Below are 69,264 nucleotides of genomic sequence, written 5' to 3' on the forward strand. Positions count from 1 at the left end.
GGAGCACCCTCCCAACCCACCGACGCCGCTCGGCAGAAGGGCCGGGAAGGGCCAGAAAAGACGGTCCCTGCCCCAAGCTCCATCAACACCCGAGATCACCATGTCCCAAGCTCACTCACACACACCTCCCTGAAACAAAAAACAACAGATATTGCATAGTTTTGCTGTCAGCAGTCTTCAAACAAAAAGGAGAACTTTGTTTTGCTTTCAGAGACAGTGACTGTCCTCGGCTGAAGACCTGGGGGGAGTCTCTTCCCCGGCTCACAGCAAGCTCCCAAAGCCTTCCCCTGTGCACGCGATGGGCCGAGGCTGCTTTTTCAGAGTATACAGCTCAAAGCATTAAGCTGGAAGGGAGAGGAGATCGCTAACGAAGGGGCACCCTCCCTCCCGGTGAGGCGCGGGGACGGCGGCGGGCGCAGCTCGGTGGCACGACGCGCGGCAGGCAGCGGGGCTTTGCCCCTCCGGCGTGGTGCCAGGGGGGGTTCGGACGAGCTGGAGGCCAGCCCGGCCCCCAGCACGGGCGCTGCTGGCTCACCCGGACAGATCCGGCCCCGCTCCGCAGAAACCAGCCAAGGGCCTCGTCCCAGTTCAGCACCCCCAGGCCCTCCCCCGCGAGCATTCCCTCCCTTCCCCAAAGCAAGCTCCGAGGAAAGCGTGACTCCATGCATGAACACACATGAACACAGATGCACACACATGAACACGCATGCCCAGCTCTCCCCAGCCACCCGTCCCACCCTGCACTGCCGCCGCGACCCCAAACCCTCCGGCCCCGCATCCCGAGCCCTTCCCAAGCTGCTCCCCAGTGCCGTGGCCCTCGGGTGCTGCCACCAGCCCGGCCGCTCGCCCACCGGCACATCCTGGGGCACTCGGCACCCTCGGCACCCCCAGACCCTCCGGCCACGGCAGCCTCGGGGACAGCCCAAAGCCACGCCAGGTCACACTGCCCTGCGAGTCCCAGTGCTCTTTAAAGGGGGGTCCTTCCCTTCCCACAGAGCACCCCGCTATTCCCGCAGGGGTAATATTTTCTGGCTGCTCCAGCCCCCCTGGAGACCTCATCCTGCCCTGCACCTCCACCAGCCACTGGTGAGCCCCCCCCTCCACAAACAGGGGTGCAACGCCCGACCCAGCGCAAGAGCACGGCCCCAGGCGCCTGAGCATCCCCCCGGCTCTGACCTTACCCCCGGGGAGCCGCCGGCCGGAGCGCGGGGGGAAAGGAAGACATTTCTCCATGCCCTGCAGAAAAGCACAGCTAGCAGTTTAAAAACATTAAAAAAAAAAAAAAAAAAAAAAAAGAAAAAAAAGGGGTGAACAGCTTACTCTGAAAGCAGGCTGCCGAGGAGAGAGGGCGGCTCAGTGGGACGGGGAGCTGCTCCCTCGCTGGCACCGTCTCTCCCCGGCCTGAGCTGCTCCCTGCCTGCCGCAGCCCCTCGAAGCGCAGCCGGGGATGCCCCCGAGCACGGGACGGCGGGGGTCCCTGCGCCCGGGAGATGCCTCCCAGACCCCCGGGAGGGGGGGTTTGTGGGATCGACCCCAACATCGGAGAAAGACCCGCAGCTCCGAAGGGAGGGACGAGGTTAAAACGCAACTCCCGTTGTCGAAAACGCGACCGAGGGCCTTTTGTTCACAGCATGAAATGAGCTGAACTCGGCAAAGCGGCCGCGGATACAAAGAGTCCTTTGGTGTCAGGGAGGGAGGAAAAAATCTCAGAGGAGAAACCAAGAGTCGGGGAAACAAAAGTCCGTGTGTCAGTCAGATGTCCTGGGTGAAGCAACCTTAATGATTTAATACCTTAAAAAACAGATCTTCAAGAAACCCTCCCAACCCCAGACCTACAAGATCAGCAAAACCCTGGAAACCAGCCACAGGGACGAGTCCTGATCTTGTCACTAGCCAGAAATGGTGGGGGCTGGGGGGGGAGGGAAGAAAGAAGGAGGATGGGGGGGACGTGGGGTACAGCAGGTCCGAGGGGTGCAGCTCACGCTTGGTCAGCCACCAGGACCACGGGGGCTACCAGGTGCTGCCCAGCAGCCACCGCCTTGACCAGGTTGCACTTCTGCCACTGCTTGGCCACCAGCTTGGACTCAGGAGGGGGTAGAGCTGCATGGCCCATGAGGTAGCACTGATGGTGACGGGTCGTGCTTCCTCCTCCGCCTCCTCTTCCTCATCCTTGTCACACCATGTCAGCTGGCGGCTGACGGCGACGGCCTCTGCGGCGAAGGAGGTGAGCTCTTTGGCACTGCTCTTCCTGCGGGGAGAAAGCGGCTCAGGGTGGGATGCGGGGGGCTGGAGGGAGGTTGGGGGGCAAATATCGGGGTGTCCCCTCACGCGCATGCCACGCCAGATGGGTCAGGCACCAAAAACACGGCTCCAGCCCGAATCACGTGCTGCAACCGCTGCCCAGATGGCGAGAGCCGCAGCCAAGCAGAGCTGAGAGCAGCTCACTGGGGAGAGGAGCCAGGATTTGGGGGGCTGGAATGTGTCCCCCACCCCCACCCCAGGGCCACCCACGCTCACCTCTGCAAGATGATGGGGGTCAGCAGGGTGTTATCCAGGGCACACTGCAACGAAACGCAGCCAGGTCAGAGCCAAGCACCCCGCAATGGGGTGTCCCCCCACCCCGGCATTGGGGAGTGGAGGGGGGGAGGGGGGGCAGCAGCACTCACCCCCTGCACCCAGGGGTGCTCCAGGACCTGGGCCGCACTGAGCCGCTTCTTGGCATCTGTCACCAGCAGCCTGGAAATGAGATCTTTGGCCCCAGAGGAGATGTGCGCCCAGTCCTTGTCAGGAAACTCGTACTTCCCTTCCTGGATGCTCTCCAAGAGCATCACCTGGGTGGGGGGGTAAATAAAAAAGGGGCTGAGCTGGGAGGGGTGCTGCCAAACCAGCGGCGGGTTTCGGCACTGCCGGGGTCTGCCACGCACCTCGCAGGTGTAGCACGACTTGCCGTCGTCCCAGTCGCAGCTGGAGCTGCAGCGGCCCACGAAGGGGGGGTACCCGCTCAGCATGAAGTACAGGACGACGCCCAGGCTCCACAGGTCGCAGCGCTTGTCGTAGGTGGGCGCATTCTTGTTCCTGTAAAAATTTTCCACCACCTCCGGGGCCATGTACTCGGGGGTGCCGCACTGCGGGGAGAGGCGGGGGTGAGCCCCAAAGGACAGGGGAGCGATGGGGCAGAGCTGAGAGGCAGGGGGGGGGGTGTCTGCCAGAACTAAGGGGCTACCCCCTCCAAAATGAGGGTGCAGACACGGCCGCTTCCCGGGTTTGGTCCTGGCAGGGCAGATCATCCCGGCCAGGTTTCCCATCGCCACGCGGGGGATGTCACAGCCCTGCCACCCCGAAAAAAATAAAACCCTAAAGGGGTGCAACACCCCCCCGGACTGCCCCCCAGCACTGCCGCCACCGGGCCGGCTCAGCGGGGCAGCGTCCGTCCCATCGCCCGGGACATGGCGGGCGGGCGGCGGGGACGGAGCCGGCTCTGCCTGTTCCCCTGCCTGACGCGGGCAGGGCCGCCGCAGCGGGCGCCGGATCCGGTGCCGGAGGAGTTAACGCTGATGCGAGGCGAGAGCCAGCGGTCCCGTTCCCCCATGGTTCCCCCACGGCTCCCGGGGCTCTGGGGCTTTCCAGCGCACGTGACCCAACCTGCAGCCCGCACCGCCTCGTGACCAGGGGAGAGCAGAGCTGCAGCCAGCAGATAATCACCCCGTAACATAACGAGAGGCCTCCAAACGAGACGCCTCGCCGGCCTCGGCAGCTGATGCCACCGCAAGAAGAAGAAAAACACCCACGCAAGCCCAACCCGCAGCACCCTGCATGGGCTTCCACCCGGCAGGGACCACAGCACCCACCCCCCTCTGCCCCCGCTGCTGAGAACGGGAAACTCGGGACACCTCAGAAATTCAGGTCCTCCCCCTGGGGGAGGGGAAACGCGGAGGAACAAGGGGGGGGGGGGTGTTTTGGCCCCCCCTCTGCTGTTGGGCACCCCGCGTGGGCCAGGGTCTGCCCCCCCCCCAGCACGTGAGCACCCTGGAAACACCGTGAGCACCCCGAAAACAGCGGGGCACAGGGCAACACCTGCGCGGGGGGGGGCCCTGCTGCTGGTGATAAGGGGAGCAGGGCTTTCTGCAGGGGGAGGCAGGCTTGGTATGTGCCCCCCCCCAAATGTGAGACAGCTCCTTGCAACGCAGGGGCACCCCAGAAGCTTTCGGGGTGCCCACCCTGCAGGGGCTGCACCGCACGCAAGCAGCCCCAGCCCCCTCTCACCCACAACCGGAGTGGGGGGGATCACGGTGGCCCCCCCAGCCCCTCGCCTGACCCACTTCTCCCCGAAAGCGCAGCCTCTGCACAGCCGCCTCCGCCGGGGCCGGCTGTTGCTAAGGCTCACGGCAGCCCGGGCTCTGCGCCAGCCCCCCCTGCGCTGCCCGGCCCCCCCGCGTTACAGAACCGCATCTCGCCCACCGCCGCCGAGGGGGGTCCCGCAGCGACGGGAGCGACGAGCAGCGGGGGGCTGCACGCAGCCCCAAAGCCTGGGGGAGCCCCACCAGGGACATTCCCCCCATCCATGGACATTCCACAACACCCACCCCCCCCCCAGCACCCCCCCCCATCAACATTATACCCCCCCTGCCCCATGGTCTGCACGCTTACCGGCGAGAGCAGCTCCGGGGTGGAAATGGGGGAGCAATTCCCCTTCAGTTTGATGCCACTTGCCAGGCCGAAGTCACAGATCTTCACCGGGGAGACCTGGGGAGGGGGGGAGCAGCGGTCAGTGACCCCCCCCAGCAGCCCCCGGGTACCCTCAGCCCCGCGTTCGCGCCCCAGCTGCCGCAGCAGCATCCCCCGCGGGGAACCAGGGCCCCCCCAGCCCCGGCACCACCCCCTGCTCCCCGCTCACCTGGTCCAGGCGCTCGCACAGAATATTTCCCGGTTTTAGATCCCTGTGAGCAATTCCTGGGAGGGGGGAGAAGAGGCGATGAGTGGAAAAGCCTGCCCCCCCCCCTCCAAGATTTCCACAGCAGAAGGTCTGGGGGTGGCGCAGGGACCCCTCCCTCCCCACCCCAAATCACCGCCCGCGTCATGGCGAAGGGCACAAATTGCTGCTGGCCCCGAGTCCTGGCCAAACCGGAGGAGCAGACTCCGCACCACGACAACACGACGCAGCCGGGCCTGACCCTGCGCGCCCGCGGCCGGCACCGGCCCCTGCTCCCTGGGCAGGAGGGGGGGGCAGCACCCCCCGGCTGGGGGGGGCACGGCTGCACCCCGGGGTGGCTCGGCTCACCTCTGCTGTGCAAAAAGTGCAGGGCGCTGGCGATGTCCCGCACCACCGTGCTGGCCTCCAGCTCGTTCAAGCGGCTTCTCCGTTGGATGTGGGTCAGGATGGAGCCTGCGGCCGGGCGAGAGCGGAGTGGGGGCTCGTGGGTGTTGGGGGGGCTCCTGCCGCCCCCGCTCCCCCCGCCCCGGCACCGCACTCACCTCCCCTCATCTTCTCAAGCACCAGGTAAAACCTCTCCTCCTCCTCGAAGAACTCGATCAGCTGCAGGATGTTCCTGCGGGGACAGCGGCGTCAGCCTGGCATCCCCCCAAAAAGATCGCGGGGTCCCCCCCTCCCCGCAGCCCCCCACCCCACACGGCTCCCCGGGGGAGGGCCAACGGAGGAGAAAATCGGGTTTCCAGCGACTGAAACCACGCGGCTGGGGCCCCCAGCCACATTCCAGTGGGGAGAGGGGCTTCCAGCGCCGGGCCCCGCTCCCTAATTGCTCGCAGACCCTCCTGGCTCGCTCGCCCCGCTCCAGAAACAGCCCCGCTCAGCCGCTCTCCGCGGCGGGACGGCAAACGCCGCGGCGGCAGCTCGGCTCGCCCCTCGGCACCGCTCCAACTCGGCCGCCGCGGCCCCGTCGTCATGGCAAGCGGCTCCACGTCGCCTCGGGATGCTCCCGGCGAGGCCACGCAGAGGGAGAGCCGCGCAGGAGGGCGGCCTGCCTGCCGCCCATGGGTGTCTTGAGCGCCAGCCCGGTCTCAGCCCGCGCCCTGTGCCCACGGTGGGGGATGGGGACGGCGGCTGCCCTGCGGTACCTGTGTCCCTGGCACAGATTCAGCATCGCCACCTCCCGTAAGACCCCGCCGCAGACGTCGAACTGGTGCTTCTTGATGATCTGCAAGGCAAAGCAGGCGAGACTCAGGGAGAGGCACCGCTGCTGGGGAGGGACCGGGGCCAGCAACCACCGCGCCCCAACCCACCCTGCGCTGGGGACCCCCGGGGCCAGGCAGAGGCAGGCGGGGGATGCCCGAAGGGGTTAAAGAAGCAGAACAGGCTGTTCCCGGCAGCGGGGCCAAGCCGCTCCCTCCCGGGGCCCGCAGCCAAGGCGAGCTCTGCGGCCGAGCCCCGGCGCAGCCGCCCCGGCAGCGGAGCACGGCCCTTCGCCCCGCTGGGCGCTGGCACAGTGGGTGCCTGGTGGACGTGCCATGGGGTGAGCAGGGGGTCTCCACCCGCGGGGGAGAGCTGGGTGGTCCCACTGACCCCCAGCCCTTTGGGGCACACTGAACACCCAACCACCATGCAGCCCTCCCCCTGCCTCAGTTTCCCTCCTTGGGCACCCAAAAGGGGAAGCCAAGTGCCCCTTGCGTTTGGACACAGGGCCTGTCCCAGCCCCCCCACGCCGTGACTGGGAGCCTGTGGGGTGCAGGGATGCGGCACCACCATCCCCAACCCCAAAAGCAGCTGGCTCACCCCCTGACCCCTCCATTGTTCGCGGGGGCACGAAGACCTCCCTGAGGCGAGCGGGGGCTGGCCACCCTGCCGCACCACATGCCCCTGCTTGCCCCAAGTCCCTAGACGCGGCGCAAGCGTTAATTTAATCTCGCGTCTGCCCTAATTTGCAGGGATAGGAGCGTGGCTAAGGGGGTTGACCAAGGTCCTGCAGCTGGGCGGTGGCAGAGGACAGCGTGCCACCTGCGTGGCCTGGCCCTGCCCCGCTCCTGCCCCTCTCCATCCCCTCTACCCCGTGAAACCGTCGTCCTGTGCCAGCTCCGCACAGCCAGGAGAGCCAGGAGCCCAGGATGTGGAGGGCAGAAGGGGAAACTGAGACAGGGGGTGGGCAGGAGCCGGCTCTGCAGCCCCAAGCCGCAGAGCTTTACCTTCACTGCGTACTCCTTGTTGGTGACGAGGTTAACGCAGGACTGGACTCTGCCTTGGGCCCCTTCTCCCAGCACCTCGTCGTGCAGCCAGTAAACATCTGGCAGGAGAGAGGGCGGCTGAGCTGCTGGCCCCACCGCGGCACGGGACACCACGGCTGTCCCCGAGCCTGGGGACACCAGGAGGGCCCCAGCCCTGCCGCAGCCCGGGGGGGGGACCCCTGGGGTCCCTGGGCAGCCCCGCTCACCTTCGAACCTGCCGGAGAAGCTGTCGGTGGCTCTGCAGTGCTGCTTCTTGTTCCTTTTCTTGGTGCTGGGGATGTCGATGGGCTGACTCAAAGGCACATCTGCGCCGGAGCAAAGCCACTGGCCTGAGTCACCCCCAGCCACCCTGCGCTCCCCCCAGCATCGCCACCCCTGGGGCAGCCCCTCAACGCCTTCGAGGGAATGCAGAGGGCCGACATCCCGAGGTCCAGGGCACTCGAAGACGGGCTCCAGGTCAAACGCCAGCTCGAAGGGGTTTTGTTCCTGCAAGGGCCAAGAACACGAGTGAGACGGCAGTCGCTGGACCAGCCGCCGCCGCCCACCCGGTCCAGGCACGCCGCTGGCCTTGGCACACGCTCTGCTCGTGCAGGGCACCGGCTCATGGCCCTGCTGCCAGAGGGATGCAGCAGAGCCGGAGGAAGAGGAGGAGGAGGAGGAGGAGGAGGAAGGGTTTGACCACGTCTCCTGCCGGGGATGTTGCCGCGGGGTCATGCCTCTGTGCCAGCAGCCCCAGGCCGGCACGCGGGCGATGATGAGAGGGACTGGGGCTGCGCGTACCAACCCAGCCCCGAACATCCACCCTGACCTGAACTACAGCGAGGGGGGGAGGACGAAGAGCCACAGGGCAGGACGGGCTCTGGAGCCACCGCACCGCGTCCTCCCACCTCCCCGCAAGGTCACGGGGGGCCGGAGCCCACTCAGCGCCGCTCCGGTGAGCGCCGTGCCCGTGGCTGCGTGATGCCTGTGACCTGGCAGGATCGGGCCCCGCTCCCAACCCTCCCTGCACCCCGCATGGGTGATGGGTGTGGGAACCACTGCCTCCCCCACCCCAAACCCAGCGCCTCCGCCCCCAGCACCCCAAAGGGGACATGGGGAACTTCAGCCCCCCCCGAGCCACCCCACCGCGGGACGGGGCAGTGCTGGGGGCACCCGGCCGCGAGGCGAAAGGGCCCCGTCCTCCGCGGGGTTACGAAATCTGTTTGGGTGGAGGCAGCAGCTCCCGGCGGCGTTCCCCAACCCGCCCCGGTGCCCGGGCCGGCTGCCAGCCCCAGCGCGGCGCGGGAGCAGCCAGCCCCGGCCACTGCCGCCAGAAACAGCCCGAGAGCGCCTGTTTGCTGCCGGGGCGGCTCTCGAGGGGCCGGGGGGTCCCCATCGCGGTGCAGGGATGCCACGAGCATCTCCCCCCAACCAAGCACCACTCCTGATGCCTGAAAACGCTCCTGCGCAGCGTTTGGCCAGATTCCCCCCTCACCCCCCTAAAAAAAGTCAGTATCAGGGTTTGCGGAGTGCGGTGTCACCCTCCAGCCCCCCCCAAGGCCCCCATGTCATGGCGGGGATGAGCGGCTCGGGCCCAAGTCCCTGCACCACGGGCAGGATGAGGCCTCCCGGGGGGGGGCACCAGGGGTGTACACGGGGGACAGGGGGCCCTGCCCGCTGCCGCAGCACCGGCGCACAAAAGGTTTGGGGGATGGGACACACAGGGCAGACGCTGCGCGGCGGCTCCGGCAGCGCATCCGAGGTGTCCCCCGTGTCCCCCCCGTCCTGGTCCCCAACCACCCGGGGTGGGGGAACGGAGGGGGGGATGGAGGGGGGGATGGAGGGGGGGCCCAAACCCCAGCCAGAAGTCCTCAGAGCAGGATTAGGTGTCAGCTAAAATAAGCCGGGCAGGTTTCGGGTGAGGTCCCAGCATCCCTCGCAGCCCCGGGAGCCAAACTAAACAAAGCTCCCACGAAGGTGCCCGGCTGACGAGAGCGTTTGGGGGACCCAGACCCCCCCCTCGCACCCCCCTCGCCTGACAGTGACCGGGAGGCACGGGGGTCCTGGTGCCCTGGCTGCAGACCCCCTGCCAGGATCTGGCCCTCGCACAACAGGTCCCGGGCTGGGCCCGGCAGCCCCCCACCCCCTGCTCGCAGACGTGCGGTGAATGAGTGCAGCTGGGGGGGGGGGGGGGAACATGCAGCCCACCCTCTGACCCACCCCACGGGGGACACCCGTGGGAGCTGCAGCGGGGTGAGCAAAGCCTTGCTGTGGGGGGGGGGGGTGTGTGGAGTGTCTGACCCCCCCTCGGGGAGCACCCCGACCCCCGGGCCGGCGGGACATGGGGGTCCTGCGGCCCGGGTTGGGTGGCATCACCCTGGGCGCTCCCCTCTCTCCTCGGGGGGGGGGGGGGGAAGGGGGAGGTCGCTGATGTGTGTCCGTGCCCCCCCCCCCACCCCGGGCAGGGGATCCAGCCGCCGCGGACCCGCACCCCAACCCCGCACCCTCCCATCCCCCCCCGGAGCACCCCAAACCCCTACCCCCTCCGGAGCATCACGGGGGCGGGGAGCACCCCCTTACCTTGAAGGAGCGGTGGAAACCGGGGATCTCAGATTCCTTCTGCACCATCTTGCTGCGGGCGGGGGGAAGGGAGAAACAAGGGAGGGGCGCGGGGTAGGAAAAAGCCCAACCAACCAACCAACAAAAACAGGAAAATAAACCGGGAGGGGGAGGAGGGATGCGGAGGGGCGGGCAGAGCCATCGGGGGGGGGCCGAGGGTAGGCCGAGACCTGTGGAGAGAGGAGACCGGGGGGGGCGGGTGTCAGGGGGCTGTGGCCCGCACGGGGCCCGCACGGAGCCCCCCTGGTCCCAAAACCCCCCCGGCGCTCACCGGCCCCGCAGAGCCGCCGCTGCCGGGGGTACCGCAGCCCGCTCCGCTCCGCATCGCTCCGCACCGCCGGGAGGGGACGTGCCCCCGCCCCCCCCCCGCAGCTTTATGGCGGCGGCTCCGCCCCCACGCCCCGCCCCCGCCGTGTGACACCGCCCCCCCGCGGGGACACACCCCCACCCCACCCCCCACGCTGCGCCCAGGGGCGGGGACCCCCACAGCCCCCCCCTGGCTGCACCAGGCGGGGTGCGGGGAGCCCCACGGACACCCCCTGGGTTCCCCCCCCCCACAGCCCACACATGTCACGAGCGGGGCGGTGCTCAGCCGCGAGGCCTGCGCGCGGCAGGGGGTCACAGCACAGCCCCCCCCACCCCGGCCCCACCCCGGCTGGGTGGCACCGTGGGAGCCTGTCACGGCGCGGGTGTCCCCCCCTCCCCTCCCCCCACCCCACGTATCGCTTGACGCCGACCCGGGCTCAGAACGCACGCGCCGAGCGGCGGCGCCTCGGCCAATGGCTGCGCATGACGTCACCGCCTGCACCGCCTATTGGCTGCTCGCCCCCTCCCGAGCCGCCATCGCCCCGCCCCCCCATGCCCCGCCCCTCCCGGGCACCGCGTCACGCTCCGCCCCCCTCCCCGCAGTTCGGGTGTGCCCCCCCCCCCCCAAAGTGCCAGTGGGGCCAGAGCGGGGGGGTCGGGACCCCCCAAGCCCCCCCAAATCCCGCCCCCCTCGCAGCCGGGGCAATCAGCGCCCTGCTCTACATTAGCGCTGCTAACGAGGGCGCCCCAATTAGCTACACTCCTGCTAATGCACCCCAGGATGCCACTGGCCTTCTTGGCAGCCAGGGCACGCTGCTGGCTCATGGTCAGCCTGTCGTCCACCAGGACACCCAGGTCCCTCTCCGCAGAGCTGCTCTCCAGCAGGGCCGCCCCAGCCTGTACTGGTGCCTGGGGCTGTTCCTCCCCAGGGGCAGGACCCTGCATTTGCCTTTGTTGAACCTCATCAGGTTCCTCTCTGGCCACCTCTCCAGCCTGTCCAGGTCACGCTGAATGGCAGCACAGCCTGCTGGTGTACCCACCACTCCTCCCAGTTTGGTGTCATCAGCAAACTTGCTGAGGGTACACTCTAACTCTTCATCCGGGTCACTGATGAAGAAGTTAAACAAGGCCGGGCCCAGTACTGACCCCCGGGGCACACCGCTAGTTACCGGCCTCCAACCAGACTCAGCGCCGCTGATGACAACCCCCTGAACTCTGCCATTCAGCCAGTTCTCAATCCACCTCACCGACCACTCGTCCAGCCCACACTGCCTGAGCTTCCCTAGGAGGATGTGATGGGAGACCGTGTCGAAAGCCTTGCTGAAGTCGAGGCAGACATCACCCACGGCTCTCCCCTCCTCTACCCAACCAGTCGTGCCATCGTAGAAAGCTCCCTGCACGCTCCTGGCCTGTCTGCACACTCACTGCACGCTTAATGCACACTTACCGCATGCTCCTTGCATGGTCACTGCTCACGCTCCACGCTCACGACTTGCTCCCTGTGCACGCCTGGCCTCTCTGCACACTCCCTGCACGCTCCCTGCACACTCAACTGAACCACGGAACCACGGAATGTTTGGGGGTTGCCACGGCGCTCTGTGAGTCACGGAATCACGGAATGTTCGGGGTTGGAAGGGACCTCTGTGGGTCACGGAATCACGGAATGTTCGGGGTTGGAAGGGACCTCTGTGGGTCACGGAATCACGGAATGTTCGGGGTTGGAAGGGACCTCTGTGGGTCACCCAGTCCAACCCCCTGCCCAAGCAGGGTCACCCAGAGCAGGCTGCTCAGCATCACGTCCAGGCGGGTCTGGAATATCTCCAGAGAAGGAGACTCCACAACCTCCCTGGGCAGCCTGGGCCAGGGCTCTGTCACCCTCAGAGGCAAGAAGTTCTTCCTCGTGTTCAGCTGGAGCTTCCTCTGCTCCAGTTTGTGCCCGTTGCCCCTTGTCCTATCGCTGGGCACCACTGAACGGAGTTGGGCCCTGTCCTCCTGACCCCCACCCTGCAGATATTTAGAGGCATTTCTAAGGTCCCCTCTCAGCCTTCTCTTCTCCAGGCTGAACAAGCCCAGCTCCCTCAGCCTTTCCTCGTAGGAGAGATGCTGCAGTCCCCTCATCATCCTCCTAACCCTCCTCTGGACTCTCTCCAGTAGCTCCTCATCTTTCTTGAACTGGGGAGCCCAGAACTGAACAGATCACTCCAGATGAGGCCTAACTAGGGTGTAGAGGGGAAGGAGAACCTCCCTCGTCCTGCTGGCCACACTCCTGCTAATGCACCCCAGGATGCCATTGGCCTTCTTGGCAGCCAGGGCACGCTGCTGGCTCATGGTCAGCCTGTCGTCCACCAAGACACCCAGGTCCCTCTCCGCAGAGCTGCTCTACAGCAGGGCCGCCCCAGCCTGTACTGGTGCCTGGGGGAGTTTCACAAACCAAGACAGAATGTCTACAACAGAAAGGAAGACCAAAAAGTGAATGTCAAAAAGTGAAAAACCGACAGAGATTAAAGAAACAAAGGAAAAATATAGAACAATACAAGTAAGTACTAAGGAATGACACAAAACTCTTGAAGAAAACCAGATTTGAAATCCTCACACTTCACACAAACATTAAAATAAGGAAGGAGATTAAGGAAGTAAAGGGCAAAACTTATAACCCATGGCAGCAAAGTAAATCCGCTGCAGAAACGCAATGTAGAAAGCAAGGGCACTCTGGAAACCCTTCGACTTAGAAAGAAACTTAACTAGGGAGGAAGATTAAGGAAGTGAAGGCAAAACCTAAAAACCTGAGGGCAGCACACGAACACAGACATAGCAAGGCTATGCAAAAAGCTAGAGATCTACAGCAAAACAAGCAATACCCACAAATACAGGCAATGATTTCAAAAACTTAGCCTTCAACAAGATCTCAGTAGGGAGGAGGATGAAGGAAGTGAAGGGACAAACGAAACAAAAGAGTGGCAGCAAACTAAAATGAGATATAGAAAGACAATGTAAAAGCCAAGGTTCTTAAGGTCCCAGTATTTAATGTCAATGTCTCTGTATTTCAAGGTCAGGACTGCAACAGTTCTGCTGTCTGTGGACACCAGTGAGAGATGACCTGCTTTTCATTCGTTCAGGCACTGCACCTACACTTAGTCACAGATCTGATTTTTTTTTATGTTTTCCTCTCCAAGATGTAATAGACAACAGGGCACTCTTTAAGTGAAGTTAAATAGCAGTTCTACTGATTTAAATACAAAAAGTTTTCGCCTGTGGTACATTCATCCACAAGAACTTTAACACCTCTTGATAGAAGGAATAATAAGAAACATGACACTTTACCAAACTAGCTGCAGTGGTATTTTCTAGTTTTAAACAAAGCACCTGTGTGGAAGTTGCAAGCTCTCCTTATAGATTAGCAAACTTAGCAAGGACAAGACTGTGACAAGAGCAGGAGCTGCGACCAAGAACCAGCGAAAAGCAGCTTTGCAGTTTTGCAACGAGATAGAACGAACCGAGCATGCGCAGCGCCCCGGATGTAACTCACGGGCAAATGAGGAAGACTACTGAAAGAGATGAAGTAACGACCTAAGACCACCAGAGACTACCCAGGAGCTCTAATACACCTGCTAAAGGAGAATTGGAATAGATTCATACGCTCTCGGAAATATAACGATTAATATGCATATTGTAGTTCTATTTAACCTGAAATTAAAGGGTGTTTGGCGCACACGTTTGGAGGAGAGATCCCCCGTGTGCCCGGCGCCGTAATAAAGGACACCTGGTTAACAGCATACATTGTGCTGTCAGGTTATTACCGGATCTGTGAATCACTCTAACCAGCGTTTTCCCTCTTGACTAGAAAATGAAAATCCTCAACAGCAGATAGCCCTGAAATAAGCTTCAGTCAAATCTGGACCCAATACAGGGTGTGCGTTATGATATGCCACAGATCGGGACTTGACTCTTCAAAACAATCATGCACTAAGGAAAATTTTAGGTTGTTATGTAGAGTTTTAACTCGAGTCTTGGCAACCGCATTTGGGACATGAAAGGTATCAGCACTACAGTACTACGTGCAGTAGAGAAAACTGCTCTTGCAGTTCAATTCCAACACCGCATCCTCAAACAAACTGAAGCTGCTGTGTTTGAGCAACATGGGTGGAAATCTCACCTGCCACGCTGAAGTGACGCTGGGGCACTTCTTCACCTTGTAGTCTCTTTCCTCAGGCTTAGTGAATCTCTCCCAGAGTCTGAGGCAAAGCCCATGGATTTCTCCTGTTTGCAACAGGGGATGTCTGAGCCGTCACATGGTGGTTTGTTGTGGGGTACCACTTGTACCCTGGATTTGCCTTCATAAATGCATCCCTGTACTAGAAAGAAAAGGAAAACTTCCAGTCAGGTCACTCATGAGAATGCAGTATCCACAGGGCAACACAGTGCACTGCTTGTAATGAGATTTAAGACAGTAAAGAATCCTTAAATAGCTTGATTTTTAACAGTTTAATCACATGTTTAGAGTCTGACTGCCAACACAACCGAACAAAAGAAATACCATGATAGGAAGAGTTGTATTTCAAAAAGCGAGGTTTCTCTTTACCCACCTGAGGGTCTATCACCCAGAGCAGGCTGAAGTTCTGATCCTGCAAACTGCTCCCCACTGCTTCTCTGCTCACCTTGGCGAACAAGGACAGCTGTTCCCATTCTTTTGCAGGTACAATATTTCCAGTTTTACACTGCAGTTTCAATGAAATGAAGACATACATTTAGCAATACATGCAGAATGATGCTCCCAGAACAGGCAAAGAAATAAAACCTATGACCAGGATTACCTCATTTTCAGCAACTTCGGATACATCATCCCCGTGTTCCCACCAAAATGTACCACGCTGCATCAAATCAACCAGGAAAAAAAATCTTCAGGTAACGCTGACCCACACACACGCTGTATCTTCAGAACCGGGCGTCTGTATGAAACTTGCACACTCAGGGCTGCGACCCCTCCCCCCTCACCCCTTTTCTCTCTCCCTCAGCCCGGGCTGGGAGCTCACCTCACCAGGGAAGGACACCAGGGAAGGACACCAGCCTCACCGAGGGACAGGGAGGGGAGAAGGGAGCAGAGAGAAAGGCAACACACAGGGAGGGGAGAAGGGAGCAGAGGGAAAGGCAACACACAGAGAAGCAGCTCTGCCTTCCCTTGCTCAGCCCACAGCCCGCTGGTGCCTGTGCCCGGGGGCTCCGTCTCCGTCCCCTGCCCCTCCCCAGCTCTGGGCTCCCCCCCGGGGCTGCCCCGGCCGGGCCCAGCTCCAGCGGGGAGCTCCCCCCCGCCCCCCTCGCGTGGCCAGCAGGCAGCACAGCCCCCAGTGCCCGCCCCACGGCCCCGCTCCCCTCACGGGCAGCCCCAGCCCTCACCTCAGCCGGGGCCTGGAGTGGATCCTGTCCCCGCCACACCAACATGGCCACCCAGCAGCCCCTGCCCCGGGCCTGCAGCTCCCAGCATGCCCCGGGAACCAACATGGCCACCCAGCAGCCCCTGCCCCGGGCCTACAACTCCCAGCATGCCCCGGGAACCAACATGGCCACCCAGCAGCCCCTGCCCCGGGCCTGCAGCTCCCAGCATGCCCCGCGAACCAACATTGCCACCCAGCAGCCCCTGCCCCGGGCCTACAGCTCCCAGCATGCCCCGGGAACCAACATGGCCAGCAGCAGCCCCTGCCCCAGGGCAGGCCCCAGGACTACAGCTCCCAGCATGCCCCGGGGCGCCCCCCCACACCCTGCCTTCCACCCTCTGGAAGCCTTTTCTTTCTTTCCTAACAGCTGAGCATTTAACTGACTAAATCTCAGAGGTACTCTTGTTTCTTCTCAACAAAGCAGCCATCTCCATCTGCTCACATCTGCCAAGCACACATCCAGGCAGCCCAGGAGAGCACGGGGTCCCATCTGCTCCCTGTCCCTCACACAGCAAGGAGGGTGACAGCCACCAGCCCCTGTGAGCTGGCAGCTCGCCAACAGCCACCGCGAAAAGGGACACAGCCCCTGCTCAGGCACCATGGGCCTCTGGAATGGCTTTCCAGAAAGGTACCCAGGAGAGGGACAAAGAAGGACCGAGCTTCTGCAAGATCAGAGCAGAATGAGAAAGCCCAGAGTGTAACTTGGCAACACTCCAAAAGTGAGAAAAGAGACCAAACTCTTCTGAGGATGTCACATCATCTTGGCAGACCAGTGCCCTTGCCCGCGTGCCGACAGGACCCACCAAAGTCGTACTCCTGAGATTTTCACCATCTGTGGTGGAAAGCCACTGGGTTTAACTGATGCCTCCAGCCCTTGGGACAGACAGACAGACAGATGAGAGGCTGTAAGGAAGAAAGAACCCCATGCTACGTCTACATCACCAAACGTCTCCAGGCACGTCAGACCTCAGCACGCTTCCCAGTTCCTCACAGCTCTACTTGGCTACAGCAGAAATAACTACTCCATAGCACTGCCCATGGCCGACAGCAGCCTGCTGCAAACTCCTTCCCGTAATTCCGCCCACTGAATACAGTCGTGTGTGCACACAGACAGGACCCAGGAAGGAGTGGCACAGCCAGGAACGGGATTTTTGCCAAACTTGACAAAGACACCCTGTGAAAATGACAGCCCTTCTGTCTGAAAGAGCAACAGCAGCTTTAGTAGCGGGGTGGGGAGGAGGGGAAGCTGAAAGAGATTCTGTAGCATTTTTCAGTACTTTCCCTTGGAACAGCTTGAATGAAATCAAGGTGCAATCATGCCTTGTGACTTTGGCCAATGAAATCCACTAAAACTTTGAGGAAATAGTTTATACTTTAAAAAAAAAGCAACAACCAAACCAAACACCACAGTTGCATTTCTAGCAATTACTGGAACTCTCCTGACATAAATGTTGCACATTGCAAAGCTAAAGCACAGCCACACAGAGCTGTTTGGTGGTTGGAATAACCACCAAATAACACAAGAAGAGGAGAACATTTTGCAACTTCCAGCACTACAGCTGATTTTGATGGAGTCAAGAACTAAAGCAGCCACAACAGATGAAGGACATCATGTAACATCCATCATGTTAACACATGCAAAAACTTTAGTTACTGCGACGCTGGTTCAAAACTGGGTGCAGGCATGACACATCCCTCCATTGCTGCTGAAACCAGAGCTCCATCACTGCTCCAGGGTTTCCACCGTGTTCCTACACACGCGCTCCTGCACCTACCCAGCTGATAAACGATCCAGGACCATAAACCCAAACAGAACGAACAAAGAAAAGCGTGAATTTTAGTGGAAGATTTCTGATTTCTCTTTCAGCTGAACATCAGATGCTTCCGAAAAGGAAACGCTGGGGCAGACAGCCCTGTCACAAGAAACTCACCTCCACAAGCAGGAACAGTGACGGCTGCTGGCAAGCTTCCGTCGGATGAGTCGCATCAGACTGGCGATTACTGGAGGAAACCTGGAACAGGGAGAGGGGAGAAAAACACCTCTGGGTTACTCCGACATCATCCTCTGAAGGAATTGTGTCACACGGGACGCACTCGTTAACTGTCACAGCACATGTCACTAGCAGTCACATGCCAGCTCCTCGTTTTATTTCACGTTCCTGATTTCTGCGCTGCGTTCCTGTGCACTGCGCGGTGTGCAGCGTGTGCTGCGCTGTGGGATTCACTGCCCTGTCTGCTCTCTGTCGCGTTCCCTGTGCTGTGCTGCTGCGTTCTGTGGTACCGACTGCCCTGTGCCCACGGTCTGTGTGACACTGTCGGTGCTGTGCTGGCTGCTGTGCTGTGTGGGGCCCAGGGGGCGGGCCCCCAGCCCCGGGCCCAGGCCGCGGATTGGCCGAGCCAGCACTGGGTGGAGCCACCAATGGGAACCGCCCACAGTGGGCGGAGCCACCAACAGCAACCAATGGCCACCAGCGGGCACTGGCCACACCCGTCGGCACGGCGATGCCCAGGGACGCGGCAGCGCAGGCGCCGGCAGCGGGCGGAACGCGGCGTCCTTGGCTTCCCCGGGGCTGCCTGCGCCCGGCAGAGCCCCCGCAGCCGCCCGGCCCCAGCGCCTGTCCCCGCAGGCAACCGCCCGCCCGGGGTCCGGCAGAGGGGTGCGCGGGGCTGTTCCCGGAGGGGTGACAGCCAGCCGGCCGGGGTGCCACAGGCAGACGCGGGGCTCTGCCCGGGGGCCGAGCTGCGGGAGGGGGTGGGCAGGCGGAGGGGTGTCCGGGAGGGACCCCAAGCCGCGGAGCTGGGCTCTGCCGTCTGCGGCACGCACAGCCCAGCTCGGCGTGGGCACGGCCAGCGCGGCAGGGCCAGGGGCCGTCTGTGTGCCGGGAGCAAGGCTCAGTGGAGGGCTGGGCAGGGGCGGCAGCAGGGCACTGCTCGGGGCTGTCGGCGGAACCCTCCTCACCCTCCCAGGGACCTCGGTGGGATCGGGAGGAGGCCCCGGGCGTGTGGGTACGGCCCTGGTCAGCCGGCGGGACGGACGGAGAGGGCTTTAAGCGGGAATGGAGGGGTCGGAGGACACCCACGGGAGAGCTGGAGGTGAGCTCAGGGCTGCCACGGCGCTGTTTGGGACGGTGTGTGTTGTGTCCTGTCTTCTGTGGTGTGCGCTGTACCCTCTGCTGCGTGTTGGGTCTGCTGCATGGTGTGGAGTTTAGTGCATGATAAGGTATTTGTGGTGTGGATGGCATTTTGGATGGTGTGGATGGCATTTTGAACGGTACAGGACGCTATAGGATGGTAAGCCTTGTATGGTGCAGTGTGTGCTCCATGGCATGTATTGTGTGGTATGTATCGTGTATTATTGTATTTTGTATGGTATGGTTTCGTATCTGGTATAGTACGGTTTTTTATTTGGTATGGTAGGGTATTTTGTCTGGTAGGGACGGTATGGTCTGTACTGTAAGAATTGTATTCAGTTTTGTACTGCCCGTGTGGCACAGCGCTGGGCATGGTATGGGGTATGGTGCTGTGCTGTCTGCGTTACATTCTGTGTGGCGTCAGATTTTGCATTGCGTTCAATGTATGCACGGTGTGGTGTGTACAGCGTTTCTGTGCTGTGTATTTTGTACAGTGTGGTGTATTTTGTGGTTTTGGTGTTGGGGGTATGGTCTTGGGGATGTGGCATTGGGGTGTATGGTGTTTGGCATGAACAGTGTGCTATATATCGAAAGGCAAGTTTTGTTATGGTGTCGTATTGTCTGTGCTGTGTGGTGTGTATCTATTGTACTGTATGTGTTGTATATGTTGTGTGGTATGTATTGTGTCATAGAGTGTGTATCGTATTGTGTGCATTGTACTGTACCGTATTTATTTTATTTTTTGTATTACATCCTATCATGTATTTTCTGCTGTATTGTTTATTGTTTTGTGTAGTGTATTGTGTGTATTGTGTGGTATGGTAGGCATGGTACGGTACTGTGGGTATTGTTTTGTGTTTTGTGTATTGTAGGGCATTGTCTGCATCATGTTGTATGTTTCTAATTTGTATTTTATTTTTCTATTGCAATTGCACTGTATTTATTGTGTAGTATGCTGTTGTGCTCTATGCAGTGTGTTGTCTAACTGTTTCTATTGTATTTATTTTGGATGCTGTGCTTCGTTTTGCATTGTATTTCATATTGTATTATATGTATGGTGTGTAGAATACAGAATGGTACGGAATGTATGGTATGCGGTGTATTACACTGGGTTTTGTGTTGTACTGGGTTTGGTCTGTTCTGTGTGTTGTGTTGTGTGTATTGTGTGGGGTTTGATTCTCTTTTGTATTGCATTGTACTGTTTGTATTGTAAGTCTGGTGTTCTATTTTATGGTATGGCATTTATTTTATTATATGCAATGTATTGTAAGGTGTGGTATTTATTTTTTGTAAGTATTGTCTGTATTGTATGGTTTGTTTTTTATTGTATTTTATGTATTTTTTTTGTATTATATTGTAACATACGGTATGTAATGTATGGTATGGTAGTGTATGGTATGGTAATTTATGGTCTGACATTGTATGGTATGGCATTGTACTGTATTTTGCATTGAATTTTATGTATTTGATGTACTATACTGTATTTTATGTGTTTTCTTTAATGTATGTTACGGTATTTATTTTATTGTATGTATTCTATGTATTATTTTGGGTGTAGTACATGGCATGGTATTTATTGTATTGTATTTTCTAGTCCAGTGGGAATTGTGTTGTATGGTACGCATTGTATGGTATGGTATGTATGGTATGGTGTGCATTGTATTTTATGTTGTGCATTGTATCGATTGTATTCTATTTTATGGTATGTATTGTATTTTGCCTGCTGTAGGTGACCCTGCTTCGGCAGGTGGGTTGGACTAGATGACCCACAGAGGTCCCTTCCAACCCCTACTATTCTCTGATTCTGTGATTCTGTGATTGTATAGGTTGTACAGCCTGTAGGTACTGTATGTACTGTATGTTGTGTACACATTGTATTGCATTGCGCGGTGTGTATTGTCTTCTCTCTGTTGTGTGTTTTGTGCTGTAGGTACTGTAATTTCTTTTCTACTGTATTTTGTATTGTATTGTGTGCATTTGATAGTATGTAACATATATAGTGTGTGCTATAGTAGGTGTTGTGTTGCTTGTGTTGTATTTTCTATTGAATGTATGTGCTCTGTGGTTTTTGCGTTGCGTTGCATTGCATGTACTGTACGTCATGCTATGGCATCATTGTAATGCACGTGTTCCATGGTGTGCATTGTGTGTGTGGTGTTGTATGGTATGTACTGTAGGGCATGGTGTTGTATTTATTGCATTGTGCGTACTGTATTTTGAATTGTATTGAATTCTGTATTGTATTGTGGGGGTTTTGTATCGTATTTTATATACTGTATTCTACTGTACGATATTTATTGTATTGTACGTATTGTAATGCATTTTGCGTTGCAATGTATTTTGCAGTGTGTTTTATGTGTGGCGTGGCTTGTACCGTACAGCCTGTAGTGTATGGCTTGCACTGGACTTTGGTTTGTGTTGTATGGCCCTGCGGTATTGCAGGCTGTCTTGTACAAGAGTGCACACAACGTGTGCTGTATTCCATCACAGATCCACTGGGATAAGCGAGACACGGCGGAATGAGTCCCACAGCTGGAGTTCTGAGATGGAGGGCTATAGGCTCCATTGTACGTGTTCTATTTTGTATTGTATCGTATTTTTTTGTATCGTCGTGTTTCTATTGCATTGTGTGTAGCGTGTTTCATACAGTATTTTGTGTTATTCTGTATGGTATGGCATTTACAGTGTTGCATTTTGTAATGTGCTGTATTTTGTACAGTGAGGGTAGGTAGGATTGTCTGGTATGCACTGCATGTGTGGTGCGGTTTCCGTGGCACGGTTTGTAGGTATGGTAGGCATGGTCTGGTACTGTATGTTCTACTGTTTGTCTGGTACATACGGTATGGTATGGTATTTTGGTTGTGGGTATGGTATGGCATTGGGTACGGTACGGTATTGTTTTGAACGTCTTGCGTTACATTTTGCATTGTATTCCATTCTGCGTTGCATTTGTTGTATGTGTGAGGCATGGTATGGTACATACAGTGTTTTGTTTTGTAAGGTGTGGTGTCTTTTGTACTATGCAGTGGGTACGGTGTGATGCTGTGGGTATGGTATGGTACGGTATGCCATTGTATGGTCCTTAGGGTAAGCTACGGCATTGAGGTGTCTATGGTATGTATGGCTTTGTTTGGCGTGTATGGTATTGTATGCATGGTAGGTATGGTATTGACACAGGAGAAGAGTCAGAGATCACTCAGATCTGAGCTAGCAGTTAATTCATTCAGTTCTAATCACTACATTTCGGTATGCAAAATATTTAATAAAATACAGAAGGACTGGTGGTCAATACTCTGCTATCATCTGCTACACTGGAAGTCAGTATGGGAAACAACGACTATTGCGTAAGCTTACTAAGTGTATCTTAAATGTCACATGCATGCACAAAATGTCACTTACCAAGCCACCGGTGTGTGGGGTCAGGTCAGGGACCTCTCAGCCCCGAGGAGTGACCTTGGGAGATCCAGGGGAGGTCACGGCCATGCAGCCAGCTGCTGTGGAGGGAGAGCTCAGCGGACCCTGATGACTGCAGATACTTAACGGCATAAAGTGGTTGATTTGTGGTCAGATTTTCTGCTGCGTTCATGCAGTTTCGGTCCCTTCTCAGGCAAGTCTCCAGCCAAACCACTTTTTTTGGTTTGGGTGCTGAGCTCCCACTGACCGCTCACACAACAGGAGTAACTTTGGCCAGGCCGACTTGCTGAGCATCTGCGTGGACCAGAGTTCAGTTAGGTCAGACAGGAGGAGGGCATCCGTCACAGGTAGGGATGGTGTGGTCTGGTGTGGTGTGGTAGGGTACGGTATGGCACTGTATGGTACAGCATGGAAATGTATGGTACAGCATGGTATGGTACAATATGGCATGGCACTGTATGGTATTTTGCTTTGTGTTATACGCATTGCATTATAGTTTGCATTGGATTGTATGTATTGTATGATATTTTGCACTGTATGGTACGGTATTAATTGTATTTCATGCATTGTGTGTGTTGTGTTGTACACACTGTATTGTATGGTGTGGCAGTTATTGTTTTGTATTGTGTTCTGTGGCATATTGAATGTCTTTGTGTTGTATTTTGTACTGTATGGTATGTATTCTACAGAGTGTATTGCACTGTGTATCGTATGTATCATATGACGTTATCGTATTTATTGTATGTATTGTATTGTATTGCACTGTTTGTGCTCTTGGATTGTATCTACTGTACTGTATGCGTTGTATTTTATGAACCGTGTGGTATTGTAGGGTATGGTATGTACGTAGCTTACTCTATGCAGTGAATTGTATGTACTGCACTGCATTGTCCTGTATGGTATGTATTTCATGATATGTATTGTATGGTACGGAATGTTGTGCTATGTACCGTGTGCTACATATGGTATGGTGTGTCTTGTATGGCATGTATGGTACGTATAGTGTTCTGTATTGTATGTAATGCATTTTGTGTTGTTTGCACTGCACTGTATATTTTGTGTTGTTTAGTGAATGACATGGAATGTATGGTATGTGTTGTGTTGTAAGGGATGGTATTTATTGTACCGTATCTGTGCATTTTCATGTCCTGTGTGGTATTTTGTTATTTTACGTATTGTGTTATCATACAGTATTTTTTAAATTTGATGTATTCCACTGTGCATTCTATAGTATTCTGTGCATTGTATTTTGCATTGCTTTGGTATTGTATTGAAAAAACGGTACTGTGTTTTGTATTGTTTTGTATTGTCTTGTATGTACTGTATACCATATTGTAGGTATTGTATTGCATGTATTGTATTTTTTCTTGCATTGCCTTGTGTGTATTGTATGTGTCCTGTCCTAATGTATGGTATAGTATTTATAACAGTTTATTCATTCTAGAGTATTTAGTTTTCTAAGGTATTTTGTTTTATAATATGTTGCATGTAGTTTACTCTATGTAGAGTATGCATTGCACTGTACAGTATGTATTGTATAGTATTTATTGTTTTGCAGCTATTGTGGGTATTGTGGGTATGGTAGGTATGGGACTGCGCTATACAGTTTATTATTGTCTGTATTGTATTGTACCCTGAACGGGATGAACCTTTTCCAGAACCACCCAATGCTCCTGCAGACCCTGCAGCCCTGGGTCCATCAGGAGCTGGAGCAGATCTTTGACAACAGGGGGTTGGAGGCAGCCATGGTGGAAGACACCATCATGGCCACGTTGACCAAGATGCCCCCGGCCCCGCTGCCTCCTGAGGAGGGTCTCTGCCTCCCCCGGGAGCCCTGCGATATCCGGCACAGACGAGCTCCTCGGCACCTCATCCACCGCTGTTGGTGGGCACCCGCCAGCCACCCCGCTGCTCCTGCTGCCATCCCCACGGAGCAAGAAGAGCCCCAGGAGGAGTCCAGGGAGGCTGTGCCCAGGCTCTCCACTTCCAACCGGGACAGGGAACTCTCCTGGGGGGCCACGGCCACCCTGAAAGATGAGCACCAGCAGCTCTGAGGACTCTCCAGCCAACAAGAGGCCAGCACCACACCAGGGACACTGGAGGGGCCCTCACCAGACGACCAAACCGGGACTGGGCCATCAGCTGCGGCACGCGCTGGCCCTCAAGGGCTCCCAGCCCCCCAGATGCAATTATCCGAATAAAAAAATTTCATTAAAACGACAGAAAAAGCCTCAGTGTTACCAACAGTGCAGATGGCATTGCTGTCTTCACCCTTTTTAGCTTTCTTTTACAGGGAGGGGTGGGATGTGAATACTGAGGGGTCCTTCTCTGTGTGCCAGGCAGTGTTTTGTTGTTCTCCCCCAAGGCAAATGCTGCTCAGCTCCGGGCCTGCAGCTCTCGGCTGGTCCCTGGGCCAGTGTCTCCAGCCCAGGGGTCTCCAGGGCCAGCCTGTGCCTCATCGCTCACCACCCAGCCCATCCCCCTCTTCCCCACACCCTCTGCCCCCACATCTCGGGGCACTGCTCCCCAACCAGCCTGCACTGCTGGGTGCAGCCTCGCGACGGTGGCACCCAAACCCCAGCTCCTGCACGGAGTCATGACGTGGTGCTGCTCTCTGCACCAGCCCAGGGTCACACCCTGCCCCAACAGAGCCCCAACAAGTGCAGCCCAGGAAGCGCAGAGTCCTGCCCCTGGGGAGGGACAACACCAGGCACCAGCACACGCAGCAGGCTGCCCGGTGGGGAAAAGCCAGGGAGAGGTGCCCGTGCTGCTGCCCTCCAGCCAGCCTTGGTGCCACCAGCATTGCTTCTCCTCTGTGGAGAAAGGGCCCGGCATGGGCAGATGCTCGGCAGATGGATGCTGGGCAGCTGAGTGCACTGCAATAGTCTGGTTTGGAGAAAAAGAGCCTGAGGGGCCACCTCACCACTCTCCACAGCTTCCCGAGGAGAGGATGTGCAGAGGGAGGTGCTGAGCTCTTCTCCTGGGGATCCAGCGACAGGATGCGTGGGAATGAGACGGAGGAAGAGGAAGGCAGAGGAGGAGGGAAGAGGAACAGGAGAAAAAGGAGGAATGAGAGAAAGAGGAGGAAAAACAAGGCAAAGAAGAACAGAAGTAGCAGGATGTGGAAGAACAGGAGAAAGAGGAAGAGGATGATGAAGAACCAGAGGAGGAGGAGTAGGAGGAGGAAAAGCAGAAGGAAGAACAGAGAAGAGAAAGAGGAGGAGAAGGAGGTCAAAACATCTTCAGATTCACTCTAGAGTGGCAGCACATCAAAATCCTTGGAGGAAACACATTCTGCATTTGTTTGTCCATGGGCATTCGCTAACCCCAAGCCTACTGGGGAAGCCGTTACTCACGGGAGTCATTCAGCGCCGTGGCCATCGCTCCTCTGGGCACAGACAGGAAAGCTCTGGGTGACAAAGGCTCTCAGGTCGCGCTCCAGAAACAGCAGAGCAGCACCAGAAGATCCCCAGCACCTGATCACACAGACACAATTCCAACTCAGTGACACCATTACTGAAAACAAAACACCCAGAGCAGCACCTGCCATTACAACTCCTTCAGGGCAGCTTCAGCTGCTGCAGAGCTGCAGGCTGACGACCTTCCCACCGCTGCCACAGGCCCCCACAGCAATAACGACCAGCAAAAAGCACCTCTGCCCGCGGCCCACACCCACCCAGCCTCCAGCGGCAGCACAGCTCAGCCCGCAGCTCTGAGGCACCAACCAGCCTGTGCTCACAGCCCGTGCCACCCACGGGACGGTCTGTGCAGAGTCAGCTCACCATGGCCTGCGAGAGAGGGGGGTGGGGGGGAGAGAAAACTCTGGGGAAAAGGGAAGGTGTGGGCAGGAAACCAGAAATCCCTGACAGGGCTGGGAGGAGAGGCCCGGGCCGCCTGTGCCTGCCCACTGGCCACAGCTGAGCCAATCAGCGGAGCTGTGAGGACAGGCCCGGACTGCCTGTGCCCGCCCACTAGCCATGGCTGAGCCAATCAGCGGAGCTGTGAGGACAGGCCTGGGGCTGCCTTTGCCCGCCCACTGGCCATGGCTGAGCCAATCAGCGGAGCTGTGAGGAGAGGCCCGGGCTGTCTGTGCCCGCCCACCAGCCACAGCTGAGCCAATCAGTGGAGCCGGAGGCGGTCTGTCAGTCCCAGCCGGGCTGGGGCAGGGCCGGGGGGGGGCAGAGGCTGAGGGGCCTGAGGAGAAAGAGGTGAGAGATGGGGGGGGGGGGGGGGGGGGGGCAGCCGGGGCGAGGGAGAGCAGGGCTGGGGCAGGGCCGGGCTGGGGGAGCAGCAGCAGCAGCAGCAGCAGCAGCAGCAGCAGCAGCAGCAGCAGCAGCAGCAGCAGCAGCAGGGATCTCCCCGTGCGGAGGGGCCGGGGGAGGGAGCTGGAGCCCTTCTCCCCCCAGGCCCGGCCATGGCCCCGTTCCCAGCCCTGCGCCCCAGGGCTCAGCTGGTGGTGACAGACCGGGGCCTCTGCTGTCCCCAGGCTGTCGTGTGGGGCTCATGCTCGTGGAGCACCCCTCTCTGCTGACAGCCTGTCATAAACGGGGATTTCCAGACATGGGAGTGGTTTCTCCCTCCTGGTGGGAGCACGCCCCAGGGCTGAGCTGTCAGAGAAGCCAGTGGGGAGCGCTCCTGGCTGGATGCGGCTCCCTTGGCAGATGTTTGTGCCTGAGTCTCGGCCCCAAGGTCTGATTTGTGCCTTTCCCCCCACCCAAGCTGTGCTGCCAGCTCTTGGGAAATGGGGGTACCGAGGGTGGGTGGATTTATAACAGCCGGGATGCTCCAGTCAGCCTGTCAGGGATTTTTTACTTCCTGGTTCCTGCAATAACAGTGAGATTTCACCCAGGAAAGTACGGTGTTTAGCTTTGGTTACTCCTTGTGTGGATTGTGTCAGTCCTCAGCCAGGTGCACAGTGGCTGTCAGAGGAGGAATGAGACTGTTCCAGGGTGAAGTGAGCAATGGGGATCTCAAGCCTGTTTTGTTTAAGGCAATCAGGTGAAAAACTGTGGTTAGAGCTGTCTGCGTTGCTTACCCTTCTGATTGCAGTGCTGCCCTCTACTTCTCTGTAATACTCACTTCTACTACTCAGTTCCGTCAAGTTTAAATTTCTGTAAATTGGTACTACACTTTGCCATTGCTTCTACTTGATTCATCATCCATTTGAAAATTCCCTGTTCAGGTCTCTCTGCTTTCTTCTCTCGCCTGTCCCCCAGAACGGTATTTGACTGCAGGGCCTGCAGAGTCTGTGTTTCCTCCTCATGGTGAGGAAAATATGGACATGAAAAACAAAGAGGTAGTGATTGTGAGAAGACGCCTGCCTTTGTGCTCATTTTCACATTCAAGTCCCTGTTGTGTGTTCTTAAATGATGTGGGTTACTCTAAGTGTTAGCAGCCCCTTGTCTGCATCCCTGTGCTCAGGAGGTGCATCAGAAGCTCTGTCTGGGCATTGCTGGTGTCAGACAAGTAACCGCAGCCCTTTCTGAAAAATAGCTGCTGGGTGAGTTATTTCCTAGGCCGTAACAGAAGGGTTTCTGGTTACATCTGCAGGAACTCAGGAGCAAACCCTGCTGACGGAAACCCTCAGAAGAAAGGGAAGACAGGAGAGAGAAGAGCAGGTCAGTAGAGTTGCGCTGCTTTACCCCAGATGGTGTCACACCTGCTGGCACAGTGACTGTGGGTATGGGTGCTCTCAGGGTGTTTTCTGATCTTTTCCAGTGTTCACCACCAGAGAGGACCTATGGCCCTAGGGGAAGGACGGCTCCCCCTTCTTTGTGCACCCCAGGATCTCATCGTGATGCATAACCTCCTGTGCAAACAGAAGTAGCCGATAGTCGAGTTCTTTAGGGAGGCTGTTGTGGGCAGGAGGAAGATCCCGGGAGCAGACTTCATTCAAGTGGTCAAAGGGGTATGGAGGGAGCAGAACGGGAGTGAACTGCTGCCACTGCCCGATGTCCTTGTGTGCAGACCTGGGGTGGTTCCAGTGGGGGAAATGGTGGCGGTTCAGCAAGGGGCACTTTCTCTTGTCTTACCCTTAGAGGACAACTCCCACAGTCTGGAAAGCTGGAGGGGAAAGGGAGAGCAGGGATATGAGAAGTGGGATGTCATTGAGGGCCAGTTGTGGGAGTGAGGGTCCCCGTTGCCTTATGGTCTCCAAAGAGAGTCACTGCTAAGTTCTGCAGCTGCCTGGATCCTGCTGCAGACACTGAACTGGCATCATGTTTCCCAGTGTCGATACTCGACCTTTTCCCCACCAATCTCATATATATATTCCCATTGTGCTGCCATCAGCCTGTATCTGTGCAGCACTGTTTACTCTGAGCCTCCCTTACCACAGGGTGCAGGGGACAGAGCTGTGAGGAGCACACTCAGGTCAGCGAGGGTTCAGCAGTGCAGGTGTTAACTGATAGCCTAGTCCAAGCCAAAACAAGCCATCTCACATCCTAGGGGGCTGGGAAGTTTGGCGTGTTAACAGCCAAGAGGTCTGCAGAAGGCAGCAGAAGCCTGTTAAAGCCCAGTAAAGTTGTAAATGCTTAAACCTCACCAGGTTTCTTTGTGCTGTGCTTCCCTGCAGAACACCAGAAAATCTCACCCTGCCTACCTCTGGGGCAAGCCTTGATGCTTTTGTGATCACACTGCCATTTTCTGTATTGGCTGTCCGACTGAAGTTCCCATGAGAGACAAGGACCTGGAGAATGTGGTCATTTTGTTGACTTCCTTGAAGCGAGGGACTGTTATGAGCAGTGTGAATCTGAGGGAAGGTCAGAACCTGTGGCAGGAGATCAGAAACGGACAATGCAGAGAGACCAGAAGAGGTGAGAGGAGCACAGTGTGCTGGGAGAGCATCTCAGTAACGTTCTTGATGGGAGATGCCAGAGTGGGTCCTGAATATGGGTCCCTGAGACCCTATGGCAGCCTGTAGCAGAGTGGCCAGGAGGGGACTGCTGGGGAAGAGCTTGAGAAGCCAGGGCATGTGCAATGCTGCAGTCAGCCCGATGGCCAGAGACAGGTCACTCAGTCCTTCAGGCTGGGCTCAGAGTCTGCAGCCTGAGGTGTAATGTCCTCTTCTGGAGTTTGGCAGTGAGCATCGATCCTTCAGCTGATCAGCACCAGACCCTTTCTGCAGCTGTTGGCAGCAGCTGGAAAACAGAGGTGCAGAAGACTTTGCTTTTTAAAACCTGACTCAGACCAGAAGACTGGTCATGGTACCTGTGCTGTCTTTACCTGCACTTTTCACATCTTGGAGAGAAGAGGCGTTTGGCTGCCTGTTTGTAGTGTTGTTTTGCAGGTTAAACATACTCTGTTAGCGTGGAAGAGAACTGGGCATAGACAACCAAAAGCTTCAGGCAACTGCAAAGTTGAGATGGGGGCAGTCTGTGATATTTCTGTCCGGATCAAAAGCTCAGGGGTGTTTCCATTCAAACAGTGGAGTCTGCTGGGAGCTCCAGTCTCCTGACTTCCAAACCCTGTGTCGTAAACAGTGACCAGCCACGATGTTTCTTTCTGCCACTCTCTAACGCAGTGTCTCTGGGCTTTTCCTTTGGTTGGTTTTTAATCTCTGGTAGGTGTACAAGCTCAGTTCTATCCAACCTCTTGCAGACCTGCAGCCTGCCTGCCTTCTGCTGGGGGCCAAGCCAAAGGGGTGAAGTCTCGTGCTCGTACCAAGTCCGAAGCAAAGTTCAAGCACTGAGAAGTTCCCCAGTCAGCCCTGAGCCAGAGTGCAGCTACCTGAGCTGCGACGGGTGGAAGAGCCTGGAAAACAATTCATCGGCGCGAGGCGATGGAAGAAGGTGCGGTGAATGTGGCACTTGGGATGAAGTGACACGCTGGGGTTCGTGTCTGGGTTAGTACTGTACCTGCACACTGACTAAGGCCTTGGTGTCTCGAGTTTGGGTATGGACTCTTGCAGAGTACCAAGTTAATCTGTCTGTGAATAACCACGTTGTCTCAGGGTCGGCAGGGCCTGATAAACTCCATCCAGGAAGAAATCGACGGCGAGATGGCTTATCACAATAGGTTTTGTGTAAGGGCTTCTGGAGCATCTCCCTTCCACGTTCAGTGGATCTGGGGCATAGCAAGGTTTTGGAAAAATCTGTGGAGGAGTACCCGTTGCCGTTAGGCGTAGGAACAGATCTGTGGAACATGCCAGGCATAAGATTCCCCTTTTCATCTGTGTGCTCCTAAGACCAGAACTGTACCTTTCCATCCATTCTATTAATTTTAAGGGTCTGTTGGCATTTGCAATTCGCAGCCCTGCAGAGCGGGTAAGCTGGTCCATAGGTTGGCTTTCCAGGCAAATGCAGGTGTCTCCTTTCAGACTACAGACAAACCCCTCCTGGCATAAGGGCGGTATGCTTGCTTTCTTCAGTGAAGATTCATAATGCAGTACCTGTCCTGGTCCCACTGAGACTTTAAGGGGACAGATAGCAAGGAGAGGTGGTTTCTGGTAGAGGGTGGGCTTTGGTGCATATCCAACAGCCAGGCTTGTTTGCCTCTGCTGCTGGAGTTTGGACTGTGGCTATGGCCGACTTCTGGAATGAATACGTATAATCCGTATTCCGCCACAGGCTTATAAGCCAGGCTACCACGTGAAAACCTAGGCTTCCAAATCCCCATTAACAGGAGAAACAAACAGACACAAAGAGCAAAAACCTCTATCCCTTGGTTAAAGAGGAAATGCGGAGGGTTTCCGGACTCTGGCAGCCCAAAAGGCATTGAAAGATGTAAACCCAGCAGTCGTGGAAGCTCCCTCGTTAGCCCTGCCAGACTACAACAAGCCTTTTTTATTATATTTAGGTAATATGGCTCTCAGAGGTGTTAGGAGGAAGAGGGCAGGACTCCCCGCCCGTGTGACGGGGCCTTTTGTCACAATGTGCTGGGTCACATGAGGCGCGGGGGGTGGTTGCCGTGTGCCATTGTGTGCACAGTGACGTGCTTGCGGCTGTCGGCCGGGAAACCCCTCACTGGAACCCTGAGGCAGGGGTTCTGTTGGTGCCGTCGCCAGCGGTCGTGCCTGGCAGCGCTGGGTGCACGAGAGGGAGCCAAGGCTGAGCCGGGGCCGCGGAGGCCTCTCCCCATCGTCCTCCCGCCCACCAGCAGACGCCGTCGCGGAGCAGGCACCGCCTGGCCCCAGCCATGCCTGGCGTGCACTACAAGTTCTCTGCCAAACTGGACTTTGATACCATCAGCTTCCACGGCCTCCACATCTCCCTGCATGACCTCAAGTGCCAGATCATGGGCCGCGAGCAGCTGAAGGCATCCAACTGCGACCTGCAGATCACCGACGCCCAGAGCAAAGAAGGTGAGTGGGGCGGCGGGCACGGGGCCTCGGGGACCGCCCGGCTGGTGGAGTTGCAGACCACCGCATGGGGCTGCAGCCTGCGGGAGCCCCGCTCTGCTCTTTGCAGCTCAACTCAGCGTAGCGTGAGTCAGCCTGGGGCTCGTCCCGCCAGCGTGCGGGGGATCAGGAGGGCCAGCGGCACCGGGGATACGCGGGGTGGGCAGCGGTAATGCCATTCAGCCACGACCGGTAGCTGTGACTTGTGTTGAGGCCTCACAGAGCTGTTTGTTTGGGGCTGCTGTTCTGACGACGGCCTTTGGATCCGTGCTTTAGAGCAGAGCTAGGCATGGAGGAATATGTGGTTGATGGGCGACATTTAGCGCTCACAGAAGCTTTGGTGTCCTGGAATTCTTCTAGGTAAAATGCTAAAAAGGTTTGGGAGGATATCTGTGGGGATAATCAGGACCTGTTTTAAAAAGTGGGGGTGTGGGGGTTTGGCGTGCCCTCTTCCCTGCTTCCTATAGACGCGTGTTCTGTAAAGGCAGAATTCCCTTCCAAAAGCCTGTTCTCAGGAATGATGCATTTTAACTTGCCTCTATTAAATTTGATGTGAATTTCATGACCTGTCTTTTATAACAGATGTTTTCACATTATTGTGGAAGAACTGCAAACTCCGTGACTCAGGTTTCTGTAACATTCTGACTCAGAACACTTGGAGAATGTGCTGTTCTGCTTATCAGGCAAAATCAACAAACTGTAACACCAAAATGGGCGTCTGAACTGGCCTTAGATGAATAGTTTTAGGGAAGAACAGTGCTCTTGGCAGACTGTCTCTTGAAGTCAGCCGTTGCTGGAGTTCAGTGTTGCAGCACGCACTTGAGAGCTGTAGTAGTGCCACGATGTGATGTCTTCAGAAAACCTCGTGCTAACTCTGAGTGAAACCATTTGGCCTCACAGCTGCTGTCTTCAAGACTGCGCAAACTGAGCATTTCAGAGCAGACACTTCAGCAGCTTTTAAGGCTTGCCCTTCCCCGTGCCGTTTTGTTGATGTGCTAGTGTGGGGGATTTCTTTGGTTACGCCTCAGCGTGCAATTAATTCCTGGGCTGCCAGGCAGCATTGCTGTGTGGAGCCTTCCTAAAGGGTTTGGAGTTCCCCGTTTCCCTGGGTGAACTGAGGGTAAGCCGTGTGCCCATTCCAAAACCATGATGTTTCAGTGGAGCCCATGCAAGGTCTGTCTGGGAAGGAGCTGCTCGGGCTCTGTCCCCAGCAGGGCTGGGACCTCTCGGGGCTGTGCGGTCAGCGAGGTCAGTGTCCCTTGGCCAGGGGCTTAGGGCAGGTGTCTTTTAGTTCATTACCACGGGGTGTCCAGCTCGGCTTTCGCTTTCCCAGTCACACGCTGAAGTGGCAAGCCATGCCAATAAGGCATTAAGGCATCAGGCAGTCTGTGTAATCAGATTAATGACTGAAAGTATGTTAGATTTTATTGACTCATCCTTTCAAAGCAATGCAGGTGCTCTTTTGGAGCACAGTACTGTATAATCATAATGCAAATCAAAGTTCCATGAAGCATCTGGCCTACTGCACTAGCTAATTCAAGCAAGGATGAGATACCAACTGTGGTTGGGATCCTCTTTTGGTGGAAGCTGAAAATGCAGAAATAGCAGTCCAGTCTATTAATCAGGATGTTTCGAGGCAGTGCCAGCGACACAGAGGACTGGTTTGTCACAAAGTGTGCAAGTGGTGCTGATTAGAACAGAGTTGAAAAATGAGATGAGGAGAAAGCATATTTTTAAGCAGCAGGGAGAAAATGTGTTCTTGGGAAGTACCCTGTTTTCTGGTCGAGGCAGTCTGGCATGTCAGCAGTCATTTTGATCTCTTACTCTGCAGATCGCTTCCCCAGTCACGTAACAGCTGGTGAGCAAGACATCCAAGCCTAATAAAGGCTTTTCTTTGTCGTTTCGCATGTAGGCTTGCCTTCTGATGACTTCTGCTGAGCTTCTGTCCTTTATCGGAGTGAAAATACTTCTCTAGACAGTGCTCAGAGAGATGCCTTTGCAATGCTGTCAGCATCAAAATGGTGGATTAAAGCAGGCCATAAAAGAAAGTAGGAACTTTTTTCAGTAACCTGTTTATACCGTATATATGACCCAAATTATTAAAACTAGCAGATTTTTAGAATTATAGGTGAATTGAAAAATGGAATTTTTAAGTGGTGCATTAAATGTGAAGCAGTATAAATTTCAGAGCGTGGCTTGAGTTGTTTGTACTTTTTTGCAGGAAGAAGGTTGTGGATACTAATGCAGTTGTTAATTTAAGCTTTCTAAGTCATCATGAGGCAGCAGTCAAAGTAGCTGTTAACTTGCCTGCCTCCACTCGTTCCTTGAAATACTTCTTTCCTGACTGTTCTGTCTCTTCTGCTCCTGACTTTACTATAACATCCAAATCTTCCTTTGCTTTTGCAAGCTTGCTGAATTGAATCCTTAGTTTTAATCTCAGGTCAGATTGAGAAAAGCCCAGTAGCCACTCACTGTCCGTCACTGGCAGTAAAACAAGTTTTGTGCTCAAAGGGAGTAGGAATCACCCATGTTGTTACCTCCAGCTTGCTGAGTATTTCTGTTGGAGCTCTGCTTGGACACGTGTGAAAAGTCGCCTTGTTGCGCAGGAGGTCACTGCTCACTTTGCAGAGGTTGAGGTGTGTGGTGAGGCCGAGGGACGCTACTTTGTAGGTCCTGGGAGTTGCCAAGTCTCTGCCAGGGGATGCTGCTGCCCTCGGGGAACAGGTTCCTGCTGGGAGATGCCAGTAGGCAGATTACAAGGAATGGCTGCTGACAGTGCTTTAAAATATTTAGTCATATCCAGCTATCCTCATATATTCAGTCTCTTTCTCGGAGAGGTGCTACCCTTTGTAGTCATCCGCAGAACAACCACCATCCTCAGTCCGGCACAGGCACAGCAAACTCCTGTCTTTTTGTGGAGCCGCTGTTGCTTATCCTCCGTCTCTGGAATCTCAGTCCAGTGGTTTGTGGTGTGGACCAAAAGGAGTGCTCTGTGTGACTCCGTTCAGCAGGTAGAAGCAGCTGCTTTGGGCTTTGAGAACTGCAGCTGGCACGATCTCCTGGCAGTGGTTTGTCTGGGCCCGACAGCTGTTTGAGCTCCTGCTCCATCACACAGCCCCAGGGCAGGCCTTTCTTGACAGTGGCTGTGTGGTGGTGAGATTTTCCTTTTGAGAAGAGCTCCAGCTGTTGGCTTCAGGCTAGCACTTCTGTAAAAGCTTCTGTTTTTGTCATTAGTAGTCCTTTCTCCTATGATTTGAAACTGCTCCAAAGTCCCGAGGAAGCTTGCTGTTCGGCTCCGTAGGGGTTAAGATCAGAAATTAGTTTTGTCTCAAAGATTTCCCAGTTTTCTGAAGAAGGATTCCATCATTTGGAAATAGAAGTAAAATTTTCATTTCGTTGTTGAAATACTGTCTTCTGATAGGTATGTTTTGGTCTGAGAGAGGTTCCTGCCTGTAGGAATAATATGCTGAAAAATGGAGTGTAAATTGTGAAATATTCCTGTTCTGTGTGTGATCACTGAGTAAAACCACCCTGACGGAGCTTGACTAGACATACATCATCTTTGGTTTTCAGAGTATCGTTCCGATTCGTCTGTCAGGGTAAGGGCTTTTGATATTGAAGACCGTCGGCAGATTACAGGGAATGGCTGCTGACAGTGCTTTAGAAGATTTAATCTTATCCAGCTTGTGTAAGAACAAGATAAACACTGTTCTCGTGGAGAGGCCTTTGCATTTTAAGCTTATTCAGTCGAAGTGTCACAGGTAGTGTTTTTTTTTGTTTGGGCTTTATATAAAAGGTCACAAGGCTTCCCTCCTCTGCAGAAGACTAGCGTGGTGAAAGCCAAGGCAAAGCATGGAGAGCTTCAGGCACACTCTGTTTTCGAAAGGCTGTTAAAGCCTGTCTTTGTAAGTGATTTAGTTTGAGTGTCTCTGCTCTGCGAAAAGTGAATCGAAAGAATTCACATCCCTTTGGTTAATTCAAACTAGACGATTAGCTTAAGAGGGGAGAGACAGCTTTACTTTGAGCCAATTCTGCCTTCCTTGTGAAAGCAAGCTGAAAAAAGCCCCAACAAAAAAAAGCCTCTGTGATTCAAATCCTAGCACTGCAGTTTCATTACTGTCCTGGTTTTAGCTTGGATAGAGTTAATCTTCCTCCCAGTAGCTGCTGTGCTTTGGATTTAGTAGGAGAACAGTGCTGACAATGCGGATGTTTTCAGTCATTGCTATGAAGTCAGGGACTTTTCCAGTCTCCCATGCTCAGCTGACAAGCAGGTGCGCAGGAGCTGGGAGGGAGCACAGCCAGCCCAAGCTGGGCAGCGGAAATATTCCATGCCAGGGATGGCACGCTCAATTTGTAAGGGTGGCTAGCAGGGGGGTAGGCATCCTTTTTCTTTAATTCGCTTTTCTATGAGTTGGCATCCTCTCCTGTCTGGGAGTTCGAACTTTTGCAGGAGTTTGGTCTTCAGCAGGAATTTTGCAAAATTCATGAAATCTGCAAGTTCCAGGTTCTGTGATCGCTGCTGGGGAACTGGCTGGGAATCGGTCATTAGGTGGTGGGAACATTGTATTGTATAGAGTTTGTTTTGCATATTCAGTAGCAGTAGTAGCTGTAGTATTTCCTTTGTTGTCTTATTAAACTGTCTTTATCTCAGCCCCTGAGTTTCCCCTTCTGTCCATTTCTGCTCCCCATCACACTGGGGGGGAAGGGGAGGAGTGAGCGAGCGGCTGTCGGGACCTCGTTGCTGGCTGCTGCGTTAAACCCCAACAGTTTCCGTTGAAATGTGAAGCACTGCCCAGCTGATAAGTGTGGCTGTTGACGGATTAAGCTCGCAGAAGCAGAGTTGGCAGGCTCTCCTCTCTGTTCTGTCAGTCCTGAGCACTGGCAGCAGAAGGAAATCACTTTTAGTGAACACCTTGGAAGGCAATGGCACAGAGCTTCATGCTTTAGCCAAGCGCCTGTTTTGTTGCAGGGCAAGCCAGTCAGATGTTACAATCTGGTTTCTGCAGGGGAGACCTTGTTTTTCTCCAAAGATCTACTGGTTTTGTAGCCTACCAGAAGCAAAAGCAACTGAATCTCCATCAGGAAAGAACTTCATGCATTAGCAGACTCTCTTTTTGTGACCTCTGAGACCCTTTTGTTGTTGGCATTGAAACTACTTTTAAAAAAAAGAAAAAGATTTTGCTGCTTGTGTTTGATGATCAAACCCAAAGATTACTTGAAATGTACTGTTAGTGTGTTTGAGACAACAAAAGCGTGATGTTACATATAAAATGTTGCTTTCATAGCTGTAAAGGTATTCTCTGAAGTGCTATGTAATTACATACGAATATACATTCCTATGAATTCACAAAGGTTTTTTTTCTGAATTCATGTTTTTTTCAGAATACACTGACGATAATGCCCTGATTCCGAAGAACTCATCAGTTATTGTCAGAAGAATCCCTGCCAGAGGACTCAGAGCTATCAGCAAAACACATGCTGCGTAGGTATCTGTAAAGCATTGCCTGCTCGGTTAGGGGTTTCAGGGTGTTAACTTGGTTTATGGACGTCAGTTCACAGAGGCGTTCAGGTTGTACCTCTCCTGCTAAAGCTGCTGTTAGGTTTTGGTGGAATGAGGTGGATTTTAACCTGTGTCCACCAAAGCAGACAGACATTTTTAGGCCTGCTGGGACATGGGGTTCAAACTCCAACAATGGTAACTTTTAAGATGATGCTGTTGGGTTTGTTCTTGGGCTTGATTGTTCTGAGACCCAAGCTGTAGATCCCGTTTCCTCTGTGTGGAGAGATTCCTTATTCTCTGTGTTTGCTTTTACTGCTTTTGTAGTAGAGAGAGAGAGGCATTTGCATTGTAGTGTAAACTTACCATCTGCTCCATCCTCCAAAGAGTCTGATTCTCAGTGTTTGACTAGTTCTTGCATTTGGGGGAGGGGGGTGGGATATGGCAAGTGTTCTTACGCCCCAAATCTGGGTATTTTTGCACACGAGCCTATAGAGGAAAGACCAAGGCTTGCCAGCTGGTGACCCGTGCAAACAAGAAGTTTAGAACTCTTAGAGTAATTTGTGATGAAGTAGACATGTGACTTAGGGGTTTTGTTTTAGTTGCGCTGCATGTCCCAAGAGAGACCAGTTTCTGGATACAAATACATTTCGACATTCACTAGACTATCAGAACACATTGTTTTGGTTTTCAGGTTCTGTAATCTGCTTTCACTGCTTTAAGCTGGGTACAAGTGCTTTATTTTAACTTCTGATCACCTTTATTTCTTCTTCCAGAAGTCGAACTGAGCCAGGGAGTGGAACATCAAAAGCAGTACGTAAAAAACCAATCTCACACTTTTTTTCTGTAAAACTGCATTTAATTCTAAACGGTGTAGCCTTGTGCTAATTTTCCACACATTGCCTTAAAACATGGTATATGCTGTAAATGCACTGTATTCGATTCAGCATAGTAAAAGCTGAGGAATGCCATCACTGGCACAGTTCTAATGTGAATATTGGTATTTGTGCCTACTGATGCATTGTATTTCATATTGAATATGCTGGAATACTTCCTGTATGATTTTGTGTTGCACAGATAATGCAGGATCATTTTTAGATCACATAGGTTCGAGGTTTGCACAGCTGAGCGCGGTGCCATGTTCTACACCTGTCTGTCTGTAGCTGGTTAAATGAACGCTTGCATAGCTTGTTGTGTGCTTTTTGTTTCTTGCAAGAAGAATTGTTTGGAGTGTATTTTTTTCCATTTTCATGTTGTATCACTTAGCTTTTGTTTTTAAATACTTTTTTTTTGCCTAATGTTTTTTGACAATGTTATCAAAAACCATGGAGAACCTATTATTGTTAAACCTGGTGTCCTGTTTCTTACTTCTACCTTGGGGGTTCAAACAAATACAAACCCCAACTTACCTGATATGTTTTGAGGCCAGTTCTTGCAGCTAAATGATTTCTTTTCACGTCCTTAAAAAGTGGGTATTTGTTCTTAAGCCTGTGTAATTGAAATGATATTGTTTGGGCCCCGCTGAGTACATCAATGTCTTTCATAGATTGGCGTGAATGTAAATGGGATTATCACGTTCTGCATCTAATCTTTCCACTTTATCTGATGAAGCAGTTTAGTTTCACAGTTTGCCTGCAAATGAAAGCATATAAAGCAGAATGTACAAATTCTGGCAGCAGGTTAGAGCCTGGTGCTTTTGTGGGTAAGAGCCCTGTCCTTTTTCCTAACTTCTGCCTGCTGTCCGTTTTTGGGTGTGGGTGACTTCAGGGTTGGACGCTGCTTTAATTTCCCAAAGGTTCAGCCTTTCTTTAGTATGCCACCGCTTTGAAGATATATTTGGAAAAGGGGCAGCATTGCTCTTCAGGTTTCAAAGCACTGTCGTTCTGCTGCTGAAATAGAAACAAGTAACACAAGGAAATATCGAACTGGTAATGGTCTAGACCTTGATTTGCCATTTGGCTCGACGACTATGTGTAACTATGCATGTCAAAACAGCCCTTATGGTAAAAAACTTACTATGTGGTGATTTGTATTTTTCATCTTTATTTGAAGTATGACTGCTTTTTCTTCACTAGAATCATGTGAGGCATTACACTAACCCTGGATCACTGGATCTGATCACTTGATTAGCTGTTAGGATAATTTAAATCAGAAACTCATGAACTCTGGGTCTATGTTCTCTGAAGAATACAGCCTCTGATTTCCTTGCAATGGTATGCAATCAACTTCATATGGAAAACTTTTTGTATGTAGGTCTAAAAACACCAAGTCTAAACCTGACTTCTGCAATTCTACCACTGGTGGGTTCAAATTCCTTTTTGGACATCAGTGCCTCTCTATTGTGACTTTGAGTAAGTTGAACTGGCCCTCGTAGTTAATTTCATGCATTTACATAAACCACGTTTATGGTATTTGATATAATTCAGATGGGGTTTTATTTCTTGAAAACAGTATTTTTCTCTTTGTTTACTGCCATGCCTATAAAGACAAGTCCCAAGCTCATAAATAAAGTTCACATTCTTTTAGCCTCGCGTGTTCCCTGGCATGTCCGTATTACCTTTCGAAGGAGCATTTTCCCATAAGCTAACAGAGACGTCTCAGAAAAAAACAACAAAAAAACAACCAAACAATCCTGGAGCGGGAGAGAAGACTTAGTGTGAGATAGAACTAATGAAAGGTAGTGAAGGACAAAGCAAAACCATGCCCTTCTTGTTCGCTCTGACTGTCCCTGATTTGGGTTGTCAAGCCAAGGTGCAAGCCGTGCGTCTCTCTTTACAAGTCCCCTCTCCCTCTTGCACTGTAAAAGCGCTGCAGCCTCAGGTGCTGCTAGTGCTGGAGACACAACTAGCTTTATTCTTAAAGTTAGCTCAGGTCTTAGTCTAAAGTGTGGGGTTTGGGGTTTTTGTTTGTTTGTTTGTTTTTAATACACATATTTCTGTACACATTTCCAAGGAGAACCTGCATCTTAGTGTGGTAGGAAGAAGTCACTGGACAGCTTGTCAATTACTGTAGAACAGTAAAGCAGCAAAATTAAAAGGAGTTACGATGTTTTTTAGAAGAGCATGCACAAGAACTTATACTTTGAACATTTCTTCCTTGTCTTGCTCTTCTGTTAGCTATCATTCTACACTTCCAAATGTGCGCTGCTGTCCCACTGTTACTACAGCCAGAGCGAGGAAGTGGATACTTGTTGATTTAGTGTTCCTATTTCAGACTGCGAGGATCTCGAGGTGGTATTTGTCCTCAGAGGCTGCAGAAATGCAGAGAGTCCTGGCCATTGTCTGAGCGCTTGTCAAGCACAACGGTGATCCTTCCTGGCTGAAGTTTGAGTGCAGTCAGGCTATCAGGTTTTAGGAAAGCACTGTAATCTAAATGTAGCCCTCCAGCAGTGAGGTTAGCCTTTTCCTCCTATTTTCTGTGCCCCTTCCCACTCGCTTTATGTCAGTTCCTTTTTAGCCTTCTGTTGGAAATGGGAGTTAATATATTGACTGTTGATTTTGGGTGTTTGGGGTTTTTTTCAAATTCTTCTGCAGTATTTTCTTAAGGTTGTATACAGCTTTCGCAGAGATGTTTTTTCTACTTGACTGATTGGAGGAACTGGCAGGAAATACTATAGTAGAAATTTCAAGGGAAAAAAGGCACAAGATTGTGGGATCATTGGAAGATGGCTGTTGGACAAACACAGTAAATAGTACCCAAGTTACCTATTTTCTGATTTTGAGAACTGTTTAGTAGAAAGGAGTGCTATTACCTCCTTTAAGAAATTAGACCATATCCTGCAGGCCACATAACAACTGCTTCCTGGCAAAAAACGCAAACTAGGTAATAGTTTATGAACAGCTGTGTTTCAATTACTGGTCAAGAGGAGACTGTTCAATGCTAGACTCCAACAGAGAGCTTTCCTAATTTCTTGTTTGCTTCTGAAAAACCACAGAATTATAATGGTTGTGCTTCCGTGAGAGAACATAGGCCTGTCTTTCCACATGTAAAAAGCAGTGTCATGTGGAGCGTGAAGCTTCAAAATACACGATCCGGCTTCCTTTTTAACAGAACTAGGTACAAAATGTTCTGAAGAGAAGGGAAGTCGAATCCTCTGGTCAGTCTTGAGATGGAAAGACGGTCTCTTTTTGCCGTTCTGCATGTGATTTGAGTGTCTTTCTGGCATCGTTTTACCAGTGTAAGCTGTACTGCTGCTGGTGGCATAATGGAATTCAATATCCTGGAAAAACAACCAGATAAGTGTTACCCTTGGAAAAACTGCACTTTGATGTTAGTTCTCAATAAACACCGCAGCCCTCAAGCGGCCTGAGGACTTCATTCCTGCAGCTGCTCCAGTAGGTATCTGGGAGAGAGGAGTGTGGTTGCAATGGAGAGAAAAATTCCAGGATTGTGCTCTGAATCCATGCTTTCATCATCATTAAAAACTGGTTTTGGTCTGACAGCAAGGAGAATAAGATTAAATTCTCACACTTTCCAAACCAATTTGGGCAGTATGGCCCGTGGTCTAATAAAATACAGGAAATCAGTTTTCTCAGATTTTATAGGCTACTCTGTCATGGGAAACACATTTATTTCAACACTTCGAGCAGTTTGGTTTTTTCTAGACAAAGTGGTGGGTTACTTTTATGGCTAATGTTTCGGATTGGTGCTTTTATTGGGGTTTTGTGGGGTACGGTGAGTTTGGCATTTTTACACTTACTGGCAGGAGGGGCAGCGTTCATGTCTCAGGGCTGATATGCCTGGACTTTGTTTTGACAGGCAGCTACTGTGTGCTTAGAAGCCTAACCTTGTGCATTTATGAATGATGAGACATTAACCGATTCATTTAAAAACTACACTGAAAAAAAGTTTCCTGAAGTGACGCTTCCTTCTCAAATAAACTTAATTTTTTTAAAATCCCTTTTAGCTGAATATTGACAGCTGCCTTACTCCTTTGACTTTTAAGCAGTGTTGAGCATTTGGCAAGGGTCTCTCTCCGAGATATTCTGGAGGAATGAGTAGATCTCAAGTGGCTTTGGTTGTTTTAGTTTCTTCTCCTTCATCACATCGGCACTCTCAGGCTGTCAAAGGTTTGGACTTTGTTTGGAACAAGTACAAATCACACCAAGTTGGAAATGCCTCTTTCAGTGACGCTCAGAGGATATAGTGCAGACTTTCAGACTACAGCAGAGGTTAACTATTGTTGTGTTTTGGTTGTAGAACTTCAAAATGTGTTTCATTTTTTGTGAACAGGTTGATGACTCTTCTGCATCTCTTCCTCTGGCCCAGCTTATTAAGGTACATATATATTCTTGTCAAATCCTTAAAAATCAAAAGAGTTTCCTTCATATTTTTAAATCTTATACTGTGATCTATAGCTGGATCACTGTTTCAATCTGAACACAACATTACTTTCATTTATAATAGTTTAAAATATTTATTTGAATCTTAAAATATGAGTATCTTTTGACACTGTCCTTTAAAGAGAAGCTCCCACTTTGGGAAGGTAGAAGGTGAGCACCTTGTCAGACTCAACGTGATGTGGCACTATTACTCATCTTCAAGACACAAAGAAGAAGAACCTCAGATGCCGTTTACCGTTTCTAACACTTTTCATTATTTTGCATTGGAAACTACCACAATTCTCAGCGAAGAATTCAATTCCTGTAAGTTGTGGACATTTCGGTGGGGTTTGCAAGAACCAAAACAGAGGCGTTTCTGTAACACAGACAACAGCGCTGTCGCGAAACCTGTCTGTGGTTCTGTAAACTCCTGTGAAGTTTGGCTCTAAAATGTGAAACACTGCCCAAGTGGTGTACACATTTCAGCTTTCTGGAAAACGCAAATATTTCCAAAAAGTGCAGGAACATAAGATAAAGCAGCTCAAAACTGTTACGTACTTGACCTCTTCAGTGCAGACCGGCTTAGCGTGGAGGCAGTGTGTTACAGTCAAAAGTTTTCTGGTTTATTATTACTGTGTATTAAAGGGCATACTTGAATTGTGGTCTATTCCTAGAAATATTTTGTGGGTTTTGGATGTCTTCTGGAAACTCTTTGGGTTCCAACAAATTAGTCAGGTATCCATAAAGTTTTCTGTAAGAGTTCATGGAAATGATTTCAAAGATGTTGGTCTGGATTATGTTACTGTTCAGAAAAAATTGTGTGTATGAAACAACCATTTAATACAACGCTGAAACGAGTGGGCACTTTTCTGAATGAACGCGTATAAAACCAAACCCACGAGTGACTGATCTCAGTGATAGGTGCTTGAAGGTCCAGACCATTTACAGTCGCTCCCTTAGAGCCTGCTTGTATCTGGAATCACAGAATCACAGAATAGTAGGGGTTGGAAGGGACCTCTGTGGTTCATCTAGTCCAACCCTCCTGCCGAAGCAGGGTCACCCAGAGAAGGCTGCACAGGATCTTGTCCAGGCGGGTCTTGAATATCTCCAGAGAAGGAGACTCCACAACCTCCCTGGGCAGCCTGTTCCAGGGCTCCGTCACCCTCGGAGGGAAGAAGTTCTTCCTCGTGTTCAGACGGAACTTCCTGTGCCTCAGTTTGTGCCCATTGCCCCTTGTCCTGTCACTGGGCACCACTGAAAAGAGCTTGGCCCCATCCTCCTGACACCCACCCTTCAGATATTTGAACAAAGAGGACTTTAAAACAAATCAGCTGGCTTCACTGATTTGAAGATCTAGTTCTGCATAAGGCTCTATTACAATTTGTATATTAAAAGGGCACAATCAACTGGAAGAAAGTGCAGGTTTTTCTTACAGTAGTTCAAGAAGTTAGCAGGGGGGGAGCTTGGTCAAATTTCTACTGAAAAGAATCTTTTGTCTTGCTGAGTGACTTTAAAAAACTTGATTGTTTTTAATGCTTCCGTGTCTGAAGCTGAATTTCATCAAGCAGAAACAACTGCCCCGACTCTTCAGCTGGGTGTCCTTTCAATGCCATAAAATGGAAATAAGGATACTTGCATACGTCTTTCTCAGTGAAATGTGCAGTGGATGTCTTCTCCTTCAAATAGTCTGGGGCTTAAAAACCGGTTTAAAAACACTGAATACTACAGGTTTTTCTACACACAGGTTCAGTCCACTCGGAATAGAATTGGATTGGTTACACAAGTCCTTCTGTAAGGCCCGAACAGAGCCTAAGGACTGGAGTGCCCAAGAATGCTCCTGTCAAGTAGATTGACAGGTACACAAAGACCATGCTGTGGCGTGAGGACTCCCCAGAACATCTCCAGGACAACTCTCTTTTGTAGAAGCAGCTGTCTTCATGCCCCCCACCTAGCGCTGTGCTGTTCTTTGCAGGATGGGATGAGTGATGTTGTCTTTGCTGTGTGGGCTGAAATGTGTTTCCAGTGTGTGTGCCAATAACTGTCTGCTCAACAGACTGCCAACCTGGCTGCGGCCAATGCTTCCGAAGAGGATAAAATAAAGGCCATGATGGTGCAGTCTTGCCAGGAGTACGATCCCATCAAGTAAGTGTTGAGAATGCCAAATCTTTTCTTTGGAGATTATGGAAAGGTTGTAGAGATGTTTGTTTTAGCAAGAGAGACATAGCATACCTTTTTCTTTTTTTCCCCAAAAATCTCCAGTTACATGAAAAGACCCGTGGGTCCACCTCCATCATCGTTCCCTTGCCGTTACTACGGAAAACCAGGCCACTATAGAAGGAACTGCCCGACAAGTGGGGTAAGGTGGTGGGGGACTGTTGCGGTGGGAACGAGGACTCGACCAATATGATCCATAACAGTCACCTTTATTAGCAGAGAATCTTTATTATATGGACAGCACTCGGTACAGCACTCGGTTGTGACTGGTCACTATTCATAGAGCGTCTATTAATAGAACACCCGGATTATATAGGCAGAACTTGACTATGATTGGTTACTATTCATAGAACGTCTGTTTACCCGCAGCTGGCCTTGGGGCATCTGTTTATCCACAGCCGGCCTCTCGATGGCCTTGAGGCCTGTGCTGCTGCAGAGCGATCAAGTCCATATTCAGAGTGTCTGGGCTGCTCACAATATGTCCCTGTTCTTCCAGAAATCCCACAGGGGACCTCTGGTGTTGCTCGGGTTTTCATATTTTCACCTTGGCAGTCACAGGGCAAATGCACGAAGACTCCTGTTAAGAATTGTTTCTCTTGGGGTGAAGTACAGAGGTTCTAGGGCAGTGTTGCAAAGCTCCTCAAAATTCAAGGGAAACCTGGAATGATAAAAGCAAAATTTTCTTTCTTCTGGATCATAGACATTAAAGATGAGCACAGATCTTTCTTGGTTAATTTTCATGCCTATTTTTATCTATTTCACTATTACTGTAAATTTTTCTGGTTTGAGCTCTTTTTAATGACAGTTCATGGTTTCCAGTGTTCCGTATAAAACCAAGATGATTCTGTTGACCCCATCCACTGAATATTTGCGTGTTTTAATTACACAAGTCTCTGCTTGAGTTTTCATGCCACTGAACGTTAGTCACTGACTGTACACGCGTGAGGTGTGAATCCAGCCCTCGTATAGGGACGGAGAACAGAAGTTTCTCTGGTGACCGATTCAGGGCACGGAATTGAGCTCTGGCTCTGAGCTGCGCTTTGGAGGAGGAGCGGGTTTGTGTCTCTCCCCTGCGTGGATGGTGAGCTCAGGGATATTTCACGCTTAAGGAACCTGAAGTTAAGCCAAAGAGTGTCGACTGAGTGCAAACCACTGCTCAAGCCTTCGGAACATCCTGGCTATATTCATTTAGGAAAAGAAGTATTTTAGCTGAGCAACCCCTACGCTAGGTGAAAGGAGAGGATTACAGGCTTTTGCTGCTTCAAATCAACATTGAAAGGTCATTTGAAGTGTGGGCCTTAAGATGAGATATGTCTGCATTTCTTTTCTGAACAGGACAAAAATTTTGTGCCTGCTCCCAGAATGAGAAGGAGCACAGGAATTCCGAGGAGTTTCCTGATTGAGCTGAAAGATCCCAACACAAAGGGCGCGATGCTGACAAAGACGGGAAAATACGCAATACCAATTATTAATGCGTACGTATGGCCTTAAGTGGACTGACCAAAAGGAGAAAAACCACGCGTAGATGTCTGAGTGGTAATGCAACCATGTTGGCCGGCATCTGTGATTACGAGGGAGGAAGCATTGTCGTCGTATCTTCACCTTAAAATCTGTGATACTTTCTAGTATTAAAATCGCGGGATCCTGCCCCTGGAACTTGGGTCAGCTTATGGCATTTCTGTATTTCTGCAAAACATTTCAGTAGTGTTGACAGTGGGAGTCGTTCTCTTGGAAAGCTCATTTTGCTTCTGGTTTATGTTTCAAAGGCTTCTTGCAAAATTTAACAAGTGGCTGTTGCACTGAGGTTTCCGCCCCCTCTGACTTTGAGCAAATCCCACATGTGAAAGAGACAAAAGTTCTCCTCTTGCTCTAAACTAAGAAAATACTACTACTGTGTACTGACAGGAGTGGCTGTTTTAAAAAGCACTTGGTAGCACTTCTGCTTTTCTGTCGTGGATCTCCTTGGGTGGAAGCTGTAACACAGACTTCCTTTGTTTATAAAATGTAATTACTCGGAGACTAACTTTATTGTGAGCCTGCATTTACTCTTACCCCCTGGAAAAAGAGAGGTGGGATTCATTTCACCTGCTCTCTAGCTGTCAAAAAATCATTTTTCTTGTCTGAGCTAATTTCTTAGTGGATCCAACAAATGGGAGAGATCTGCAGAAGGAAAATTGTTCCCCCTCCCCCTTCTAGTCTTGTGGCTATAGAAAAGTAGTTGAAACTGAATGCCTACATTTCAGAAGGCTGATGTGGAGTGAGAAGAATTCCATCTATTACCTTCCTTTGATAAAATCCACAGCTTGGAGAAGTTTTCCTTTACCCGCCTTTAACTTTTTTCCTGTTTCCTTACCCCCTGCCCCCCCCCACCCTCCCCTTCCCGCAGGGAAGCTTACGCCCGAGGCAAGAAGGAGAAGCCTCCCTTTGTGCCAGAGGAGCTGCCCTCCTCCTCCTCCTCCTCCGATGCCCTTCCGGATGAGCTGCTGTGCCTCATCTGCAAAGACGCAATGACTGATGCAGCCGTTACTCCCTGCTGCGGCAGCAGTTACTGTGACGAGTGTGAGTGTTACTGCCTTGTTTGTTAGCTCAGTGCATCGCGTCTGATCTTCTGAAGCGGAAAGAGGAGATACCAAAACTACTTGGTTACCCGTTCTGTTTGATACTTAGGGATACCCTGAGTCGGGAAGGACTCTTCTTGTACAAAGGGGGAAAAAAGACAGAAAGCTTCTTCCCCTTTTCACCTGTCCAGTTGAATCCTCTTCACGCGCGGAGGGACGGCTATGAGAAGAGTGCACACCTGTGCAGGTGCTGACAGCGTTAGATACCCAATGCATTTAGTCTGTCCGCAGCCCTTTCTCTCGTAGAACGTTACATAGCCAGCTCTGGTGACTTTCTGCAGCCTGCAGCAAACGGATCACTGGGCATTTAATGACCATTCTGCTCCACGGGAAAGCTAGCTAAACCCTTCAGAATGCAAAGCTACTCATGGTCTTTTGAGATGTGTTTTCTTCATTAACCTTGAGGAGGGTGACTTCTCACTGTACGAGACAAGGGAAAACAGACCAGTCAAAACATCAAGGCACAGCCTGCTCTGCATCTTCAGATGTGACAACAGTGAAATACCAAAACTGTACAGTTCTTTGCTGCGTACTAGAAATCTTCTGCACTCTGGAACCTTTATAGCTTCATGCTCTGAACTGAAGACCATAGTAACTCATTAACTGTATGGTGTTTTTACAGCTGATTAGAACCCCCAGCATTTCCGTAGCTTTGCTAAAAACTATTTGGATTATTCTAATTTTTCACAGGTATTAGAACAGCATTGCTGGCATCTGAGGAACATACGTGCCCAGCGTGTCACCAGGCAGGCGTTTCTCCTGATGATTTAGCTGCCAACAAGTTCCTACGCCAGGTAACATGATGACTTTTAAATAAACTGTTTGTAAGCAAAGCTTGTCTGCAAAAAGCTGAAAGGGAAGAAAACATTAATTGACAGCTCCTTCAGCAAGGCTAAATTGAATAAAGCTAAATGTTCTTTTCAAATGCATCGTTTGTTGTTACAGCAGCTCACAACTCTTCAGAGATGCTCTGGCAAATTGAGGTCAGGCTTTTGGTTAACAGGATTGCCTCCCTTTCAGCTCGGTATTAACACTGAAGTACTGAAATGCAGACACTCGCGGTTACCAGTGATTAACATCAGTGTTTAGTGGGATGCGTTCCTCTATCTGTCTGTTGATGTATTTTAGGATTGATAGCATTTACAGGAATACACAAGGAATTTTACTCTCTGGAGGCTTTTGTCCGTCTATGTACTCAAGTTTTCTGTTACCTTTTTGTAAATGTTCTTCTGCCTCCAGGCTGTCAACAACTTCAAAACCGGAGCTGGCTACACCACAAGGTTCCTTCAGAAGATTCAGCAGCAGCAGCAGCAGCCACCACCACTGCTGCCTGTCGCACCTCCTGGACCCTTTCAGTAAGTAAATCTGTAGATCAACCTGAACAGAAAAGACACCAAAACGCTGCAGTTAGAGTCTTCTTCTTGAGCTCCCCCGCTGGCAGTTTGTGTGTCACTAGTGCCAGTCCAGATAATTGTGGGAGTTCTGGCTGCCGCTTCTGCTCGGAGAGAGGACACTTTGAGATGCTGGACGTGTGCCTCATGCAAGAATTTTCTTAGCAGTGTTGCTTGTGTGGTGCCCTTCTCAGTCCTTCAGTGCAGGTTTACCCTGAAGGAGGAACTTTTTCCACCTGATGCCTGGAATGCAAATAGCCGCTCTGTCCAAAGCCTGTCAGGCTCCTCTGTGCCATTGAACGCAAAGGATCGCAATCCAAAAGAAGCTCTGAGGCAGCCCCTGAACTAGCACACAAACCTTTCCTCGGAAAGCTGCTGTTATCGCATCTTCCAAAACGGAGATGCAGCGTGGGGGCTTTACATATTCTAATGCTTTCATGCGCAACTGGCTTAAGAAAATATCTGGTGTAGATTTTTTTTTTTTTTCAGTTTACAGTAGTCAGGCTTTTCACACCTTGGACTTTATATTTCAAGTAGCTCTTCAAAACCCTGTGTGAATCATAAAAATTTGGTTGTTTGTTTGTTTTTTTTTGTAGTGCTGCCAATACCGCTGTATCTTCTCCTGCTCTGGTGACTGCCACCGAACGTTCTGAATCTTCCTCTCTGTCAGTGAGCCGTTTGTTGGAAGAGGAGGTAAGTTGATTTCAAGAGATGCAGGGATTCCTCTATTGTAGTGGAGCTTATTTTCCACCCCTTTGCATTTTTTCACAAGGGCTATCAGGTTGCTGTCCTAAGACAAGCAGCATTACCGAGTCTCCTGGGCCCCCAAAGGCAATCAATCCCCACCACTGGTAAGTCAGTATTACTTTAGAATTTCTTTTATCAATGATCTTCAGGTAAAGTGAATGGGATTTTGTTCTGTTTCCTCTCCCCGCTCCCAAAGGTCATCCCACGAGAGCCGGTACAATTCGCCCAGCAGGTGCCAGACCAGGCTGGGAACTGTGAGTATGGACAGAAATTCGGTGTATTACTACTTGTAACCTGTGAAATGAGGCTGTAACACGTAACTGATGCAACAGCAGATTTATAGTGACAGAAGTGTGCACAGATAGTTGTGGAGAATACAGATGGTAATTAATTTTTAAATGGCTTAACTGGAATTGGCTTTAACAAAGGGGATCTGTGCTTGCAGTAAGATTATTTCAAGGAAATCTTTTTGAGGATCTCTTGAATTGGTGAAGGACTTTGACAGGAGGCGTGATGCTAATGAGCATACGCAGAATAATGGGAAATGATTCTTTAAAAAATCAGAACAGAAAAACTTGTGAAGAAAAAACTCAGGGTAGCTGACGTTTTCTACCCCCAAAAATCGCTGGGGCAGGAGTCTGGCTAGCTCTCTGCTGGCGATGCTGTCAGTCTCTTTCCGAGAGCAGTGGCACTGAGTCCTGGTACGAGAGGCCGAGTTGAGAAGCTTTTTGATACGACTCTTGTTGAAATGCGGTCACTGTCCCTGGGTAGAGCTAGCGGTGTGTGCAGCATTTTGCTAGGACAGCTGGCTGGAAGTGTTGGTTAAGTAGTCCTGTCTGTAGGAGCGCAGTGCAAGTATTTTACGTCCCGCACAGACTGGCAAAGAAGTAGTGAAGTTCAGCAGACTGAGCTGGCATTTTAAAATGGAGCTTTACTGACTTCAGGCTAAATGCTGTTTTCCTGATGTTTGATACTGCACTGTAGCCATTCAGAGTTGCTCTTTCTGCATCTCACTGCAACAAAAACGATTTGCACTGCGAGTAGTGGTGGAGTCGTTAAAAATGTGCGTGCTCACGTACCAGTAAGGCCAGTATACACCACCTTGAATCAATCAGTGGCTGTGGTAGTTCATGCGCCAGAGGGGAGTGGAAAAGACTGACCCTTCCTGCATGTTTTCACACTAACAAGCAGCAGCTGTTCTGTCTGGTGAGCAGAACCTTTCCCACGTCATCAGGTTCTGCAATTTGCAGTAGCATTATGTCGGCAGCTGCGTGAATCTTTGACGTGAGCATATAGACAGGAAGAATAAACCCTAACCGAATTTGGGAGGAAAAAAAACTGTCGAGAGTGACTGTTTTGAATGAACTTCTATTTTTTTTTTCTTTTTTTTTAAGGTCCAAGTCTCCGTATAATACTTCACCTTGCTGCAGAAGATCACATACCTACTCCAAGTCGAGATCTGCCCGCTCGTGCTCCTCCTCTCGATCATTAAGGCGTTCCTACTCTCGTTCCCGCTCACCATCGCCGCCGTATCCAAGAAGAGGCAAAGGGAAGAGTCTAAAGCATCGCTCTCGGTCAAGGTCACACAGGTCTCAACATTCAAGGTCACGCTCACGCCCATGCAGAGGACAGCTTTCACAGTCAAGGTCTCCAGGGTTTAGAGGCCAGTCTCCCGCCAAATGGACTGCAGCTCGAAGGGGAGGAGAGAGGGAGCGTTTTAACAGAGGCACAGAAGGTCCATCCTGCGATCTGAAGGCTTACTGTGGCACTGAAAGCAGTACTGTTATTTCCAGTTTGACTGACTTTAGAATGGCCTTACTCTTAGTAATGGAATGACTTCAGATGGTGATAGCAAGTAACTTATTTCTTTTGCCTTTAATAAAAATATTAAGACATGATTTCAAATAATAAACAACATACAACAGAAAGAAACTTGATTTGATATGTTTTTAATTAGATGTGTTGCATATTACAAGCCATGTCAGGTCACTGGTAATCAGCCTTGACTTTGCTGTTCAAAAACAACAGGGCTAAACTTGATCAGTTCCCTGAAATCATTAATTAAAATAATAAAAGTCCCTGGAAAAAAAAATAGCAAAGAGTCATTCACAGCTCCAACAGATACCGGAGCAGGCCATCTGCACAGATTCAGTACAGCTGTATTTTTCAGCCCTTTGGTGACATTTTTATTGCATATGCACACCCCCAGCTCGTCCAGAACATCACACCGCAGGCAGAGTCAGGAGAGAGAAAACGTCCTTTTACTGTGGACACCGAGTGCGGGAGCCTGGCAGTCACAGGGGCTCCTCCAGGAGCAGGAAATCAGCACCTGCAGCGACACGGTCAGAGAGCACGGATCAACGCGCAGAGGCAGCAGCAGCCGCGGCTCGGTTCCCCTGTCTCTGGGAACACAGCGCACAGGGAGCTGTCGACAGCCCAGCAGACAGAGCTGCTGCCGGCAGTGGCTGCGCGGTGGCTCTGGCACCTTGTCCCCACGGGCGATGCCCTCGCAGAGCTGTGCGTGCGCAGAGAGGCCCCGTGCCCCTGTGCCAGGCAGCGGGGCTCCGTCGGGAGCCCCCGGGAGCTGCCGTGGGGTCCTTCCCAAACCCTGCGCAGCACCAGCCCGAGCTGCACTGCCTCAGAGCAGCGCTCAGAGCCGGGAAAGACGGGCAAATGAGCCCGGCACACACCTGGGCTTCTGCACTCGCTGGACCCTCCTGCTTTTTTCCACTCCCCGTCTTTTTCTCTCTTGCTTATTTTCTTCTCTTGCTGGCATTCCCTCTCCTCTGCCCACACCTCTTTTCTCTTTCTTTTTCTTCAGTGTTCATGTTCCTGGGGGGAGCCTGCAAACCTTTCCATCCCACAGTGGGATTAGATAGGGGAAACCAGGACCCACTGGAATCAGTTCTGCATTTCACCAGAGCTGACTCCTTTTACCTGCTTTCGTCCAAAGGCTCTTTGGTCCTTCCGCGCATACCGGGGAGTCGAGCGGTGTCCCTGGGCTGGCAGGAGGCGAAGTGACAGGTGCCTACACCAGAAATGGCGGCGTCAGCAGGTGGCAAGGGGCGCCCGGGAGTCGTCAGTGACCGTTTGGCAAACAGGCTTTGCTTGGGAAATAGGTCTTGCTGTAGAAAATTTGGAGGTATTTCCTTTGATTAAGCACACGCCTAACACATTTGAGGAACAACCTTTCCAGTTTCACCTACAATGTATCACCCCAAAGAAAAAAAAACACCAAACCCACAGAAACCCAGCAGGGATGGAACGCCAGGAAGAGGCCCAGCAGCCACTTGGACTCATCAGGAACCACCCTCCCACACCAGACACATTGTCCCAGTGGTGGTGGAGCTGCCGTACCTCTGCCGTTTCCGATCCCACCACCGCTGTGGATGTGCCCATGGGCGCGGGCGACTGCTCAGCTGGGGGACCAGACAGGTCAGCCACCTCCTCCCCAAAGATTTCTCCGCAGTTCTCGGTCATAAACTCCACCAGTGTCTTCACCTGCACACAGCAAAGCCTTGCTCTAGGCGCAGGGGCAGGCAGGCAGCCTCTCCCACTCCTGAGCCTTGCTTCCACGCAGCAGGCTGTCGCTGTGGGGCTGCTCTTCCAGGCAGCCACCCCACCAGCGTCTGCTGGAGAGAGGGGGCAGCCAGGGACCTCTCCACAGCCCAGCTCTGATCACCATCCGGCTGCAGCCGTCCCGCTTCAAGAGAGCGTACCTTCTCCGTCACCTCCAGCATGGCCTCCAGCGGCAGCAGCTCCTCGTTGGGTGGGCTCAGCAGGTTTGGCCCAACGCGGATGGCCAGGCTGATGACGCTCATCCTGCTGCTGGCTGCGTGCTGGCCGATGTGCTGGAGGAGGGACAGCAGCCGCTTCAGGAGGACAAGATTTGCTGCAGGCAATCTGCCGGCCACCCTGAGGGAACAGGAACACCACGATGACAAAGCAGCTGTTGCCCCAGCCCTCCTCCAAGCTTGCCAGAGGCAGCTGGGAGCCAGTGGCTGTGTTGCGCAGCTCTCCAGGGGCTCTCACAAAATCACAGAATCACAGAATGGTAGGGGTTGGAAGGGACCTCTGTGGGTCACCCAGCTCAACCCCCTGCCCAAGCAGGGTCACCCAGAGCAGGCTGCACAGCACCGCGTCCAGGCGGGGCTGGAATATCTCCAGAGAAGGAGACTGCACAGCCTCCCTGGGCAGCCTGGGACAGGGCTCCGTCACCCTCAGAGGGAAGAAGTTCTTCCTCACCACGCAGTGCACAGGAACACAGCGCAGAAATCAGGAACATGAAATAAAACGAGGAGCTGGCATGTGACTGCTAGTGACATGTGCTGTGACAGTTAACGAGTGCGTCCCGTGTGACACAATTCCTTCAGAGGATGATGTCGGAGTAACCCAGAGGTGTTTTTCTCCCCTCTCCCTGTTCCAGGTTTCCTCCAGTAATCGCCAGTCTGATGCGACTCATCCGACGGAAGCTTGCCAGCAGCCGTCACTGTTCCTGCTTGTGGAGGTGAGTTTCTTGTGACAGGGCTGTCTGCCCCAGCGTTTCCTTTTCGGAAGCATCTGATGTTCAGCTGAAAGAGAAATCAGAAATCTTCCACTAAAATTCACGCTTTTCTTTGTTCGTTCTGGTTGGGTTTATGGTCCTGGATTGTTTATCAGCTGGGTAGGTGCAGGAGCGCGTGTGTAGGAACACGGTGGAAACCCTGGAGCAGTGATGGAGCTCTGGTTTCAGCAGCAATGGAGGGATGTGTCATGCCTGCACCCAGTTTTGAACCAGCGTCGCAGTAACTAAAGTTTTTGCATGTGTTACATGATGGATGTTACATGATGTCCTTCATCTGTTGTGGCTGCTTTAGTTCTTGACTCCATCAAAATCAGCTGTAGTGCTGGAAGCTGCAAAATGTTCTCCTCTTCTTGTGTTATTTGGTGGTTATTCCAACCACCAAACAGCTCTGAGTGGCTGTGCTTTAGCTTTGCAATGTGCAACATTTATGTCAGCAGAGTTCCAGTAATTGCTAGAAATGCAACTGTGGTGTTTGGTTTGGTTGTTGCTTTTTTTTTAAAGTATAAACTATTTCCTCAAAGTTTTAGTGGATTTCATTGGCCAAAGTCACAAGGCATGATTGCACCTTGATTTCATTCAAGCTGTTCCAAGGGAAAGTACTGAAAAATGCTACAGAACCTCTTTCAGCTTCCCCTCCTCCCCACCCCGCTACTAAAGCTGCTGTTGCTCTTTCAGACAGAAGGGCTGTCATTTTCACAGGGTGTCTTTGTCAAGTTTGGCAAAAATCCCGTTCCTGGCTGTGCCACTCCTTCCTGGGTCCTGTCTGTGTGCACACACGGCTGCATTCAGTGGGCGGAATTACGGGAAGGAGTTTGCAGCAGGCTGCTGTCGGCCATGGGCAGTGCTATGGAGTAGTTATTTCTGCTGTAGCCAAGTAGAGCTGTGAGGAACTGGGAAGCGTGCTGAGGTCTGACGTGCCTGGAGACGTTTGGTGATGTAGACGTAGCATGGGGTTCTTTCTTCCTTACAGCCTCTCATCTGTCTGTCTGTCTGTCCCAAGGGCTGGAGGCGTCAGTTAAACCCAGTGGCTTTCCACCACAGATGGTGAAAATCTCAGGAGTACGACTTTGGTGGGTCCTGTCGGCACGCGGGCAAGGGCACTGGTCAGCCAAGATGATGTGACATCCTCAGAAGAGTTTGGTGTCTTTTCTCACTTTTGGAGTGTTGCCAAGTTACACTCTGGGCTTTCTCATTCTGCTCTGATCTTGCAGAAGCTCGGTCCTTCTTTGTCCCTCTCCTGGGTACCTTTCTGGAAAGCCATTCCAGAGGCCCGTGGTGTCTGAGCAGGGGCTGTGTCCCTTCGCGCGGTGGCTGTTGGCGAGCTGCCAGCTCACAGGGGCTGGTGGCTGTCACCCTCCTTGCTGTGTGAGGGACAGGGAGCAGATGGGACCCCGTGCTCTCCTGGGCTGCCTGGATGTGTGCTTGGCAGATGTGAGCAGATGGAGATGGCTGCTTTGTTGAGAAGAAACAAGAGTACCTCTGAGATTTAGTCAGTTAAATGCTCAGCTGTTAGGAAAGAAAGAAAAGGCTTCCAGAGGGTGGAAGGCAGGGTGTGGGGGGGCGCCCCGGGGCATGCTGGGAGCTGTAGTCCTGGGGCCTGCCCTGGGGCAGGGGCTGCTGCTGGCCATGTTGGTTCCCGGGGCATGCTGGGAGCTGTAGGCCCGGGACAGGGGCTGCTGGGTGGCCATGTTGGTTCCCGGGGCATGCTGGGAGCTGCAGGCCCGGGGCAGGGGCTGCTGGGTGGCCATGTTGGTTCCCGGGGCATGCTGGGAGCTGCAGGCCCGGGGCAGGGGCTGCTGGGTGGCCATGTTGGTTCCCGGGGCATGCTGGGAGCTGCAGGCCCGGGGCAGGGGCTGCTGGGTGGCCATGTTGGTGTGGCAGGGACAGGATCCACTCCAGGCCCCGGCTGAGGTGAGGGCTGGGGCTGCCCGTGAGGGGAGCGGGGCCGTGGGGCGGGCACTGGGGGCTGTGCTGCCTGCTGGCCACGCGAGGGGGGCGGGGGGGAGCTCCCCGCTGGAGCTGGGCCCGGCCGGGGCAGCCCCGGGGGGGAGCCCAGAGCTGGGGAGGGGCAGGGGACGGAGACGGAGCCCCTGGGCACAGGCACCAGCGGGCTTGTGGGCTGAGCAAGGGAAGGCAGAGCTGCTTCTCTGTGTGTTGCCTTTCCCTCTGCTCCCTTCTCCCCTCCCTGTGTGTTGCCTTTCTCTCTGCTCCCTTCTCCCCTCCCTGTCCCTCGGTGAGGCTGGTGTCCTTCCCTGGTGTCCTTCCCTGGTGAGGTGAGCTCCCAGCCCGGGCTGAGGGAGAGAGAAAAGGGGTGAGGGGGGAGGGGTCGCAGCCCTGAGTGTGCAAGTTTCATACAGACGCCCGGTTCTGAAGATACAGCGTGTGTGTGGGTCAGCGTTACCTGAAGAGTTTTTTTCCTGGTTGATTTGATGCAGCGTGGTACATTTTGGTGGGAACACGGGGATGATGTATCCGAAGTTGCTGAAAATGAGGTGATCCTGGTCATAGGTATTATTTCTTTGCCTGTTCTGGGAGCATCATTCTGCATGTATTGCTAAATGTATGTCTTCATTTCATTGAAACTGCAGTGTAAAACTGGAAATATTGTACCTGCAAAAGAATGGGAACAGCTGTCCTTGTTCGCCAAGGTGAGCAGAGAAGCAGTGGGGAGCAGTTTGCAGGATCAGAACTTCAGCCTGCTCTGGGTGATAGACCCTCAGGTGGGTAAAGAGAAACCTCGCTTTTTGAAATACAACTCTTCCTATCATGGTATTTCTTTTGTTCGGTTGTGTTGGCAGTCAGACTCTAAACATGTGATTAAACTGTTAAAAATCAAGCTATTTAAGGATTCTTTACTGTCTTAAATCTCATTACAAGCAGTGCACTGTGTTGCCCTGTGGATACTGCATTCTCATGAGTGACCTGACTGGAAGTTTTCCTTTTCTTTCTAGTACAGGGATGCATTTATGAAGGCAAATCCAGGGTACAAGTGGTACCCCACAACAAACCACCATGTGACGGCTCAGACATCCCCTGTTGCAAACAGGAGAAATCCATGGGCTTTGCCTCAGACTCTGGGAGAGATTCACTAAGCCTGAGGAAAGAGACTACAAGGTGAAGAAGTGCCCCAGCGTCACTTCAGCGTGGCAGGTGAGATTTCCACCCATGTTGCTCAAACACAGCAGCTTCAGTTTGTTTGAGGATGCGGTGTTGGAATTGAACTGCAAGAGCAGTTTTCTCTACTGCACGTAGTACTGTAGTGCTGATACCTTTCATGTCCCAAATGCGGTTGCCAAGACTCGAGTTAAAACTCTGCATAACAACCTAAAATTTTCCTTAGTGCATGATTGTTTTGAAGAGTCAAGTCCCGATCTGTGGCATATCATAACGCACACCCTGTATTGGGTCCAGATTTGACTGAAGCTTATTTCAGGGCTATCTGCTGTTGAAGATTTTCATTTTCTAGTCAAAAGGGAAAACGATGGTTAGAGTGATTCACAGATCCGGTAATAACCTAACAGCACAATGTATGCTGTTAACCAGGTGTCCTTTATTACGGCGCCGGGCACACGGGGGATCTCTCCTCCAAACGTGTGCGCCAAACACCCTTTAATTTCAGGTTAAATAGAACTACAATATGCATATTAATCGTTATATTTCCGAGAGCGTATGAATCTATTCCAATTCTCCTTTAGCAGGTGTATTAGAGCTCCTGGGTAGTCTCTGGTGGTCTTAGGTCGTTACTTCATCTCTTTCAGTAGTCTTCCTCACTTGCCCATGAGTTACATCCGGGGCACTGCGCATGCTCGGTTCGTTCTATCTCGTTGCAAAACTGCAAAGCTGCTTTTCGCTGGTTCTTGGTCGCAGCTCCTGCTCTTGTCACAGTCTTGTCCTTGCTAAGTTTGCTAATCTATAAGGAGAGCTTGCAACTTCCACACAGGTGCTTTGTTAAAACTAAAACTAGAAAATACCACTGCAGCTAGTTTGGTAAAGTGTCATGTTTCTTATTATTCCTTCTATCAAGAGGTGTTAAAGTTCTTGTGGATGAATGTACCACAGGCGAAAACTTTTTGTATTTAAATCAGTAGAACTGCTATTTAACTTCACTTAAATAGTGCCCTGTTGTCTATTACATCTTGGAGAGGAAAACATAAAAAAAAAATCAGATCTGTGACTAAGTGTAGGTGCAGTGCCTGAACGAATGAAAAGCAGGTCATCTCTCACTGGTGTCCACAGACAGCAGAACTGTTGCAGTCCTGACCTTGAAATACAGAGACATTGACATTAAATACTGGGACCTTAAGAACCTTGGCTTTTACATTGTCTTTCTATATCTCATTTTAGTTTGCTGCCACTCTTTTGTTTCGTTTGTCCCTTGACTTCCTTCATCCTCCTCCCTACTGAGATCTTGTAGAAGGCTAAGTTTTTGAAATCATTTCCTGTATTTGTGGGTATTGCTTGTTTTGCTGTAGATCTCTAGCTTTTTGCATAGCCTTGCTATGTCTGTGTTCGTGTGCTGCCCTCAGGTTTTTAGGTTTTGCCTTGACTTCCTTAATCTTCCTCCCTAATTAAGTTTTCTTTCTAAGTCGAAGGGTTTCCAGAGTGCCCTTGCTTTCTACATTGTGTTACTGCAGCGGATTTAGTTTGCTGCCAGGGGTTATTAGATTTGCCCTTCCTTAATCTTCCTCCCAATTTCAGTGTTCATATGAACTCTGAGGATTTCACATGTTGTTGTCTTCAAGAGTTTTGTGTCATTCCTTAGTGCTTACCTTTATTGTTCTATTATTTTTTTCGGTTTTCTTTTAATCTCTGTCGGTTTTTCACTTTTTGACATTCATTTCTTGGTCTTCCTTTCTGCTGTAGTCATTCTGTCTTGGTTTGTGTCTTTATCCTGGCTTTTTGCATTGTCTTTCCACAGCTGTTTCAGTCTGCTGCCACTCTTTTGTTTCGTTTGTCCCTTGACTTCCTTCATCCTCCTCCCTATTGAGATCTTATTGAAGGCTAAGTTTTTGAAATCATTGTGTGTATTTGTAGGTATTGCTAGTTTTGGTGTAGATCTTTATCTTTTTGCATATAGCCTTGCCATGTGTGCCTTAGTGTGCTGCCCTCGGTTTTTAGTTTTTGCCTTGACTTCCTTAATCTTCCTCCCTAGTTAAGTTTCTTTCAAAGTCGAAGGGTTTCCAGAGTGCCCTTGCTTTCTACATTGTGTTTCTGCAGCGGATTTACTTTGCTGCCATGGGTTATAAGTTTTGCCCTTTACTTCCTTAATCTTCTTCCTTATTTTAATGTTTGTGTGAAGTCTGAGGATTTCAAATCTGGTTTTCTTCAAGAGTCTGGTGTCATTCCTTAGTACTTACTTGTATTGTTCTATTTTTTTTTCCTTTGTTTCTTTAATCTCTGTGGGTTTTTCACTTTTTGACATTCTTTTCTTGGTCTTCCTTTCTGCTGTAGTCATTCTGTCTTTGTTTGTGTCTTTATGCTGGCTTTTTACATTGCCTTTCCACAGCTGTTTCAGTCTGCTGCCACTCTTTTGTTTAGTATTTCCCTTGACTTCCTTCATCCTCGTCCCTATTGAGATCTTATTGAAGGCTAAGTTTTTGAAATCATTGCCTGTATTTGTAGGTATTGCTTGTTTTGCTGTATATCTCTAGCTTTTTGCATAGCCTTGCCATGTGTGCCTTAGTGTGCTGCCCTCGGTTTTTAGTTTTTGCCTTGGTTTCCTGAATCTTCCTCCCTATTTCACGGTTCATTTGAAGTGTAACGTTTTGAAATCGCTGTCTTCAAGAGTTTTGTGTCATTCCTTAGGTCGTTAGTATTACAGATTTTCTTTCGAAATCTCTCTTTTAGTTTGTGGTCCTTGTATTTCCCTATAGTTTTTCTTTTGTTCCCTAATCTCTGTTGGTATTTCACTTGTTGACATTCATGTCTTCGTCTTCCATTCTGTTCTAGTCACCTTTTTGTTGTTTTTCCAGAACACCTTGGCTTTGTACATTGTCTTTCTACATCTCATTTTAGTTTGCTGCCACTCTTTTGTTTCGTTTGTCCCTTCACTTCCTTCATCCTCCTCCCTATTGAGATCTTATTGAAGGCTAAGTTTTTGAAATCATTGCCTATATTTGTAGGTATTGCTTGTTTTGCTTTAGGTCTCTAGATTTTTGCATTGTCTTTCTATGTCTGTTTTAGTGTGCTGCCCTCAGGTTTTTAGGTTTTGCCTTGACTTCCTTAATCTTCCTCCCTAGTTAAGTTTCTTTCTAAGTCGAAGGGTTTCCAGAGTGCCCTTGCTTTCTACATTGCGTTTCTGCAGCGGATTTACTTTGCTGCCATGGGTTATAAGTTTTGCCCTTTACTTCCTTAATCTCCTTCCTTATTTTAATGTTTGTGTGAAGTGTGAGGATTTCAAATCTGGTTTTCTTCAAGAGTTTTGTGTCATTCCTTAGTACTTACTTGTATTGTTCTATATTTTTCCTTTGTTTCTTTAATCTCTGTCGGTTTTTCACTTTTTGACATTCACTTTTTGGTCTTCCTTTCTGTTGTAGACATTCTGTCTTGGTTTGTGAAACTCCCCCAGGCACCAGTACAGGCTGGGGCGGCCCTGCTGTAGAGCAGCTCTGCGGAGAGGGACCTGGGTGTCTTGGTGGACGACAGGCTGACCATGAGCCAGCAGCGTGCCCTGGCTGCCAAGAAGGCCAATGGCATCCTGGGGTGCATTAGCAGGAGTGTGGCCAGCAGGACGAGGGAGGTTCTCCTTCCCCTCTACACCCTAGTTAGGCCTCATCTGGAGTGATCTGTTCAGTTCTGGGCTCCCCAGTTCAAGAAAGATGAGGAGCTACTGGAGAGAGTCCAGAGGAGGGTTAGGAGGATGATGAGGGGACTGCAGCATCTCTCCTACGAGGAAAGGCTGAGGGAGCTGGGCTTGTTCAGCCTGGAGAAGAGAAGGCTGAGAGGGGACCTTAGAAATGCCTCTAAATATCTGCAGGGTGGGGGTCAGGAGGACAGGGCCCAACTCCGTTCAGTGGTGCCCAGCGATAGGACAAGGGGCAACGGGCACAAACTGGAGCAGAGGAAGCTCCAGCTGAACACGAGGAAGAACTTCTTGCCTCTGAGGGTGACAGAGCCCTGGCCCAGGCTGCCCAGGGAGGTTGTGGAGTCTCCTTCTCTGGAGATATTCCAGACCCGCCTGGACGTGATGCTGAGCAGCCTGCTCTGGGTGACCCTGCTTGGGCAGGGGGTTGGACTGGGTGACCCACAGAGGTCCCTTCCAACCCCGAACATTCCGTGATTCCGTGACCCACAGAGGTCCCTTCCAACCCCGAACATTCCGTGATTCCGTGACCCACAGAGGTCCCTTCCAACCCCGAACATTCCGTGATTCCGTGACTCACAGAGCGCCCTGGCAACCCCCAAACATTCCGTGGTTCCGTGGTTCAGTTGAGTGTGCAGGGAGCGTGCAGGGAGTGTGCAGAGAGGCCAGGCGTGCACAGGGAGCAAGTCGTGAGCGTGGAGCGTGAGCAGTGACCATGCAAGGAGCATGCGGTAAGTGTGCATTAAGCGTGCAGTGAGTGTGCAGACAGGCCAGGAGCGTGCAGGGAGCTTTCTACGATGGCACGACTGGTTGGGTAGAGGAGGGGAGAGCCGTGGGTGTTGTCTGCCTCGACTTCAGCAAGGCTTTTGACACGGTCTCCCATCACATCCTCCTAGGGAAGCTCAGGCAGTGTGGGCTGGACGAGTGGTCGGTGAGGTGGATTGAGAACTGGCTGAATGGCAGAGTTCAGGGGGTTGTCATCAGCGGCGCTGAGTCTGGTTGGAGGCCGGTAACTAGCGGTGTGCCCCAGGGGTCAGTACTGGGCCCAGCCTTGTTTAACTTCTTCATCAGTGACCCGGATGAAGAGTTAGAGTGTACCCTCAGCAAGTTTGCTGATGACACCAAACTGGGAGGAGTGGTGGGTACACCAGCAGGCTGTGCTGCCATTCAGCGAGACCTGGACAGGCTGGAGAGGTGGGCAGAGAGGAACCTGATGAGGTTCAACAAAGGCAAATGCAGGGTCCTGCCCCTGGGGAGGAACAGCCCCAGGCACCAGTACAGGCTGGGGCGGCCCTGCTGGAGAGCAGCTCTGCGGAGAGGGACCTGGGTGTCCTGGTGGACGACAGGCTGACCATGAGCCAGCAGCGTGCCCTGGCTGCCAAGAAGGCCAATGGCATCCTGGGGTGCATTAGCAGGAGTGTCGCTAATTGGGGCGCCCTCGTTAGCAGCGCTAATGTAGAGCAGGGCGCTGATTGCCCCGGCTGCGAGGGGCGCGGGATTTGGGGGGGCTTGGGGGGTCCCGACCCCCCCGCTCTGGCCCCACTGGCACTTTGGGGGGGGGGGGGGCACACCCGAACTGCGGGGAGGGGGGCGGAGCGTGACGCGGTGCCCGGGAGGGGCGGGGCATGGGGGGGCGGGGCGATGGCGGCTCGGGAGGGGGCGAGCAGCCAATAGGCGGTGCAGGCGGTGACGTCATGCGCAGCCATTGGCCGAGGCGCCGCCGCTCGGCGCGTGCGTTCTGAGCCCGGGTCGGCGTCAAGCGATACGTGGGGTGGGGGGGAGGGGAGGGGGGGACACCCGCGCCGTGACAGGCTCCCACGGTGCCACCCAGCCGGGGTGGGGCCGGGGTGGGGGGGGCTGTGCTGTGACCCCCTGCCGCGCGCAGGCCTCGCGGCTGAGCACCGCCCCGCTCGTGACATGTGTGGGCTGTGGGGGGGGGGAACCCGGGGGGTGTCCGTGGGGCTCCCCGCACCCCGCCCGGTGCAGCCGGGGGGGGCTGTGGGGGTCCCTGCCCCTGGGCGCAGCGTGGGGGGTGGGGTGGGGGTGTGTCCCCACGGGGGGGCGGTGTCACACGGTGGGGGCGGGGCGGGGGGGCGGAGCCGCCGCCATAAAGCTGCGGGGGGGGGGGCGGGGGCGGGGGCACGTCCCCTCCCGGCGGTGCGGAGCGATGCGGAGCGGAGCGGGCTGCGGTACCCCCGGCAGCGGCGGCTCTGCGGGGCCGGTGAGCGCCGGGGGGGTTTTGGGACCAGGGGGGCTCCGTGCGGGCCCCGTGCGGGCCACAGCCCCCTGACACCCGCCCCCCCGGGCTCCTCTCTCCACAGGTCTCGGCCTACCCTCGGCCCCTCCCCGATGGCTCTGCCCGCCCCTCCGCATCACTCCCCCCCCTCCCGGTTTATTTTCCTGTTTTTGTTGGTTGGTTGGTTGGGCTTTTTCCTACCCCGCGCCCCTCCCTTGTTTCTCCCTTCCCCCCGCCCGCAGCAAGATGGTGCAGAAGGAATCTGAGATCCCCGGTTTCCACCGCTCCTTCAAGGTAAGGGGGTGCTCCCCGCCCCCGTGATGCTCCGGGGGGGGTAGGGGGTTGGGGTGCTCCGGGGGGGATGGGAGGGTGCGGGGTTGGGGTGCGGGTCTGCGGCAGTTGGATCCCCTGCCCGGAGTGGGGGGGGGGGGCACGGACACACATCAGCGACCTCCCCCTTCCCCCCCCCCCCGAGGAGAGAGGGGAGCGCCCAGGGTGATGCCACCCAACCCGGGCCGCAGGACCCCCATGTCCCACTGGCCCGGTGGTCGGGGTGCTCCCCGAGGGGGGGTCAGACACCCCCCCACACACACCCCCCCCACAGCAAGGCTTTGCTCACCCCGCTGCAGCTCCCACGGGTGTCCCCCGTGGGGTGGGTCAGCGGGTGGGCTGCATGTTCCCCCCCCCCCCCAGCTGCACTCATTCACCGCACGTCTGCGAGCAGGGGGTGGGGGGCTGCCGGGCCCAGCCTGGGACCTGTTGTGCGAGGGCCAGATCCTGGCAGGGGGTCTGCAGCCAGGGCACCAGGACCCCCGTGCCTCCCGGCCGCTGTCACGCGAGGGGGGTGCGAGGGGGGGGTCTGGGTCCCCCAAACGCTGGCTCTTGTCAGCCGGGCACCTTCGTGGGAGCTTTGTTTAGTTTGGCTCCCGGGGCTGCGAGGGATGCTGGGACCTCACCCGAAACCTGCCCGGCTTATTTTAGCTGACACCTAATCCTGCTCTGAGGACTTCTGGCTGGGGTTTGGGCCCCCCCCTCCATCCCCCCCTCCATCCCCCCCTACGTTCCCCCACCCCCCGGGTGGTTGGGGACCAGGACGGGGGGGACACGGGGGACACCTCGGATGCGCTGCCGGAGCCGCCGCGCAGCGTCTGCCCTGTGTGTCCCATCCCCCAAACCTTTTGTGCGCCGGTGCTGCGGCAGCGGGCAGGGCCCCCTGTCCCCCGTGTACACCCCTGGTGCCCCCCCCCGGGAGGCCTCATCCTGCCCGCGGTGCAGGGACTTGGGCCCGAGCCGCTCATCCCCGCCATGACATGGGGGCCTTGGGGGGGGCTGGAGGGTGACACCGCACTCCGCAAACCCTGATACTGTCTTTTTTTAGGGGGGTGGGGGGGGAATCTGGCCAAACGCTGCGCAGGAGCGTTTTCAGGCATCAGGAGTGGTGCTTGGTTGGGGGGAGATGCTCGTGGCATCCCCGCACCGCGATGGGGACCCCCCGGCCCCTCGAGAGCCGCCCCGGCAGCAAACAGGCGCTCTCGGGCTGTTTCTGGCGGCGGTGGCCGGGGCTGGCTGCTCCCGCGCCGCGCTGGGGCTGGCAGCCGGCCCGGGCACCGGGGCACCGGGGCGGGTTGGGGAACGCCGCCGGGAGCTGCTGCCTCCACCCAAACAGATTTCGTAACCCCGCGGAGGACGGGGCCCTTTCGCCTCGCGGCCGGGTGCCCCCGGCACTGCCCCGTCCCGCGGTGGGGTGGCTCGGGGGGGGCTGAAGTTCCCCATGTCCCCTTTGGGGTGCTGGGGGCGGAGGCGCTGGGTTTGGGGTGGGGGAGGCAGTGGTTCCCACACCCATCGCCCATGTGGGGTGCAGGGAGGGTTGGGAGCGGGGCCCGATCCTGCCAGGTCACAGGCATCACGCAGCCACGGGCACGGCGCTCACCGGAGCGGCGCTGAGTGGGCTCCGGCCCCCCGTGACCTTGCGGGGAGGTGGGAGGACGCGGTGCGGTGGCTCCGGAGCCCGTCCTGCCCTGTGGCTCTTCGTCCTCCCCCCCTCGCTGTAGTTCAGGTCAGGGTGGATGTTCGGGGCTGGGTTGGTACGCGCAGCCCCAGTCCCTCTCATCATCGCCCGCGTGCCGGCCTGGGGCTGCTGGCACAGAGGCATGACCCCGCGGCAACATCCCCGGCAGGAGACGTGGTCAAACCCTTCCTCCTCCTCCTCCTCCTCCTCCTCTTCCTCCGGCTCTGCTGCATCCCTCTGGCAGCAGCGCCGTGAGCCGGTGCCCTGCACGAGCAGAGCGTGTGCCAAGGCCAGCGGCGTGCCTGGGCCGGGCGGGCGGCGGCGGCTGGTCCAGCGGCTGCCGTCTCACTCGTGTTCTTGGCCCTTGCAGGAACAAAACCCCTTCGAGCTGGCGTTTGACCTGGAGCCCGTCTTCGAGTGCCCTGGACCTCGGGATGTCGGCCCTCTGCATTCCCCCGAAGGCGTTGAGGGGCTGTCCCAGGGGTGGCGATGCTGGGGGGAGCGCAGGGTGGCTGGGGGTGACTCAGGCCAGTGGCTTTGCTCCGGCGCAGATGTGCCTTTGAGTCAGCCCATCGACATCCCCAGCACCAAGAAAAGGAACAAGAAGCAGCACTGCAGAGCCACCGACAGCTTCTCCGGCAGGTTCGAAGGTGAGCGGGGCTGCCCAGGGACCCCAGGGGTCCCCCCCCGGGCTGCGGCAGGGCTGGGGCCCTCCTGGTGTCCCCAGGCTCGGGGACAGCCGTGGTGTCCCGTGCCGCGGTGGGGCCGGCAGCTCAGGCGCCCTCTCTCCTGCCAGATGTTTACTGGCTGCACGACGAGGTGCTGGGAGAAGGGGCCCAAGGCAGAGTCCAGTCCTGTGTTAACCTCGTCACCAACAAGGAGTACGCAGTGAAGGTAAAGCTCTGCGGCTTGGGGCTGCAGAGCCGGCTCCTGCCCACCCCCTGTCTCAGTTTCCCCTTCTGCCCTCCACATCCTGGGCTCCTGGCTCTCCTGGCTGTGCGGAGCTGGCACAGGACGACGGTTTCACGGGGTAGAGGGGATGGAGAGGGGCAGGAGCGGGGCAGGGCCAGGCCACGCAGGTGGCACGCTGTCCTCTGCCACCGCCCAGCTGCAGGACCTTGGTCAACCCCCTTAGCCACGCTCCTATCCCTGTAAATTAGGGCAGACGCGAGATTAAATTAACGCTTGCGCCGCGTCTAGGGACTTGGGGCAAGCAGGGGCATGTGGTGCGGCAGGGTGGCCAGCCCCAGGGAGGTCTTCGTGCCCCCGCGAACAATGGAGGGGTCAGGGGGTGAGCCAGCTGCTTTTGGGGTTGGGGATGGTGGTGCCGTGTCCCTGCACCCCACAGGCTCCCAGTCACGGCATGGGGGGGCTGGGACAGGCCCTGTGTCCAAACGCAAGGGGCACTTGGCTTCCCCTGTTGCCCCGGGGTGCTTTTGGGTGCCCAAGGAGGGAAACTGAGGCAGGGGGAGGGCTGCATGGTGGTTGGGTGTTCAGTGTGCCCCAAAGGGCTGGGGGTCAGTGGGACCACCCAGCTCTCCCCCGCGGGTGGAGACCCCCTGCTCACCCCATGGCACGTCCACCAGGCACCCACTGTGCCAGCGCCCAGCGGGGCGAAGGGCCGTGCTCCGCTGCCGGGGCGGCTGCGCCGGGGCTCGGCCGCAGAGCTCGCCTTGGCTGCGGGCCCCGGGAGGGAGCGGCTTGGCCCCGCTGCCGGGAACAGCCTGTTCTGCTGCCTTAACCTCTTCGGGCACCCCCCGCCTGCCTCTGCCTGGCCCCGGGGGTCCCCAGCGCAGGGTGGGTTGGGGCGCGGTGGCTGCCGGCCCCGGTCCCTCCCCAGCAGCGGTGCCTCTCCCTGAGTCTCGCCTGCTTTGCCTTGCAGATCATCGAGAAGCGCCAGGGCGACGTCTGCAGCGGGGTCTTACGGGAGGTGGCGATGCTGAATCTGTGCCAGGGACACAGGTACTGCAGGGCAGCCGCCGTCCCCATCCCCCACCGTGGGCACAGGGCGCGGGCTGAGACCGGGCTGACGCTCGAGACACCCATGGGCGGCAGGCAGGCCGCCCTCCTGCGCGGCTCTCGCTCTGCGTGGCCTCGCCGGGAGCATCCCGAGGCGACGTGGAGCCGCTTGCCATGACGACGGGGCCACGACGGCCGAGTTGGAGCAGTGCCGAGGGGCGAGCCGAGCTGCCGCCGCGGCGTTCGCCGTCCCGCCGCGGAGAGCTGCTGAGCGGGGCTGTTTCTGGAGCGGGGCGAGCGAGCCAGGAGGGTCTGCGAGCAATTAGGGAGCGGGGCCCGGCGCTGGAAGCCCCTCTCCCCACTGGAATGTGGCCGGGGGCCCCAGCCGCGTGGTTTCAGTCGCTGGAAACCCGATTTTCTCCTCCGTTGGCCCTGCCCCGGGGAGCCGTGTGGGGTGGGGGGCTGCGGGGAGGGGGGGACCCCGCGATCTTTTTGGGGGGATGCCAGGCTGACGCCGCTGTCCCCGCAGGAACATCCTGCAGCTGATCGAGTTCTTCGAGGAGGAGGAGAGGTTTTACCTGGTGCTTGAGAAGATGAGGGGAGGTGAGTGCAGTGCCGGGGCGGGGGGAGCGGGGGCGGCAGGAGCCCCCCCAACACCCACGAGCCCCCACTCCGCTCTCGCCCGGCCGCAGGCTCCATCCTGACCCACATCCAACAGAGAAGCCGCTTGAACGAGCTGGAGGCCAGCACGGTGGTGCGGGACATCGCCAGCGCCCTGCACTTTTTGCACAGCAGAGGTGAGCCGAGCCACCCCGGGGTGCAGCCGTGCCCCCCCCAGCCGGGGGGTGCTGCCCCCCCCTCCTGCCCAGGGAGCAGGGGCCGGTGCCGGCCGCGGGCGCGCAGGGTCAGGCCCGGCTGCGTCGTGTTGTCGCGGTGCGGAGTCTGCTCCTCCGGTTTGGCCGGGACTCGGGGCCAGCAGCAATTTGTGCCCTTCGCCATGACGCGGGCGGTGATTTGGGGTGGGGAGGGAGAGGTCCCTGCGCCGCCCCCAGACCTTCTGCTGTGGAAATCTTGGGGGGGGGGGGGGGGGGGCAGGCTTTTCCACTCATCGCCTCTTCTCCCCCCTCCCAGGAATTGCTCACAGGGATCTAAAACCGGGAAATATTCTGTGCGAGCGCCTGGACCAGGTGAGCGGGGAGCAGGGGGTGGTGCCGGGGCTGGGGGGGCCCTGGTTCCCCGCGGGGGGTGCTGCTGCGGCAGCTGGGGCGCGAACGCGGGGCTGAGGGTACCCGGGGGCTGCTGGGGGGGGTCACTGACCGCTGCTCCCCCCCTCCCCAGGTCTCCCCGGTGAAGATCTGTGACTTCGGCCTGGCAAGTGGCATCAAACTGAAGGGGAATTGCTCCCCCATTTCCACCCCGGAGCTGCTCTCGCCGGTAAGCGTGCAGACCATGGGGCAGGGGGGGTATAATGTCGATGGGGGGGGTCCTGGGGGGGGGGTGGGTGTTGTGGAATGTCCATGGAGGGGGGAATGTCCATGGAGGGGCCCCCCCAGGCTTTGGGGCTGCGTGCAGCCCCCCACTGCTGGTCGCTCCCGTCGCTGCGGGACCCCCCTCGGCGGCGGCGGGTGAGATGCGGTTCTGTAACGCGGGGGGGCCGGGCAGCGCAGGGGGGGCTGGCGCAGAGCCCGGGCTGCCGTGAGCCTTAGCAACAGCCGGCCCCGGCGGAGGCAGCTGCGCAGAGGCTGCGCTTTTGGGGAGAAGTGGGTCAGGCGAGGGGCTGGGGGGGCCACCGTGATCCCCCCCACTCCGGTTGTGGGTGAGAGGGGGCTGGGGCTGCTTGCGTGCGGTGCAGCCCCTGCAGGGTGGGCACCCCGAAAGCTTCTGGGGTGCCCCTGCGTTGCAAGGAGCTGTCTCACATTTGGGGGGGGGCACATACCAAGCCTGCCCCCCCCTGCAGAAAGCCCTGCTCCCCTTATCACCAGCAGCAGGGCCCCCCCCCGTGCAGGTGTTGCCCTGTGCCCCGCTGTTTTCGGGGTGCTCACGGTGTTTCCAGGGTGCTCACGTGCTGGGGGGGGGCAGACCCTGGCCCACGCGGGGTGCCCAACAGCAGAGGGGGGGCCAAAACACCCCCCCCCCCCTTGTTCCTCCGCGTTTCCCCTCCCCCAGGGGGAGGACCTGAATTTCTGAGGTGTCCCGAGTTTCCCGTTCTCAGCAGCGGGGGCAGAGGAGGGTGGGTGCTGTGGTCCCTGCCGGGTGGAAGCCCATGCAGGGTTGCTGCGGGTTGGGCTTGCGTGGGTGTTTTTCTTCTTCTTGCGGTGGCATCAGCTGCCGAGGCCGGCGAGGCGTCTCGTTTGGAGGCCTCTCGTTATGTTACGGGGTGATTATCTGCTGGCTGCAGCTCTGCTCTCCCCTGGTCACGAGGCGGTGCGGGCTGCGGGTCGGGTCACGTGCGCTGGAAAGCCCCAGAGCCCCGGGAGCCGTGGGGGAACCATGGGGGAACGGGACCGCTGGCTCTCTCC

The 69,264-nt window shown here is 54.0% G+C and overlaps 3 protein-coding genes across 3 annotated transcripts in view; 2 read left to right on the forward strand and 1 right to left on the reverse strand.

The window, feature by feature from the left end:
• Nucleotides 1-1,978: 1,978 nt before the first annotated feature.
• LOC142360184 (MAP kinase-interacting serine/threonine-protein kinase 2-like) lies at nt 1,979-9,780 on the reverse strand. The gene is given in 14 exon segments (XM_075412422.1): nt 1,979-2,097; nt 2,100-2,248; nt 2,518-2,561; nt 2,667-2,831; nt 2,925-3,125; nt 4,648-4,743; nt 4,895-4,950; nt 5,279-5,383; nt 5,473-5,546; nt 6,073-6,152; nt 7,135-7,232; nt 7,380-7,527; nt 7,621-7,659; nt 9,733-9,780. Coding segments are annotated over 14 exon segments (1,422 nt in total).
• Nucleotides 9,781-31,186: 21,406 nt separating this feature from the next.
• Nucleotides 31,187-45,452, forward strand: LOC142360185 (E3 ubiquitin-protein ligase RBBP6-like). The gene is made up of 7 exons (XM_075412423.1): nt 31,187-31,352; nt 36,771-36,870; nt 37,662-37,698; nt 42,118-42,162; nt 44,260-44,348; nt 44,466-44,562; nt 45,390-45,452. Exons 1-7 carry the CDS (start codon nt 31,187-31,189, stop codon nt 45,450-45,452), a joined length of 597 nt encoding a protein of 198 aa, XP_075268538.1.
• Nucleotides 45,453-62,998: 17,546 nt separating this feature from the next.
• LOC142360189 (MAP kinase-interacting serine/threonine-protein kinase 2-like) overlaps nt 62,999-69,264 on the forward strand; it is an 8,137-nt gene continuing 1,871 nt past the window's right edge. Inside the window, 9 exon segments of the mRNA XM_075412428.1 lie at nt 62,999-63,072; nt 65,157-65,195; nt 65,289-65,436; nt 65,583-65,680; nt 66,669-66,748; nt 67,275-67,348; nt 67,438-67,542; nt 67,877-67,932; nt 68,084-68,179. Of these exon segments, the coding sequence (XP_075268543.1) occupies nt 63,025-63,072; nt 65,157-65,195; nt 65,289-65,436; nt 65,583-65,680; nt 66,669-66,748; nt 67,275-67,348; nt 67,438-67,542; nt 67,877-67,932; nt 68,084-68,179 (744 nt within the window). The 5' untranslated portion in view covers nt 62,999-63,024.

This window comes from Opisthocomus hoazin, unplaced genomic scaffold (genome assembly GCF_030867145.1).
Source record: "Opisthocomus hoazin isolate bOpiHoa1 unplaced genomic scaffold, bOpiHoa1.hap1 HAP1_SCAFFOLD_53, whole genome shotgun sequence".
Taxonomy (NCBI): domain Eukaryota; kingdom Metazoa; phylum Chordata; class Aves; order Opisthocomiformes; family Opisthocomidae; genus Opisthocomus; species Opisthocomus hoazin.

Bases quoted from the DNA above. Each gene is read 5' to 3' on its own strand.
- LOC142360185 (XM_075412423.1), top strand. From the start codon at position 31,187: ATGCCTGGCGTGCACTACAAGTTCTCTGCCAAACTGGACTTTGATACC. The intron at 37,699-42,117 runs GTACGTAAAAAA...TTTTGTGAACAG, and splicing joins GGAGTGGAACATCAAAAGCA to GTTGATGACTCTTCTGCATC. The intron at 44,349-44,465 runs GTAAGTGTTGAG...AAAAATCTCCAG, and splicing joins CAGGAGTACGATCCCATCAA to TTACATGAAAAGACCCGTGG.